At 34.7% G+C, this 68,359-nt stretch overlaps 2 protein-coding genes across 5 annotated transcripts in view; both read left to right on the top strand.

Annotated features, from left to right (window-relative positions):
* The window catches only part of LOC18441220 (Transcription elongation factor (TFIIS) family protein), a 7,939-nt gene extending 7,459 nt beyond the window's left edge, over nt 1-480 (top strand). For both annotated transcript variants that reach the window (XM_011627633.3, XM_020671711.2), the window contains exon 9: nt 82-480. In XM_011627633.3, the coding sequence (XP_011625935.1) occupies nt 82-188 (107 nt within the window). In that variant the 3' untranslated portion in view covers nt 189-480. The remainder of the gene's footprint in view (nt 1-81) is intronic.
* Nucleotides 481-34,134: 33,654 nt separating this feature from the next.
* On the top strand, nt 34,135-50,616 carry LOC18441219 (bZIP transcription factor 12). 3 transcript variants are annotated; one of them, XR_002282136.2, is made up of 5 exons: nt 34,135-35,373; nt 36,330-36,401; nt 37,669-37,737; nt 38,687-38,716; nt 50,162-50,616. XR_002282136.2 is itself a non-coding variant. In XM_020671628.2 (4 exons), the coding sequence occupies exons 1-4, from the start codon at nt 34,600-34,602 to the stop codon at nt 50,240-50,242; spliced, it is 957 nt and encodes a 318-aa protein (XP_020527287.1). In that variant the 5' UTR covers nt 34,135-34,599; the 3' UTR covers nt 50,243-50,616. The 3 variants fall into 3 exon arrangements, 2 of the variants coding, with proteins under 2 accessions (XP_020527287.1, XP_088706940.1); XM_020671628.2 differs by lacking the exon at nt 37,669-37,737; XM_088850814.1 differs by lacking the exons at nt 37,669-37,737; nt 38,687-38,716.
* Nucleotides 50,617-68,359: the final 17,743 nt, after the last annotated feature.

The raw sequence follows: 68,359 nt of genomic DNA on the forward strand, positions 1-68,359 counted from the left end.
GAATATTTTATATTATGTCATTTCCTTCGTTATTATCAAACAACTCACTTAACGCTTGTAATCTTTGTTGTTAAATGATAGCTAAGAGGCAACGGACGATTCAAGTCATGGATATTCACGATATCCCCAAGCCCAAGAACACGTTCATCTCTCGAAACAAAGGCGGCTTTCACAAGCAGCACTGGTGATGCTGCCTTTTGCAAAAGCGGTTTTGGGAGGCCTCTCACTATTCTTTGGCTCATGGAAAATTCCAACCTATTTTCCAATTAACAGTGAAACCCTGGGAAAATAAGGTTTTTGCTTATTATTATTCATTTTGTATGAGTAATCTGTATGCACAAATGGGATTTGAAGTTGGTTGAAAACCAGGAATTGGGGGGGTGGGGGGTTGGCGAGCAAAAGTGTTTTCATTGTAAAGAAAGGCGTTTTGGACTGATACATTATATTATATACTATGCTTCTGTGGCGGTTTGAAGGTGACGTTGCATTGGAGCAAGATTGGCATGATTAAAATATAATTAGTGGAATGCATTGGCTTAGTGTTTTAAATCCTGGGTTGTCCTTGTGGACGACCTTTCCATTGTATCTGTCTGGCAAAAATGTGCTGGGCTTGTATGAAATTGTTAAAAAATATTTTAGAGAAATAGAATCAGGGACTCCAAGGGGACTTGGTTTGTCCACTCAAGATTGGCGAATCCTGAAAAGGCCAACGGATGCATTATCAGGTTGTTGACATGGAGGGGTGGGATTAAAGGATATTTTTCTGATGGACATTTTTTAGTTTTAGTCAATGGGAGGCCCTGAAGGTTTTTTTAGAGCTACGAAAGAAAGTTAAGACAGTGGAATACATTATCCCAATTTTTCTTTGCCATGGTAGCAGGGGCCTTTTGTATCACATTATGCTAAATGATGTAGTAGAGGAGGGCACCTGTGCAAGTTTTCAATTATCGATTGAGGTATGCCTATTATTGACACTAGGTTGTCTAGATTAGTGACGTAGCATGTTCGTCTTATGCATGTTTAATAAGGCTAATTTTCTGAAGAGGACATGAGGAGACAAGGAAATATCATCTTGTGAGTTGGGATAAGTTTGTGAGCCCAGCCAAGATGGTGGTTTGTACATTAGAAAGTTGAAAATCATGAAGAAAGCATTGATGACCAAATGGTGGTGAAGTACCCAAGGTGAAAATCAGTTGTAGAGGTGAATATTGGTTGTCAAATAAGGTTTTAGCCGAAATATCCACCTTATTGGAGATGGTTATGGCCGAACTTGTCACCTATTTAGAAAAAGTATTCTTCAAGGCAAGCCTTTCCTAGAGAGAAATGCTGGGACTTTAAATTGAAACATGGTTTGACGTTATGTTTTGGCATAACGAGTAGTTGAGAAGTTGTACTTTGAAGCTTCAATGCCCAAGTTATAACTGAAATTGGAATAGCAACATACAAAAGTTGTGGTTGTGGATGTGGTAAGCGGCAATGATATAAAATTACTTGGGATATTCTATGCAATGATATCAGTCGCTGATGGTATGATGCCCCAGTTTCCCAACTATTGCTAGATTTAAGTAGGTTTATTACGACCCTCAAAGCGAAGATGTGATTGCATGGGAGGCGAAGCCAAATAATTTAAAAAATGGATTTGTGATTTGGATCGGTGAATCGGCGATTCGGATCGAAAATCGATCGAATAGGTCGGATTAAGCTTTAAAACAAATCTAAAAAAATTATTAAAATTTATCATGAATGTTGTTTTTTAATAATCCAATAAGAAATGGGAGTACTACATTATTATTTCATTTTTTTCATCAATTTACGAATATTGAGATGTTCTTTCCCTGTTTAAACTTATGTTAACCATTAAATTTACATTATATAAAAAAAAAAATCATAGAATCATCATGGATAAAATATATAATCATATATGGACTATAATAAAGAATGTGGATTAAATCGATGAAAAATGGCCACTAAAATATCGAACTATTGTACTATTGTATTATCCTTTATTTTATTTTTTCTTTGTATTTTTTGATAACTTTATTTTCTTCCTTTTATTTTATTTTTAGAGGATACAAGAAATGCTTGTTGCATTATCTTTTATTTTACTTTTTTTCTTTTATTTTTTCGATGATATTATTTTTTCCTTTTATTTTTTTTGAAAGATAAAAATAAAACTCTTTTTTTCCTTTTTTATGACATTATTTTCTTCCTCTTTAATTTTTTTTATGCCATTATTTTTTCCTTTATATTTATATTTATATTTTTATATATGCAAAATTAATTGAATTACAATATTACCTTTAAAAACCCTCTAAAATAATTCATAATAGCACTTTACTTCATCTCATATTTGTAGTTTTGTGCTAAAAAAAAATGCTTTAACTGTTCTTCACAAAACCTTGACTCAAAATTAAAAATCTTTATCAATCATATACATACATTTTATGCATTAAAAATTTAATGTGTATTTTTTTGCATCAATAATTTATCAACATGCAATTTTTTACATTAAAAATTTAATAAGAAAAATTAAAAATACAGTTTAATTTGTCAGGATAATCAAAACTTGGTCACGATTTTCACAATCTTTCAGAAAATCACGAATTCTCGAATAAATCAATCATCAAATTTTTTCTAAAAAAAATGCAGTTCTTCAAAGACCCACTTGACATCAGTCATTCCAACTCGAAAATCTGCCTCAAATCGAATAAATTACATCAAATTGAATACATGTTATGATAAACAATACTTTAAGGAATCAAAGCCCTATAAATGTTAACACATTATTATCAAAAAATTAAATAAAATCGATTGAATGGAGGAAAAAAAAAAAAAAAAAACGCATTTCTTCACAGACCCACCTGACATCAGTTATTCCATCTAAAAAATCAAGCTCAAATTAAATTGAATATATGTGATGATAAAAAACATTATAAGGAAACAAAAGCCTGTAAATTTAACACATTATTTGTAAATAATTGAGTAATATCGATTGAATGGTGCAAAAAAAAAAAAAACGCAGTTCTTCACAGACATCAGTCATTTTTTCTCGAAAATCAACCTTAATTTGAATACATGTGATGATAAAAAATGCTATAATGAATCAAAACCCTATAATATTAACACATTATTTGTAAAATATTGAATAAAATTGATAGAATGGTGCAAAAAAAAAAAAAAAAAACCGTAGTTCTTATCTGTTTTCCAGCACCCAGTGGCTTCAAATTCAAATCTGATATGTAATCGTCCAAAATACTCACAAATTAGGAACAACAACTTCTAAACAACACTCTTAAGATCAATAACCCTCAGATTTTATAAAAAATAATGCCCAATTTTGCTTGAAATCAGAGCAATGGCGCAAAATACTCACAAATAATGAACAATAACTTCTAAACAACACTGTTAAGATCAATAACCCTCAGATTTTATAAAAAATAATGCCCTATTTTGCTTGAAATCAGAGCAATGGCGGATCCCTAAAACTCACGCTTTGGTATTCATAGATCCAATATTTGTGATCAAAATCGATGATTTCCACTACAATTTATTGACTAAAATGGTTGAAAAGATTAAAGTAAAGGCTGAAAGATTCGATTACAAAGTTGAAAAAGATGAAAAATGATAAAAAACAAAAAACCATGAATCCTGTGAAGAACACTGTGCAGCTTGTGTTTTACTATTGGGAATCGGCTTGACTCGACGATTCACGGTTGGGAATCTCCCGGTTCTCTCTAGACACGTGTGATTCCCTATTATTTCAGTAGAATTGGCACAGGTGTGCCGGTTCCCGAGTCGAACTGGGCGAGTCCGGTTCAACTTGCCAACTTTTGAAACGCTGGCTTTTAGTTAAGGACCTGGTTTCCATGCGTCCCAGCTCGCATATGTAGAAATGCGGGCCTATTAAGAAATCTGTTTTTGAGATGGATCTTTGGACTTAATTTTTAAGGATATGTAATCTCTAACATGGAGAGCATAAATATGAATAAATAAATAAATTTTAAAGACTAAAAATAATAATTTTAGTAAGAAAACATTTGGACCATTAGTTTCCATTATTTTTCGATGGAACACCTGCTTGCATCCATCTTTAAGATGGATGCTGTACACTTTTTGGACCGCTTATGTAGTCATGCAGTCCAACCCGCAAGAAACAATTTTCCTTTAGTTAAATCTCCTTATTTATATATATATATATATATATATATATATAGGAGTGCACAACCACGTGTTGTGAAGATTTAGAAATGACCTATTCCACACAAGTACATGCATTTGTGAGAATCATGATCTTATCATAGTCTATTACTGCATATGCGCTTAGAAAGAAGGTATTGTATACAAAGAGACCATTTATCTTTTATATGTGGAGGTTACAATCATTTTTGTCTCTTAAATTTCAAAATGGGTGGTTGTAAGAGTATCATTAAATAGACACCATGATCCAAAAACTTTATTAGACTTTGTGACTCACTCCACATTTAATGAGTGGAAATGATTGTGGCTTCCATGTAGAAAAGATAAATGGTCCCTTTATAAACAATCTCTAGAAAGAAAGGATTTGTTGTGAGTGTATGTTTGTTGTGCAAACGGGCAAAAGAAACACTGGTGTGGTTTATAAAATGCGGATGCTCTAAACAATCAAAGTAAGGCGCACCTTGAAAAAGCATCGAAAAGTGTTATTTCAGTATTGAAAATCTTTGTCATGATTTGAAAATTTATTTTTATATCTAATTATAAAATTTAAAGCTTAAAAAAATAGTGTAGATCGAGTAGATCTACAGACACTTGGTAATGTTGAAAATTGATGTTATAGAAAATGTATTACAAGGTACACTATTTTGAAGACTTGAAGTTCATTCTTTCTAATGTTCATACATCTTGAAGTCGAGATGATTGATTTAAGGATTTTTGGGCATCGAAACAACCTCTTCTAATAAATTTTTGAGGTGCACCTTAGTTTGATTGTTTATAGCCTCACCTTTATATAAACTTTTTTCAAGAAGCAATGGTCGCCTGTTTTTAAGATATAGGTATATTTAGTATTTGGATGTGGTCACTTAGAAAGTTTTGTAATTTTCGAGATTTGCTAGTATATATTTGATTAATTAAAACTTCCTCTTTCACCAAAGATTGGTAGGATAATTTGGAAAGCTTTTCGATAAGTTATTTTGAGGAAAAATTGAAGAAAGGTATTTGAAGGTGCTTGTCTTAATGAAAAAGGATTAAAAGCAGGGTTTTAGAAGATGTGTTCACTGGATGCTGGTTACAAATGGATGTAGGGGTTTATTAACATTTTGATATATATTAATCCTCAAGAAGAAATGAAAATGAGAGTTCGAACTTCCTAGGAAAATAATTGTTAGGCAGACATGAGCAGTATTAGGAGCTATCAAATTACATTTTGATGGGGGTTTGCTAGGAATCCTGAGGCCCACTGGAATTGATGATTTGGTTGGATACCTCTTAGGGAACATTGTTATTGATTTTTAGGAAGAGCTCATATACTGTGCTCCATCAGGAGTACAATTTATATGCTCGCTTAGGAGCATGTTTACTAAAGGACCTACTTGTGAGGATTTTTTCAATCTAAAATTTGGGGATCCACTTCAGAATTACTAGTTGATTATTTTCAAATTTTTTTTTTAAATTTAAGTTTTTTAACACTTAGATCCCACCATCTAAAAATTAGATGATCTTGATTCAATCTCGTGACATTATTTTTGTCAACTGCATATAAGGTACAATAAGAGAATTTTTTATTGAGGTTAATCTATAGGTTGAATATATTACACACCCAAAATTTGTGGTCCTAAAATTAATTAAGTGGGTCTTACCCAAGTGAGCAAATGGATATTTTGCTCCCAAGGGAGTAGGATATCTTTTAACTTTCCAGAATAATGTAATTCAACCGCAACCAATGAGGTTGATATAGAAGGAGAAGGAATGAAGATTATTGAGGATGAATAGCTAGGAATTTCGGTGGTTGCTGAAGGTGGTGCAAGAATGTACAGAGAATTTGAGATCGTTGTGAGTGTGAAATTCAAAATATATGTGATGGATTGGTTTTTTCTTTCATGCATGTATATAGGGAGGCTAATGAGAGTCGCAGACTTTTTCGAAAAACAGCTAATTGCCCATTAGAAAGTCATATATATGGTCAACTAACAAAGTTGTGAATCACTAAATCTCCATGGGCAATTTGGTCTCATAAGATTATTTCGAATTCGTATCTAATGGTCAATAATAATTGCAATCTTCTTCTAACAAAAGTAAAAGGTCTTATTATATACATTTTACTAAAATTATCTTCACATAGTGTGCCGGAGAAAAGTGTTCAACACTAGTGCAGGCCTTATTATATACATTTTACTAAAATTATCTTCACATAGTGTGCCGGAGAAAAGTGTTCAACACTAGTGCATGAAAACCCAAGATAGGGATCGCGAATTCTCGATCCCTGTCAAGAATCATTGGTCACCTTGCGGTGTCCAGGATTTATCCCGCTAGTTGACCATGGATATGACTTTCACGTGGGATGACTTAAATCTATTGTTTTTTTTATTTAAAATATTTTAAATCATTAAAGAGAAATATATAGGAAATATTTTTCCTTATTTTTGATTTTTTTGCCCTTTTTATAGGTTTTTTCACGAAATCAAAAAGGGCCCTCCATGGATCCGTGTCGTAATTTGAATGGGCCCTCCATGGATCCGTGTCGTAAGCCACTCTTCTACATTACACAAGAGCAACTCAAATTTTAGATATTGCATTTGCAACTTAAGCTCTTTGACATTCCTCATCTTCTCCAAAGTTTTAACCGAGTTTAATTGAAAATCTATCAAGATAATGCTTGAGTGATTTTGGTCAATTGGACTAATCGATTTTGATTGGCCAAAAAGTTTTTTTTTTTTTTTAGCATATTTCGTATTTTAAATTGTCGGAAGTGATAGCAGTGACCTATGATGAGAGGAGCTAATTACTAGAGATCAAGCGAGAGCAGGCTAGTTATTCTTATTTTTCAAATTCAGTCCAAGTAATTCATTAAATAATTAAATGATTTTGACTAAACCAATTCTCTCGCTTGTCCAATGGCCACCTTGATCCCGAGGTCTCATTGTGTCCCTCATATACCCTTGTTGTTCATGTAGCTCCGTTTGTTCAATGCTCATGCATTGCCCATCATCTCATGCGGTTCTATCTATGTGGTTGTGCTGAAAAGGTGTTTGTGAAGTTTAGTAAAACTGACTAAGAGATGGTGGAAAGTAACAGTAACCTGATGAGTACCGCTGCTAATGAGTGGGGATTAATCTCCACCGTCCATGGTTGCTTTAGATGGTAGTTATACACGTTATGGATGATGCGCGCACTTGCACTCTCACGCACTTAACATCACCTTTTCAAACTATAATTATACCTCATAAACAAATCAATTATTCTCTTATTTTTAAATAATATTGCTATTTCCATTATTTTTGCCTACGTTTCTTTTTAAACTAATCTGTAATTTCACAATTCTCCTCTAATACCATTGTGCTTCTCATTTTCTTCATGACTTAAAAAGGAAAATGTTTTGATAGGGCTCCCTACAAGACAAGTAAAGCCTCACTCAAAACTCATCGTAGAATGCAGTTTTGGTGTTGGAAAACTTTCAAATCGATCATCTCAGCCCTGAATATTATGGTTGTGAAAAAGATCAGGATTTCAAGACATAAAAATAGTGTATGTTGTAACATACTATTTAGGTTGTTCATTTCCCCCTAAAAATGAGTGTTCAGTGTCCAGATCATTCATGTCGCCGTAAAAACGAGTGCTCACATATCTGCAAGATCTATACCATTTTTGAGCTTCAAAATTCATAGTTGGTGTTGAAATTTTATTTTAGAGCGATCAAGGAAATTTCTGACTCCCAAAATGCCTTTTTAATGAGGATTTGAAGCAAGGCTTTACTTTGTTTTCCGAAAGCTTAGGCCATATAAAAACTGCATCCTAACTTAAAGCATTCATGCAATGGGTGTGTTTTATGAAGTTTCTATAAGGCCTAGGCTTTATGAAAATAAAATAAAGCCTCACCTAAAATCTGGAAAGCATTGTTAGCAATGTAAATCTCCACGATGGCTCTAAAATCAAATTTAAACACTGATAAAGAACTTTGAAACTCGAAAAATGAGACTGATGTTGTGAATCTATAAACACTTATTTTTAGGATGAAATAGACGGTCTAGATAATTTATTACAATATACATTGTTTTTAGAGTTTGAAATCTTTTTTTTTTGTTACAACCATAATGATCAAATCGAGATGATTGATGTAAAAATTTTTTAATGCTTAATTTATAATTTTCAATGAGTTATAAAGTGAGGCTTTATTTATTTTGATAGGTCTGCAACCCTATCAAACCATTTTCCTTTCTTATTTTATCATGTGTGCATTTTTGTGAGTGGGTGCACGTGCACTGTTTTACTCACAACCCCTAGTGGAACTCCCACTAGCATTTTGTTAACACCTTAGGGTACTTTACCTACATGCATTTTATAAAAGTAAAGGGAGAGTATACAAAAAGACAATTATAAAAGGGTGTGGTTTTATAGGGTTGCAACTTTAAACAATCAAGTTTAAGCACACCTCTAAATTTTATCATAAATATAATTTTGACGTAAAAAATTCTTAGAATAGCTTGAGAATTTATTTTCATCTCTAATTATAAAATATTAAACTCAAAAAATGGTTCAAATAAAGTCGATATATAAACACTTGAAACTATTGAAAATTGACGGTTAATGCGTGCAATATACAATATTTGTAGGACTTGAATTCTTTTTTTCTTTTTTTTTTTAAATATTCATACATCTCGATTTTAAGATGATCAATTAGATAGTTTTCCAACATCAAATCAACCTTTTATGATGAGTTTTTGACGTGCACCTTAATTTTACATTTTAAGGTTGCAACCTTATATAAAAAGTTTCCATTATAAGAAGCCATAATCATTTATAGCCGTTAGGGGTATAATCGATTGGCTGAGGGTGTACTATTCATCATAATTGAAATTAGAGAAAATTTTCGTTGTACTCTGCGTGGAGAATGGGTGTCTATCCAATTTTTCATCGAATGATTTGGGATATTGTGACCTTTATGTACCAAAAGCAAATACGAGCCCATTGCGGGACACCTATGTGCATGTTATCTCGAAATGTACAAAATTTTAGTAGTCAAAGAAGCTTACAAGCAGATTGTACACACATCGGTGTATCATATAATTCATGTTATTCTAGTTTGTCATCACGTAGTATTGTCTCCCTGACCGAGCACAATTAAGCTTCGAAATGTAGTCGCTTTGATACACACCTAAACTTTGAATGTGCATAGTCTCCCCTATAATCTCACCATACATATGCGCCCTCCATAACTCGTTTGCCCTTTCTAGGCATGCGTAACCTTCGTGATAGGAATCAGTTCCATCTAATAAATGGATAGAACAGTGGAGAGACTGGTTATTTAATTGATGTCATGTTTGACGGGTCCCGCAAATCTCTTCATCACCGTTCAACTTGTGAACTGAACCCAAATGACCCTCATGACCACTTTTCATGAGGGTTACAACATGCTCCCCTTGTGCTTAACCCATGGCCAAGGAGTGTGGATTTGACCTTGATTTTATACATAGGCCAAAGAATATGTAGGATTCTCGTGAACCCCTACCTTACGGAATCGGAAATCCCAAATACCAGGATCCTACCCAAGATCGTGTACATGATTGACTAAACGTAAAATTGATGAATATAACTATAAATCGAGTGCGAGAATAAAGCAAACATAAAAAACACACCACAACAACACACAATTTACGTAGTTCATCCTGTAGGGCTACATCCACGGCCTCGGCAACTAGAAATCCACTATCACAATGAAGCTTACAATTTTAGGTCACAAGAGATAATATATATCTCTAAACATCAGTAAAAGACAATCACTGATCTTCCTTTCTAAACCCACTCTCCCGATCGAGCAACACCGTCCATCAACATCATATTTTCCACCGCAATACCATTACTGAAAAGATAACCTCGAGAGTAACGTAGAGATTTTTTTTTTTTCTAAAAATAAAAGTTAATCAACTCAAAACTCATGGGAATATTGTCCCTCTCTCAGAGGCCATGTCTCTCTCACCCATCTCCATATTGGAGATCCACTCCCATAGCCCTTAAAGGGGTGATCCTCAAATGATGGGTATTATGTCATCTTTCACTCTTTTATAAAGATATCACTTTTTTGCTTTTTAAAAAAATCAATTTTATATTTTCCATAATAATATAATCTTTAGAAGAAAATATGGGTATAGCGATTTAGCTATCATCAAACCCAATAGATTCTATGGAGTCCACTTCAAACAAGATTTGGAAAAGATTCAAATTTTGATTTGAAAATTGAGTGATCTTGAATAAAAGTAGAAGTACAAAACCTGACTATAAAACAGAAAAATCAAAATTACAAATGTTATTAGCATATGAACCACTAAATTAAGGATTATTTTCAATATCATTTCATCATAACCTTATCCAACTATTTGGGATCGATTAAAAATCAACGATAATTTTGTGATGTATGAAATGGTCGCCGCAGCAAGAATTCAAGAGTAGGTAAAGATATTGGTATGGTGATTCCCCTTGGAACCCAAAAAAATTGTTTAAATCTGTGACAAGTCAGAAGCCATTAGTCTTTGTCCAATAAAGTTTGCTCAATAATTTCAAACGAGTTAGGAAGCACAAAACTCCAATTAAAATACCAAACATTTTGACATAAAAGAAAGGAGACAATCCATGTGAGCATGTCAAAGATGCTGGGATTCTTTGGAATAACAAATTCCTTGGCTTTTCAAGAACACCTTGTGAACGTGTGACTTCTGGTCGTTTGGTGGGGTATGGTGAATGAATATATTTTTGACAATAAAAGACAATGTTAATGGTTTGGTAAATAAATATATTAAGAGCATGTATACTATGTTTTTTTTTTAGCGTAGGTTACTTCTACTCCTTGGTAAGAAGACTTATTTGGGAGGATTTTTTCAATCTGAAATTTTGGGAACCATTTGAGAATTATTAGATGACTATTTTTTAAAAAATTAAAACTTGAGTTTTCTGACACTTAGATAAAAATTGGAAGCTCTTTATTCAATCTTGAGAAATTTTTTTTTTTGAGGGAACAATTAGGATTTTTTTATTTATTGAAGATAATCTATTGGTTGAAGAGGTTATAGACTCGAAATTTAAGGTCTTAAATTTAATTCTAAGTGGGGTTTTACCGAGGTAGTAAATAGACATTCTGCTACCACGGCAGAATAATATCTTTTGGCTTTTGGAAAAATATTTCCATGGTGCATTCGAAATTCGCGTTTATGGTGTTGGAAGACCAGCAATAGCTCATCTCCTGTAAAAAGAAAAAAAAATAAATTTCATGCCCTAAAATTAGTCTATCTTGGAATGCTATTTTGGCCATCCAATCTAAATCATCACAGATAGGGTTGCCACCACGTCGGGTCTGGACCCAAAAAAAGCCCGACCCAGCCCAAAAATATTTCATTAAGCCCGGCCCGGTCTACTATCGGCCCGAAAATAGCTTTTGGCTAGCTGGTCAAGGCCTAGGCCCAGTCCGGTCCAATTATTATTATTTATATATTTAATTTTTAAGGGTAAGAACTCTCACTTCAAATATTTTTAAGTCCATCTCTTCAGGAAAAAAAAAAGTATACTAAAACTACTTTTTCAAACCGTAATAAAATCTAAAAAACTCTCTATACACTCCAAAAATATTTATTTTTATTTTTTTAATCTTAAATGAAAATTTCATTCCTCGTGAAGAATTCATGTACAACGAGAGTGATGTACATGACTATATGATAAAGATAACTTATCTCTACTCAAAAAATCTATATGACTAACATCACCTTATTATGTTTTCAAAAATGTTAACTCCTAATCTACTTGAAAAAACATGTAGGGCTCAGCTTCCCCATTAAATTACCCAAAAAAAAAATCTACATAACAGCATATTTTGGCCCTCTATACTAAAAGTCTAAAATAAAAAACTATAAAAATAAAACGAAAATTTCTGCTTTAAATCTCTAACTAAAGAGATTACCAAAATTGACTCCCTTTCCATCATTCCCCTTCACTTTCTCTCTCTCTAAAACCCGCCATCTCTCTCGTCCCAAAAACCCACATCTCTATGTACCTTGATAAAAATAGTGAAGATGGAGCTTGTCTCTAAAACCCGCCATCTCTCTCATCCCAAAAACCCATCTCTCTGTACCTTGATAAAAATAGTGAAGATGGAGCTTGTGATGAAACCTTAATAATTTTCAGATTCAACAACCAAGAATCCCCAAAAACCTATTTATTAAATCTTTTTCATCCAATATTTTGTTGATTGAGTTGCAACCAACAACCAAGAGTCCCCAAAAACCCATCTATTAAATCTTTTTCATCCAATATTTTGTTGATTGAGTTGGAACCTACAACCAAGAGTCCCCAAAAACCCATCTATTAAATCTTTTTCATCCAATATTTCGTTGATTGAGTTGCAACCTAGTAATCCATCGGCGAACTAAAAAACCTGAAAACCAGGCACAAATCATTTAAATTAGGAATCAAGTGATATTTACTCTTATTTTAGAAATTTTTTTTTGCCAAAACTCGCTCATTTCTCTCACTCAAAAGGGCTGACTCCTGGCTTTCAGGTTTGGCCCGGTTCAAAGCCAATCCAAAGCCTAGTAACAGCCCGTTTAAAGTCCCAAAAGCCGGGGCCGCCCGGACCCTTGGCACCCTTAATCAAATGTGTTCACCATCTTTGAAGCTTCAAGTTTCACTATAATGGCAGAAATAGATTTATGGTTTTAATTTCTAGCAATGAATATGACTTTTATGGCAGGGTTTGGAGGTGCTGACTTTTATGGCAGGGTTTGGAGGTGCTTTATTTAATATATGGATATATTACTTCATTGAAGAAGAAGTATCGAAATGTAGTGAACTAAAACCTTATCCATATATTAAATAAAGCAAAGCATAAAATTCACGTCAAGTTCTACGTTACCGATGACTTTCTTGAGATGGGACGATAGTCACAAGAAAACTTGGACGAATTTATTCCATGTCTTTTTGGGCTAATTGACCATTAAACAAAATTCTTTTCCCTGGAAAATGGTTTTCTTAGTCAAATGGTTTCCCCATAAATTGCTTCTCTTGTTTAGCATCCCGTCTGGAATTTCCTAAGGAAATCAATCTCTTTTTTTTTTTTTTGGTAAAAGCTAGAAAATTGTTCCATGAAATCTAGAAATTAGCACATTTTTTAATATTAAGGATTACGAGAGTTTTATTTTATTTGGAGTAAGTGCAATATTCATGAAAGTAATGAAGAGATTACAAGTTCATTTTTTACTATTCATTTTTTACAAGGGCATTTTTTACTATTCATTTTTTACTATTCATTAAAGGGTGTAACTTAAAATACAGCCTAAAGATTTTGTTTCAGTATCAGAAATCTTTGCGATGGCTTGGAAATTTATTTTTATCTCTAATTATAGAATTTAAGGAAAATATCTCGATATCCTTTATTTTTGGGTTTCATTTCACAATAGACGTAAGGTTTTAAAAGATATCTCGGAGCATAAAATTGTAGATTTTATTTATTCTAACCTCACGACATACTTTAAACTGGTTTTTTTAGGCCAAACAAATCTAAAAAGACGTGCTTTTTCTAAAAACCATCATCCCAAAGTTATCTCTTTCTCTCTCCCCGCACCCCTTCGCTCTCTCCCTCTTTTCCATCTCTAACCCCTCACTATCTCTCCTCCCGCTCTCTACAGGTTTTCCATTTCTCTCCTCTTACCGTCTCTCCTCCCGTTCTCTCTACCGGTTTCCCATTTCTCTCCTCTTACCGTTTCTCCTCCCAAATACACAATAAGTATATGGAGAGAAAGAGAGGTGCTTGGATAAATGCAGAACGAGAGAGAGAGAGAGGTGTTTGGTGGTGGGAGGTTACCAAAAAAGAGATAGAGAGGCACTTGGGAAGAGAGAGATGTTTGGATAAAACATAGGAGGAGAGAGTTGCTCGGTGGTGAGAGGCTACCGAGAGGAAAGAAAGAGGTGTTTGGATAAATATCGGAGAGGGATAGGTATTTGGATAAACATAAGAGGAGAGAGGGACTGAAACATACAACAACAGATAAAGAGAGAAGTTTGGGGTCTATAAATGAAGAGAGAGAAGGGATTGGGTTTAGAAAGTGCATATCTTTCTCATGATTTGTTTAAGTTAAAAAATAGGTTTAAAGTTGTCAGGAGGTTGGAATATATTTTTTTGAAATCTTGGGTTTATTAAGAAATACGATCTAAAAATATGGGATATGAAAATATTTTTCCTAAAATTTAAAAATTAAAAAATAGTGTAGATTGAACAAATCAATGAACATTTAAATTTTTTGAAAATTGACGGTTTAGATATTACATTACAAATCCATTTTTTTCCAATGTCCATACATCTTGAGGGTAAGATGATTTAATTGATGGTTATTCAACATCAAAACAACCTCAACTAATGAATTTTTGAGATGTGCCTTAATTTGATTGTTTAGGGCCTCTTCATTAAAATAGTTCATCAATTACACATTAATATTTGTCTAGTGAATGTGAATCATGAGATATTTGGTCATATTAGACTCTAGTTAATAGTTTCTTAAAAGGGTGTGGTTTTTATAGAGCCAAGGCTCTAAATCATCAAAGTAGAGCGCACCTTCAAATAATGTCAAAAAATGTTACTTTAACACTAGAAATCTATGTGATAGCCTTAAAATATATTTTCATCTCTAATTATAAAATTTAAAGCTTCAAAATATAGTATATATCAATAAGATATATGAAAACTAGACAATCTTGAAAATTGATGGTCCAAAAATGCATTACAAGATGCACTATTTCAAAAACTTGAAATCTATTTTTTCTCATGTCCATGCATCTTGATGTCGAGATGATCAGTTTGAGTATATTGGGCATCAAAACAACCACTTCTAGTGAATTTTAGAGGTGTGCTCTAATTTGATTGTTTAGAGCCTCGGCTGTATATAAACTTTTTCCTTCTTAAAATAGTTACTCTTGCCTAATAAGTTTCATCAGCCATCACAAAGCTATGGTAATAAACATATAATTTAGACAATAGTTACTCATTTCATGGGAAGTGACCCTACCATTCCCAAAAACCTAAGGGCCCGTTTCCGTACATGAAAATCTATTACGTGACAATAGATTACAAAGAAATATGATATTCACACGGTTTGGGTACACTTTAATAGTATGGAAATGGAAAGACATTATCCAAGATTATGAAGGGTGAAAAATCTATTACGAGGTTGACGGGTAATCTTTGGAAAAAATTTTTTGGAAATTTTTCTCGTGCGTCTCTTTGCCCTATCCCTGCTTAAAATAACTTTTCCCTCCCTTGTATCATTTCCCTCCCTCAACTATACGTGTATTGTATAATTATTAAGGTATGTAGAAAGTGAAAGTAGGAGCTAAAAATAACATTTCCCTCCCTTGTATCATTTGCCTCCCTCAAGTATACGTTGCATTATATAATTATTAAGGTAAGTAGAAAGTGAAAGTAGGGGATATGAAAAGGAGAATCTAAATTGATTTGAACAGGTATACGAGGACAATTTTCTATTGCAATCCTAATAAAAAATTTCTACATCCCTCTATTCCCAATTTGGGTTGTACCCTCATGTGACTCTCATATAAAAACAAATTTTTTTAATAATTAGTAAGTGAAAGTAATGGGAAATCTAAATTGATTTGAACAGTTGTAGAATTTAATGAGGGAAAACTTTCTATTGTAATCATGATAAAAAAATTTCTACATCCCTCTATCCCCAATTTGGGTTGTAGCCCGCCATCAGCTCTTATATAAAAACAAAAATAATAAAAGTAATAATTGGTAATCGATGAGAAATTACACAACACAATCATAATAAAAAATTTCATACAACGTAATCCCCTAAGACATTAATAAAAACTCAATTGAAATAAGATACCTCTTTAGTCTCCTCCAATGCTTCAAAATTTTCTACTGGAATCACCAAACCTTCTAGTTTACTAATCAAACTTATTCCCATTTTTTAACTTGTATCATAAAGATTTTGATTTTGGTATCATAAATTTATTGCTTATTTGAAATTATAAATAGAGAGACATTTGAAAGACTTCTATAAAAAAATAAATAAAAATAAGGCTAATCACAATAAAATCATGTTATTCCAATCATATTATTTCAATGACTTATCATGTTGAAATCAAAGTCTAATCATGTTAGCCAAACATAGTCATATTTTTCATACTTAGATGGTAATGCATTTCTTATATTTCTTCCAGACATAGCCAAACAGTAGCAATGTATTTCCCAAGTTGCATCTAAATACTACCCAAACAGTGACGATCCGTTTTCAGGTAATGTATTACACACGTAATATATTTCACAAACAATATATTTTCAGGTATCCAAACGGCCCCTAAAAGCAAATAGAAGGATGGTCTTGAGGTGACATGTATAAAATTAGATTGTTACATTTATTTCATGGATCAAGCTTAAAGTTGAAAAGAAATTTTCTCAAAATATGTGACACACCCAAGCTCTTTTCACATCAGATGATCATAAGTAATTGTGACCTTGTATCAAAGGTAAATGATCTCATTGTATACGGTCCCTTTTAGTAATAAATTTAACGGACCATTGACCATATCGATATCCTCTAAAAGTATGACTTCTAAAAGATACTGAATTGGCTCCACCTAGAACTAAAATCGATTTAACAATTTATTGAAATCTCATGAATCAGCTATAGCAGCCAGATAGAATATATATGATTCACTCCTCTGAAATTGGCCCGTCCATATAGGGCAAGGCTGAGTAGCTCAGTTGAGTCTAGTAACGACTAACATTTACAAGGCATCTTTTACCTGAGAAGTGATAACATATTCATTAGTTAAGAAAAAAAGAAAGAAGAAAGAAAAAAGAAAAAAAAAAAGTGATGTGTGTTCAATCATTCCAACAAAATGCATGTGAAAGCTCTGATCTGAACCACCCATAAACTTTTATTAGAGATTATCCGAGTATAAGCAACACTGGTTATAACATATGATACGAATTTTAATGGAAATCTGTCTGCATTTTGTACAGTAGGTCCTCTTAAGATTTCTCCATAAAAAGAAGTCACCCACAAAAATTTCCTCAGTGAACAACTACACCCATCACCGGCCATAATATATGTGAAATATAAGCCAATTAAAATGCACTCTATAGGAAGCCATAAGAATTAAATGACTAAAAATAATACTTACTAGAAAACATATGCATTATACATTCTAATAATACTTACTAGAAAACAAATGCAGTATAAGAATTATACTCTTTGACTATGATGATGATTTTAGTGACTAAATATTTGATTCAATGTAGTAACCAATTTCTCATGCCTGCATGTGTAATATGTGTTATTGTGTACAAAGATAGTGCACATGCACCACCCCACCCACATGAAATATTAAAACACTAAAATGAAAAGGAAAATGTTATCAAATCAGTATAGCCTCACTTCAAAACTCCCCAAAAATTGCAGTTTTCATGTGGAAACCTTCAAATTGAACATCTCGCCATTAGCCATACGATTGTGAAAAAGAAGAAGAAGAAGTATGGTTTTAAGCTTTAAAAATAGTGTATATTGTAACACATTTTCAAAACCGTTCATTTTGCCCTAAAAAGAAGTGATCACGAATCCACAAGATCTAAACCATGTTTTTAGATTCAAATTTCATAGTCGGTGTTGGAAGTTGATTTTAGAGCCATCATGATGACCTCCGATGGCCAAAGTACTTTCAAGATGAGGACTCGAGGTGAGGCTTTTACTTTGTTTTCATAAAGCCAAGACCTTATAGAAACTGCATCCAATAAAAAGGTCATAAAAGTTAGATATTCTAACAGTCAATTAATCATCATACGAGTCATACTTCCTCAGTCATTTATTGGAATATATAGAACTTGAATATAAGAATAGAAAGAGTTGAAAATCTTTATCTGACAAATAGGTAAACCTTGTTGAATCCTAGGTAATGCTAAGTCATGAAGGAAGACTTTTAGAAGGTTGATGCATTATTGTCAGGTTGGATATGAAATCTGGTGGTTGGAATACACTTTAATCATGTATATATCACATCCAATAGCTAAGAATGATTGTGATTTTTTTGTATCAAAAGAAATGACCTTGTAGTACACATTCTCTTATTTAAGACCTCATGTTCTTATCTATGTATATCCAAATATGGGAGGAAAACTCTACTATTTCACCTTCGTGATTTACATAGAAAATAATATAAACTTAGCAATAAAATAGGGAAGAATGGTTCCACACGATCCAAAAAAAACTTATATTATGATCCTTTTTCTATGAATTGACAGTTGCACTACCTAGTTCCTTCCTAAATTTTTTTAAAATTAATAAACCTTAATATAAAGAAAATCCAACAAAAAAGCTGAAAATTTTCTGAAAGCATGAAAAAAAGAGAGAAATAAGAAGAACCAAAATAAAAAGAGAAAAAAATTGCCAATATAGGACTCAAAGTTGGAGCCCAAATTAAAGTTATGGATGTAGAATCCGCCCTCTCTAACTTGAAAAAAAACATTTGAGATTGAACTTGAGTATATAAGACTTAATTGGTTGATTTAGGAATAAATGAACTACATGGGTTAAAAACCTAGGGTTTGATTTGGGTGTCCTAGGGTTTGTTTTTGCTTGATGGATCCCAGGGCTTCCAAATTAGGGGGTTTGGGGGCTTAGGGTAGTGCTAGGGTCTCATAATTTCTTTGGAATTTCAATTTCTCTCTATCTATTCTCTCAATCTTTGTAGTATTTTCAGTTTAAAGCCTTAATTGGATTGTAAAATAGAATTTATAGCGTGAAAAAATATTTGTTTAGGAAAACCCAGACTAAGCCCCAAAAAAGCTAAAACAAATATAAATGTTATCTCAAAAACATATACCACCTTTAAATGGATCTTAACCCCTTCTAGATCAAAATCCCCCAAGAAATCTTTGATTTAAACTCCAAAATATTTTGGATCAGACTCAGGAAAACCTAAACCAGCCAAAAAAAAAGATTTTATTAACAAATACCATGTACTTTGTTTAAAATGATCCTAACCCCTTCAAGATCAAAATCCCAACTAAATTAGTCATTGAAACTCCAAAAAACTTCGAATTAGAACATTGAGCATCCATTTGCAAAAAACCTAAAACTTTTGATGATTAATACCTTTGAACGATTCAATCCAACAAATTTGTAGAGGATTTTGATAGAGGACTCAAAACGTTTCAATTGAAACAAAATTGAGGTTATTTGGTTGTGATTTGAGGGAGAGAATGGAAGTTGTTATGTTATAATGTCGTTATCCTTTTCCATGTTTTGGGTTGGGAAGCTAGTGTGGCGCTGAGATCCTAACTTGGGAGGGAAATCTGCAATAGTCAACAACTAACAAATTCCTGCCCATTCTCAATTCTTATCACATTCATGATACTAGATTTGTTTCTAATAATGAAAATATAAAAGCATAAATAATGTCCATTATTTGAAGAAAAAAGTATGTATAAGGTTGGGACCATAAAATGTGGAATTAAGATGCACCTCTAAATTCCTTCGGAAAATGTTGTTTTGACATTGGAAAAATATCTAATAGATCACCTCGATCTCAAGATGTATAGATATCGAGAAAAAAAGAGATTTCAAGTCCTAAAAAAGTACATATTGCAGCACATTACTTAGACCGTCCATTTTCAAAATTTGTGTGCATTTATAAATAGGGAAAGCTTTCTATGTTCCCCCTACAACATAGAAATTCTATCCTCCCCCTTATCCAACGTTCCATTTTTTAATACATAACTAAGATTGCCCCAATCACAATGTCACTTCTCTACACTATTTTATTTTTTATTTTTTTGTAAACTATTTTGGCACCAAATTTTGGACTTCCATTCCTCTATTACACTCGCACTAATAAAAAATATAAAAGAAATATTTTCAATAAAATAAAATGACCATTTAATTACATTCATCAAGTCACCCTCTACCACACAACAAACACCTACATTCTTGGACTTGAATAGCTTTAATCCTTATAAAAGTGTTGCTAATTCAGCATGATTGGCCATAGCATGACCTAGAGGCCCAGTAAAACCAAAGAGTATCCTTCCATTAAAATCTCTTACTATTCCCCTTGTTCCTGCTTCTCCCATATTACCAAAAGAACTACCATCAAAGTTGAGTTTAAAACAACCTTGTATTGGTGGTATCAATCTTCCTACAAGCCTACTCTTAAAAACTCTGAGATGGAATAATTGTGGAGGTTTGGCATTACATCTACTTACGAAATACCTAACACTCAACCAACTCCAAATAGAGTGATTGATATGATTGAGAACGCTTTCAAATGGCAAAAGATTCCCCTAAAAAATTATCCTGTTTCGTTCCTTCCACACTTTCCATAAAACTGCCTCTCTTACAACTTTCCAAATTAAACTACCAACAGTTGATAAACAAGGAAAGGCTAAATGAGAGATAATACCTAAAACACTTTTATGTAGAGCTGCTCTCATTCCCAATTGGTTAAAAAAAAAAACGTTTTAGATCTTACCGTTAAAAGAACAATGAGCAAATAAATGGGCACAAGACTCCCCCATCCATCTTGCATAATAAGCATACATTGGGCAGAACTTTACCTCTCTTAATAAGATTGTCAATTGTAAGCACTTTCTCATGTGCATCCAACCAAATAAAAACTTGCATTTTATGTGGAATATGCCCTTTCCAGATCTATGGCAACGACCATCTCCATCTATCATGAAATAAGAGAGAATATATTGATTTAACAAAGAACTTGCCATCCATTTCGACATCTCAAATAATGTTCTTCCATACCCCGAGTGATGTAGACCTCATTTAGGTCCTTCATGAATACAATATAATAAGATGGAAGTCTATCATCTAATATATTATACGTAAGCTGCAGATTCCAAACCATTTGACTACCCGAGAAATAATAGACGTCAGCTACCTTGGCATAAGGGTTTACCACTCTCAAATTAAGGTCGCAATCTTAAAGTACCAAATTAAGGTGCACTGGTGCACTTTGTTATGAAATGCAGTTTTGTTGTTGATAATTCTTAGGATAGTGGAAGAATCTATTTTTATTTCTAATCAAGTAAATCTATAAATACATGAACATCTTGAAAATGGATAATCCAAATAATATATCGCAAGTTGTATTATTTTTAGGACATCAAATATCTTTTTTCTTCTATATTTATACATTTCAATGTGACGATGATCAATTAGATGTTTTTCCAACATCAATACAATATTTTTCGATGGATTTTAGAGGCGCACCTTAACTCTACATTTGAAGGCGTCAATTTATATAAACTTTTCCATAATATAAAGAGTGAGCAAAAAGAAATTTTAACTTATTTTTGCATGAAATATATCTTTTTTCAATGGTTAATAATAAAAAAATAAATGAAATGACTCCATGCTCCATCAAGAGCCAAAATCCACCCATAAGTATTTTTTGTATCCCGGATTTTGGGGACATAACTTCTTAGTTCGAATGATTAACCTCAAAATTGAAATTCCAAATGTCACTCTATGTACCAGAAAAATAACTTCCAATGATTGAATAGGTTTCCTAATTTTACCAAAAGAATAACGTCCCCATAATTGAATAGATTTCCTAATTTTTATAGGGAAAGATGAAATTGTTGGATGATTATTTTTTATCAGACAGATCTTCAAATCATAAAAATCCTCTCAAGCACCTCTTTTGCTCGAGGGACCAAGTATATAACATGCTCTTACACAAGCATGCTATATATACTCAATAAATAGGCTTGGCAATGGCCTTGCCCTGCCCTGCCATGCCGCAGCCCTTGTCCCTATAGGGCCGGCCATGCCCAGCCTCCTTGAACCTCCCCAAAGAGGCCCAGGCCAAGGGCCGTCCCTAGCTCTGTCAAGGCCAGGCCAAAACAAATGAAAGAAAAAAAAAAAGAAATGAAAAACATTTATATAAGGTTGACACCTTAAAATGTAAAATTAAGGTGCACCTCAAAAACCCATTGAAAATACTGCTTTAGTGTTGGAAAAGTATTTAATTGATCATCTCAACAATGAGATGTATGGATATGAAGAAAAACCTATTTGAAGTCCCAATTATGGTACATTTTGCAATACATTATCTAGACCATCCATTTTCAAGGTTTCATGCGTATATAGATATGCTTTATTTAAGCAATTGTTGGAGTTTAAAATTTTGTAATTAGAGATAAAAATAGATCCTTGTGCCATCTTAAGAATTTTCAGCACCAAAATTGCATCTTATACCATAGTTTGGAGGTGCGCATTATTTTGATTGTTTTAAGGTTGTAACCTTATGTAAACCACACCCAAAAAAAAACCTAAAAAAAAGGATGGCCATACATCATAGGATGGACAGATCCACCTTCTCTATCTATATTATGTTCGAGCAGTGATTTCATGCAACGGTTGTATCATAGTATAATGCAACCATACTTTTAGAAAACCATGTTTGTGGTATTTGTAGGACTCAAAATTTTGCATATACACCTTTTTTATCTTAATAATCAATCTCAAAAAAATAAAAGTTTGATTTGAATCTTAAGTATGGTTAAAATGAGTCCCTTCCAACAACAAATCTAGACCATTCATTTGGAGAATTTCAAGATCTTAGCCTTTACAAACTCAAAATCATTTTTTTTCTTTTTTCACATTGTTCATCTAATGATAATTTAGCCATCTAAAAAAATTGGAAAATAAAAAGTCTTTCTAAGGCTTAGATCTAAGTATCTCACCAAAATAGACGGTCTATGTTAATTGGGCTAAAAAAATACTTTCTAGGCTGCGTTTTCAATTTTTTTCTTTTTTGTGATTGTTCATTAGAATGAAAAGAGTGTATATTTCAAATATTGGATAAAAAATGGTTCTAACATGGTTTTTGAAGGTTGTTGCATCATACTATTATACAACCGTTGCATGAAATCACTACCCATTATGTTTATTTCATCATCATCATCATTATTTTAGCCTTGTCCCAATTAATTGGGATTGGCTACAAGAATCCTGGTTTCTAAGTCTCATTTTATCACATATTAGTGCCATACCTAAATTTTCTCGAATATATTCATTGCAAATTTGATCCATTCTTGTCTTGCCACTCATCCATCTCAATATCTTTATCTCCTCTACACTCATTCTATGGGTATATTATTTTTTGTTTCCCAGCATTCTGCCCCATAGAGCAAAGCTGGTCTCACCGCTGTCCTATAGAACTTGCTCTTCAACCTCATTGGTGTGCGGTGATTACATAAAATTCCAGTTACATATCTCCACTTTGCCCACCCAGCTCTAATTTTGTGTGCGACATCTTCCTCGATCTCTCAATTTTCCTAGATTATTGATCCAATAAATCGAAAGTGCGGTATTTTTTGTACTTCATGACCGTCAATCTTAACTACTTCCTCATCTCTACTGCTATTATTACTAAAGTTGTACTCCATATACTCTGTCTTAGTCTGACTAATTTTAAAAGTTTCACTCCATAAGGTTGCACTCTAGCATTCTGCCCCATAAAGCAAAGCTGGTCTCACCGCTGTCCTATAGAACTTACTCTTCAACCTCATTGGTATGCGGCGATTGCATAAAATTCTAGTTACACATCTCCACTTCGCCCACCTAGCTCTAATTCTGTGCACGACATCTTCCTCAATCTCTCAATTTTCCCATATTATCGACCCAATAAATTGAAAGTGCGATATTTTTTGTACTTCATGGCCGTCAATCTTAACTACTTCCTCATCTCTACTCCTATTATTACTAAAGTTGCACTTCATATACTCTATATCTTAGTCGGACTAATTTTAAAAAATTTGGATTTTAGAGCATCCCTCCAAAGTTCTGACTTTGTGTTGACGTCGTTTCGGATATCACCAATCAAAACTATGTCATATGTGAACAACATGCACCACGGTACCTCATCTTGTAGGTGCCTTGTTAAGTCGTCCATAACTAAGACAAATAGGTACAGGCTCAATGTTGACCTTTGATGTAAACCTATTGTCAATGAAAACTCACTCGTCTCTCTACTAGTTGTTCATGCACTAGTAACCGTTCCATCGTACATATCTCTCACCAATTCGATGTAGTGTCTAAAGATACATTTCTTTCCCAACACCCGCCAAATCAAATCTCGAGGTGCTCTATTATAAGATTTCTCTAGATCAATAAAAACCATGTGGAGGTCTTTTCTCTTCGCCCTAAACTTCTCAATCAGTTGCCTAAGTAGGAAAATAGCCTAAGTTGTTGACGTTCCTGGCATAAAACCAAATTGGTTTTCTGATACACTTGTTTCATGCCTTAACGTTTCTCAATGATTGTTTCCCAAAGCTTCATAGTATAGCTCATAAGCTTGATCTGTCGATAGTTTTTACAATTCTATATGTCTCCATTGTTCTTGTAAATAGGTACCACAATACTTTTTCTCCATTCGTCTGGCATTTTCATTATTTTCAACACCTTGTTGAACAACCAGTCAATGTCAATTTCCCCTATCCACTTCTATACCTAAATTGGGATACTATTTAGTCATAAAGCCTTTCATATCTTCATCATTTTCAAAGCTTCTTTCACTTTCGACATCATAATCCTACAAATGTATCTACGACCCCCACCATTACTTGTACCAATAGTTCTTTCAACCACTATGTTCCCATTTTGTTCATTAGTTAATAATTTTTGAAAGTAGACTCTCCACTTTTCATTGACCTCATCATCATTTACCAAGTCCCTTTGATCATCACTCTTAATGCATTTAATATGGTTTAGATCCTTACACTTTCTTGTGTTGCGTTCATTTGATGATTAAAATGATCAAATAAACAATAACATAAATAACACAAATTAGATAAGGAAAATGGTTTGATAGGGCTACTGCCGTATCAAAATAAGCAAATCCTCACTTCATAACCCATTTGAAATTGCAAGTCAAGCATTGGAAAACTTTTATATCGATCATCTTGATTTGACCATTATGGTTGTCAAAAAATTAGGACTTCAGACGCTAAAAAGAGTGTATTGCAGCAAATTATCTAGACCATCCATTTTTCTTTTAACTAAGTGTTCACAAATCTATAAGATTTGTACCATTTTTTTAGTTTCAAATTTTATTATTGGTGTTGAAAATTGATTTTAGAGCCATCATAAAGATTTCCATCGCCAAAAGTACTTTCTAAACGAGGATTTGAGGTGAGGTTTTATTTGTTTTCATAAAACCTAGGCCTTATAAAAACCTCATCCATTAGATAAAGCATGACTAATTTCCTATTTCAAGAAAAAATTGGTATAAGTTACTGAGTTTGATATGATTGATCGACAAATTTCAAACTTTATTGGAGAAGGATGTATATCTTCTTTTTTTTTGACAATGTTCCATAATTTTATTGCTCTAAGAGTAATACAAATGCAATCAAACAAAAACTATATCCAAAATAACCAAAGCCTGCAAAGAAACTCCTCTCTTAGCCAAGGAATCCGTCACATCATTACCTTCATGGTAGACATGTTTGAAAGTAACATTCAAAATTCGAATCATGTCCATGATCTCCATCCACTCAGAGCTCAACTTCCAAGGTGCTCTGGACATATGGTTACACCAGTTAATAATATGCAAGGAATCACACTCAATTATGCAGGAATCTTGGATGCCCCGTTCATGGATAATTTTCAACCCTTGTAACACTGCTAACAACTCCGCTTCATTGGCCATTTTAATACCACAGGGACCTACAAAGTAAAAAACACACTCACCAAGATAATTTCTTACTACTCCCCCACACCAGTTGGTCTCGGGTTGCCAATCGAACTTTCATCACAATTGATCTTAATATTGCCCATCACTGGAGCTACCTAGCGCCCTTTGTGTCTCACCTTCACTACCCTTTGCGACATAAGATTGCTAACATTCACTTCCATATTGACCTTAGACACCTTGAAACCGTCCTTTGTAATCGAGAACCAACTCCATAAAGTATGTTGCATTCTATTCTTAACCATATCTCCCTCCATAACCACCCCTCAAAAACTCGCCTATTTCTTTCTAACCAAACCTACCAAAGTACAGTTGCTCGACCAATCTGAAAAATCAAACTCCCTAACTTTGGCAACCCATCAAAAGACATTTGCTCAATTATTTGACTATGACTTTGAGCCAATGACCAAACAATACCCAATTTGTTAAGAACCAATACCAAATATCATAAGTAAAATGGTAATGTAAAAATAAATGGTCCCCACTCTCATCATTCTCCTTACAAAGCACAAAAGTTTGTAATAATCGTACCCCTTTTCATAAGCTTATCAACTGTCAAAGTTTTCTCTTGAAATGAAACCCAAAGGAATACCTTCGACTTTTTGTGAAATCTTTCAATACCATATTTTGTGCAAAAGAATGATGTATATCTTGCAACTTTTAAGATGTGTCGAGACAAGCGAGGAGCAAGGGTGGGAAACGGGTCAAGTCGACCTATGAACTTGAGATCGAGTTTGCTTATGAACCCAAACAATGGACCTAATTGGTCGAGTCTTAATCCACTTGACATCGAACCAGCTGGGGTCGAGGTCTTGATGATGCAAGGAAGATGGGAAGAAATAATTAAAATAAATAATATTAAAGGGCTCCATAAGCACTCTAAATATCTCTCCAAAGGTTTTGGTGGCATTGTGATAGTTGGGTCTTCTTTGCCCTAATAACATTTGATGCAAGGCAAAAGGTTTGAAAATAGGAAAGAAAGAAATTAGAATAAAAAAATTAATAAAAAACTGAGATAATATACCTTTTTTTAAGGGTATGTAAAAGAGTCAATCCTAAAATACCTCTTCACAAGATAAAAGACAATTTCTTTATTCGTTAAAAATGACCAAGTTCATAAACAGGTACATACTTCTCCTTAAAAATAAAATAAAATAAAACCCACGTAAAATCTCTCTCTCAAGCAGGAGGCCCCATCTAAACTAAACATTATTCTTCTATCTTTTCCCTCGTATCCTTTTTTAACAAATCCTATCCACCCATGAATCACATCACCCTATGAAAATAGGAGCTAGCTTCCAACCTAAACACTCAAGCTAATCTCATCCATGACATAATTTCTAAAGATTAACCCTAATAATTAAAAAATATATATACCCATAACCTCTGAAAATATTAAATTAAAAAAAAAAATTTATAATTTGCATCACCTGGTCCAGCTTGGACCCCATTGGGTTGGGTTGGGGTCAATCCCATCCAGTATATATAAGTATAAGCTACATCTAAATAAATAATAATTATATATAGAAAACACTTAAAAACACTGATGAGCGAATTTTTATATTATTTCACTTATAACCCACCTTCCAAAGCCTGTAAGACAGTCATAATTGTTTGATAGTATTTAAATTTTTAATAATTTTTCATAGATTAGATTAACATAAAATTTTTGAGTGTATACGTTTTGGTGAGACACACCTAAATAAAATATAAAAATAAATAATAAAAAAACCTTTTTATATAAATTAGGGGTATTTTTGTTATTTTATTTTTAAAAATTATTTTTTAATATTTTATTTAGGTGCAAGTTGGCTAGATTGATACATGCATCAAATTTCACGTGAATCTTATTTGTAGAAAATTATTGAAACTCACATACTATCAGACAATTATGACTGTATAATAGATTTTTTTGATGATGATCATGAGCGAAATACTACCAAAATTCATTCATAAGTGTTTTCTATTGTACATTTCATACAAAATACTATTTAAAACTTTTTTTTAAGACCCAGACCCAACGCGACTTAAAAAGGAAAAAGTTTATACAGAGCGAGGCTCTAAACAATCAAATTAGCGCCTACCACAAAAATTTCACTAGAAGGGGTTGTTTTGATTCCCAAATATCTTCAAATTGATCATCTTTACATCAAGATGCACAGACAATAGATTTCAAGATTTGGAAATAGTATATTTTGTAACGTATTTTTGGACGGTCAATTTTTAAAATTCTCAAATTTTCATAAGCCTACCAATCTACACTATTTTTGAAACTTTAGACTTTATAAATGAAAATGAAGATATATTTTAAGACTATGACAATGATTTTCAATATTAAAACCACAATTATGGACTCGAAGATAGGCTCTATTTTGATTGTTTAGAGCATAGCTCTATACAAACTAGACCCACTTAAAAAACAAGGAGTGAAACTAAGTAAGGCAGACCTAATGGGTTGGTGCGTTCGACCTACCGAACCCATTTACACGTCCACTGGGGAGAAAGAAAAGGAGGTGAGAGCAGGCAGGCAAGGATCCTTCCAAGGGGGGAGAGGAGAGAGAAAGGTGGGGATTGCTTGCATGATAAATTGGATGACAGTAGGCTTGCGGTGTCGCTCATCTAATGGTGCCAAATGCCACCTCTTCATTTTCTTTTTACTTTTTTATTACAGTCGACTTTAATTGCATTGATTGTGCTTCACAACAAACACGAGCACCATGACACGTTGCTCAATCGAAAAGCAACGCAGATACATTTGGCAGCAATAAATAGGTCACGTCCCCCACCTTCTTTTCTTCTTTCTCTCTCTTCTCCGTTCAATATGCCTTGGAGCGGCACGGCAAAAGATACCACAATATTTTATAATATTTTACTCCGCTTTTACTTTGTGGCCCTAGGGGCGTATACTGTCTGCCTACTCCCGCGCAAGGAAGCCACATTTTTTTTTTTATATATTTTAGAATATTTATACATAGGATATAAACAATTAAATTAGAGTTCACCTCAAAAATTTCACTAAAAACGGTTGTTTTGATGCCCAAATATCCTCATATTGGTCATCTCCCCATCAAGATGCATAGATATGAGAAAATTATAGATTTCAACTTTTGAAAATAGTGGATGCATTTTTTATTGTCAAATTTCAAGATTTTCTAATTCTTATAGATATGTTCGATCTACACTATTTTTTAAGCTTTAAATTTTATAATTAAAGATAAAAATATATTTTAAGGCTATCATAAAAATTTTCAACATTGAAACAACATATCTCGATACTATTTGAAGGTACGTTTTATTTTGATTGTTTAGAGCTTCGGCTACAAACGGCACCCTTTAAAAAATTGAATTTTGGGTTTTGGCACTTGATTTGGTCTTCCAAAAACGTGCACAGTGTACATTTAATTTTAGGAAATGTTTTTTTCTTTAGGGTTAGGATTTGAAGTTTTTTTTTTTTTTTTTAAAGATCAGTAGCTATGTTGAAAAGAATACATCCTTCAAATTTGGGGCCCTAAAACGTTGTTAGATTAATTTTTTGAAAAGAATATATCCTTCAAATTTGGGGCCCTAAAGCATCGTTAGATTAAATTTTGCCTGAGAGAGTAAATGAGCAATATACTCCCAGAGGAGCATAGAAAGTTTTAAGTTATTTGATAACTCAAATTACTCTAATGCGACAGAGTTTTGGTGAGGACGCACCTATTTAAATGTGGCCTTGAATGAGTGGGTTGATAATCTCTAACACCACATTTATGAATTTGAAATGTTGCATAAAAATATCATTTTGAATTTTATCTATTGATGTGATTTATTTTGTTATTTTTTCATCTCCTGACCCGTTTCTAAAAGAACGGAGTTGGTGTATGACTCAAAGCCTTCGTGGACTTGCGATTTGAGTAGAAATGATTTCTTTCCGTAACATAAATAATTATATATAAGGTTTTAAAATTCGGCTTAGTCAACTCGAATTGGGCAGTGGAAACAATAAATTCTTCGAAGATTTTTCAAAAGAAAATTGTTTCAGGCAAGTTGGACTGCATTTCTATAATATGCGGTCCAAAAGTGGAAAGCATCCATCTGGATGAAAATAGGCGGTCCACTTAAAAACAATGGTAACTAAAGGTTCAAATGGTTTTTTAATATAATTATTATTTTTAGTTTTCAAAATTATTATTATTAATTTCATATTCATGATCTCCATATTAAAGATTACATATTCTTCAAAAATTAGAATCAAATTGTATTTAAATATATTTATTGACAAGCCCGTATTTCTACAATATACGTGTTGGGTCATTTTCTAAATTGTTTTCGGTTAAAATCAATTTTTTTACAATTTTTTTTTTATACATTTTTTCATAATTTTGGCACATTCAATGTTGTTTATTGTTTTGCTTATTTCTTCTTTACCTGAAAATCAAAATCGGCTGCTGATATCGAATTTGTGGCCAAAACCCAAAAACTATCTCACCCAACAACATAGAAACCGGCCACCAACCTCCAATTTCAGGCTAAAACACAACAAAAATGTGACCCAAGAACACAAAGCTCAGCTCCCAGTCTTCCACTACCAGGAAAATACTATAGAAATTTCAGCCAAAAACTAGTTGTAATTCAGTTGACCGAGACAACCCTCTCGAGCATATTAGCACAAGAGGTCTCTAGCTTTCTGAAGAACACAAAAGTTTGAAATTTTAGCCTTAAAAATTGTTTATTTTGTACATCCTAGTTGTTCAAAAGATCATCAATCTGCATTTTCTATTGGAACTCCAAATTCATAAAAATGGAATTCCAATGTTTTGAAATATCTCTCTAGTCTTATTTTCTTTATTTAAATGAGGGATTGAACTTATAGGATTTCAAGAAGGGGAAAAAAAAGAATACAAAGGAAAAACAAAAATCTTCATCTAGTTTCTCATTGTCACATGATGTGCTAAAGAAGAACCAAACCTCAACTTCTATAGCATACGTAGTCCATATTTTGGGTGCAGTTTGTACAAGGCAGAGGCCTTAAACAATCAAAATAAGGCGCACTTTCAAAATAGTGACGAAACATGTCATTTCATTACGAAAGTCATTATGTTGCCTGAAAATGTATTTTCAGCGAAAATTATAAAATTTAAAACATAAAAAATAGTGTAGATCAAGCACATTTACAAACACTTGAAAATCTTGAAAATTTACTGTCTAAATAATGCATTATAAGATGTCCTATTTTCAAGACTTGAAATCCTTTCCTTTTTCTTTTTATTTTATATTTTATATTTTATATTTTTTATTTTTTGTATCCATGTATCTCAAGGTTGAGATGATTGGATTTGAAGGGTTTACAACATCGAAATAACTTGTTCTGTTGAGGTTTTGAAGAGCATCTTAGTTGGATTGTTTAGGGCTTCAACCTTATATAAATTTTTTTTCACGTTTTGCCCAATTTAGACTTGGAATGTCTCTATTTTTAGCATTCCAAATCTATATTTTGGCAAAAAACTCAAGAAAATAATCCACATTTTGGCCAATTTTGGATGGATTTGTATCAAAGTATCCTTTTAGCTTAATCATCGAGCTTCTACCTAGTACTAGCACCAAACAAACCATCCAAGGGCACTTGAAACAATGATTAAGCCTCTCGTACTTTTTTCTAAGTTATTTTTTACGTAAAATTTGAATAATTTTTTTAAAAATGGCAAAATATACCTAACTTGCCAACTTTTTAACATTTAATTCGTTTTCAAACCATTCTAACTCATGATCATGTGTACTTTTATGAGATTTTTAAAATTCAATCAAAAGAGACGGCAATTCATTCCTTAATTATGTTTTGATAAATTTCTTTTTGCTTTTATCATAAAGAGGAATTCAAGAGGTATTAAAATACCAAGAGCAAGCTGCTTAACCAATATGCCATTTTGATAAATTTCCCTTAATTATATATTTTTTTAAGATAAATTTAGTAATGAACGGTCATTCCACAGATGATGGTCTTAAAAGGAGTGAAGTTTATATAACGGTACCCACCTTATACAGTAGACATAAGGTGCACCTCTAAAAATTATACGGAGATGTACTTTGGGTGTTGGAAACCTTACGCCTTGAAAATGTAATTTTATTTTAAATTTGTCATCATCATTACAACTTTATCCAAACCATTTGAAACTAGTTATATAATTTATGTTCCGCTATTATGCTCTATTAAAGGTTATACCCTCACTCAAATTATAAATCATCATATCTCTCATCACTACTTTTATTCATGTCTTTTAGGGTCTTTTCTATGTTATTTTAAAGCTTTCTACTTGAATTAAATTTTATTTGAACAAAATTGCCTCTTCTAACTGGTGGTATTTTTGGTCAATATTGTACATGGCTAAACTATTTAAGTCTACTTTCCTCATCTTGTCTCCTATTAAAGCCCTCCCCAAATTCTCTTGGAAGGATTCATTATGAATTCCAACTATATGTGTCTTGCCACTCATCCATCTCAACATCCTCACCTTAACCACGCTCATTTTATAGATATGTAGTTTTTTGACCACCAAACATTTTGTCCTATAAAGCATGGCTGGTCTTATTGCCATCTATAAAGCTTCCCTTTTAGTTTCATTAGTATGTAACAATCATATAAGGCTCTAGAAGCACATCTCCACTTCATCTATCCCGGTCTAATTCTATGGGAGGCATTTTTCTCAATCTCTCCATTCTCTTATATTATCAAGATATAAAAAATAGTCGTTTTTAAGTATTTCTTCATCACCAATCTTAACTAATTTCTCGTTTTTATTCCTAATATTATTAAACTTGCATTTCATATATTCTATCTTAGTCCAATTAATTTTGAAACCTTTATAATCTAGAGCACCCCTCCAAAAATCTAACATTACATTGACTTCATTTCTAGTTTCATCAATGAAAGTTATATCATCTATAAACAAATACATGACAATACCTCATCTTGTAGGTACCTGGATAACTCATTCATAATCAAAGCAAATATATATGAGCTCAATGCCAACCTCTATTGTAGGACTCATTCATAACCAAAGCAAATATATATGAGCTTAATGCCAACCTCTATTGTAGGCCTACTGTCACTAAAAACTCATTTGTATCTCATTTTATCGTCCTCACACTAATTTGCATTCCCTTTCATGTATATCTCACTATGTCAATGTATATTTTAGAGACTTCTTTTGAGCACATCCATAAATATTTGTAAATTTTGAAAATGCACGTTCCACAAAGCTTGTTACAAAACACAATATGTTTAGAACTTGAAATTTGTTTTTCTTCGTGATCATATATCTCAACATCGAGATGATTAATTAGAGGGTTCTTCACCATCTAAACACTAGACGATTTTTAAGATGCACCTTACTTGAATAAGAGACCTTATATAAATTTCTTCCTAAAAGAAATACACTGACACAAGAGTACCCATTAAATTCATACAAATACGAGGATACAATATCCTAACTTTTAATGATTTAAGCGTCGGCAAAACTCACAATTAAAAACTTTTCTTTCAAATTTCCCAAAATTTTAGATAAAAAAATTCCTAAAATGTTTTGGATGAGGGAGTAGATACAAAGTATTGTTCCCGCGGGAGCATAGTACTCGCGTTACACTTCAAAACGAGAAGCGACTTACTTATAATGGGAGGACGGATTGCCCACGCCAAAGGTGGTTTGCTCTCTCTCTAGACTTTGTCATTTTTACCATATTATATACTCCCGCAAGACCATGTATTAGCTTTACTCGTCACGGAAACTCTATCCACGAGTAGTCCAGGGAACTCAAACTTGGGATGTAACCTCATAACCTACGTGAAAATGAGAAAAATTTCATGCGAACTGTTTATCCTCAAGGAATCAAGTGAACAATGTGCTCCTCTGAGAGTGTATGACGCGGTGGATATATTTAATTTTGAAGTCAAAAAGTGAAATCACTTGAAATAGCCGCTAATTTGCCGTTTATAGATAGCTCTCCCCTTACTGCAAAACTACCTCTCTCGCTCATAAAGACAACTCCTTTATTCAGGAGAGAGAAGAGTCTTGGAAAGATTCTCCACGCATTCGAAATGCGCTTAAAAAACCCTAGAAATGTTCAGAGAGGAATTCTTACCTGAGAAGGGAGCGTTGCCATGGAGATGATGGATTATGTAACTGGCGGAGTTTCAGAGAGAAAGCTGAGAAATTACTTGTTTTTTTTGATCATTTGTAAGTTTTCTAGGTAATAGATAGATATACAGAGATGTTTTTTTTAAGAATTAGATATACACTTTTCGATTTGCAATTTCGAACATTTTAGTTTACATACACTGAAAATTATAGTGAGAAATTTCGTAGAATGAGAAATCTTCCAGCTCTTACAGCTGAGAGAGAAAGTAGGAAGTTTCTATTTTTGTGAGAAACCCTAAAAAATCGTCCTGCAACAAGAATCTGGAATCTACCTTATTTTGGCAAGGAAACCCTAACGCGGTTTCTGGCGTCCCGTGTTATAGAAGCGTTACCCTAAAACATCGCGGGACGGTGTGCAGTACAGAAACTCAAAAGTAATAAAAAACCAGTGTTCCCTACAGCGGTTTCCGCCATTTGAGGTGAGAAACCCTGGAAAATCGCAGGTGAAAAGCGCGAGCGAGAAATGGCTTCTAAGGTGATGGCTTCTTCCAATTCCACTACAAATTCGGATCTGAACCGTCAAGCTTCAATATATTCCCTCACGATTGCAGAGCTCCAAAACTCGAACAAGGGTTTAGGGAGCATGAGCATGGATGACCTTCTTCGTAATATATGGACAGCTGAAGAGTCTCAGGCTATGGCAGCTGCTCTCGCCGGAAACCAGCCGGATTCAGGCCAATTGGCGGGGAACATGTCAGATTCTGGCCAAGTTATGATGAATTCTGGTTCTTTTCCTCATCAAAACAACCTTTCATTACCTAAACAAGTCGCCAACAAGACTGTAGAGGAAGTTTGGAGGGAACTTGCCTCCTCTTCTGCAACTGATCAGAGAGGAGAGAGAATGGTTTATAAGGAGCCTACTTTTGGGGAAATGACACTTGAGGACTTTTTGGCTAAGGCAGGGATTGTGAGAGAGGAGAACCAGGCTCAGGGGGTTTGTGAACCCTCGGATTGGAGGAGATTTGGTGTGAAGGGAGATGAGATGGTGTCTCAGCAGTCGATGTTTGGGGATGGGGTTTTGGGGGTGCAAGGGCAGTTTCAGAGATTAGGGGGATTGGAGGAGGGTGGTTTGGGGAGTAACAATAATAATGGGTTAGGGTTAGGGTTAGGGCATGAGGGATCAAGCAGGGGTAAGAGGAGAGCAGTTCACGAGCCGGTTGATAAGGTTGCCCAGCAAAGGCAGAGACGGATGATAAAAAACAGGGAAAGTGCTGCTCGTTCTAGAGAGAGAAAACAGGTACAATTTTCTGCTATTTATAATATTTTTAAGCGCTCTCTTTGGTTTGCTCTGTTGTGTTTTTTTAGTTTAATTGGGGTTTTAATTGTTATTTTCTAAATTGATATGGGTTTTTGCCGTTTTAGTGTTTTCTGAATTGTTGTTGTTTTCTATATTCATGATTGATAGTAATTCCGATGGTAGTTATTGTGAAAATTTGATTTACCATTCTGTTAAATTTTCTTTAAGCTTCATGATCTCTCTCGTATCGGAGTAGGGTTGGGATGGGAGTAGGCTAGCTTGGTCTTGATCCATGAGTATTGCAGTTCTCAAGGTCCTAACTACTGATTCCAAAGCATCAGTCCCCTAGGTTTTTTCACTAGGTAATTTTGGTTTTCTTTGTATTCTATTGTTATTGTTACTCGTATGTGGTTCTTGTCCTTAGATGGCTTTATGGTTGGCAGCTGGTGCGGTGGTGATTTGAATTGGTTTAAGTTTGTTCAACTTCATTTTTCACTTTCCTTTTTTGTCCACCTTTTTTTTCTTAATTAATTTGTGTTATCTCTACTCTCTCTACTCGTGTTATTTATTATCACTTATTCTGATTTTATGCTTCGTAATATTGAAGGATGCTGAATGTTGACAATCGTTGCTTCTAACACTTTAAACAACACTTTTTCCAGCTTTTTCGCTATTAGTTTCTTTATTTCTTGCTTTTTTCATACTTCTCACTTTTCCTTCTTTGGATTTGGGTTTTCTCTCATTTTTGGTTGCACTTGCACTCACTCCATGCTCATACTTCTTTTGAAGTTATAGGCTGTAGCTACACCTTGGTATTGTTTATCAAAAGGTCTGAGTTGGGGATATTTCTGGCGATCAATGAACTTATCGTATTGAACCTTGGTCTGCTACTCTGATGGTTTCAAGGGTTTATTATGCTTCTGTTATTTATTACTATTATTATTTGTTTGTTGAAGGCCTACACTGTGGAGTTGGAGACATTAGTTACACAACTGGAGGAGGAAAATGCACAACTACAAGCACAACAGGTACCGTTTCATGGCCTTTCACTATTTTTTTTCCCTTCCTGATTTGTGATTTGAGAAATTGTTTACGTTCTTACATAAAGATTGCCAGTATGATGATTCCACATTATTCGTACTTTCACCTCAAGGTGGACTTAGTTTTGTTGAACTCTGCTTCCTTTCTTTTTTTTGTTCTCTTTTCTTTTATAGTTTTACTGGAGTCTGCTTTATGTGATTGATATATGTTAGTCAATGTTCAATACATTTCTGCCTTTTTTGGATGTCATATGCTGCATGTGCAAAGAATCATGCTTTATGAGAATATTATGATTTGTTAAATCTATTTCATGATGTTGATGCCACCATGAATTGAAATGCAATAGAAACCTGCTTATGTTAGTCCTGTTTTGGACCCATGCACTTCTCTTTCTTAGAAACTTAGGGAGTTTCTTAAGCTTTGTTCACCTTTCACTTTGTGATGGAATTTCTTATTTTATACTGTTCACATATTATGTTAAACTTGAAGTTTAGTTCTTCTGAATCTTTGATATAAATGTTTCGCTTGTCGCCTAGTAGCAGCAATGTTATCATGGTCTTTCCCCATAGGAGAATATGGCTTTCAAGCCCTAGGTCATGTATTGAAAACAGCTTATCAATTGTGAGCCTAGTCTTTAAAATTCCTCAAATAAACCTTGTAGTTTACCATTTAAGATTTGGCAATTGCTGCATGAGACTATTGTGCATTTCAGATCAGTTGGGATGTGGGAGACATGATCTGCTTCTCAGACTCCCTCTCTGTATTTGAACCTATTCTTTGAAAGTTTCTTCTGATGAATTGTTTCGTCCTGTACAATTTGGCCGATGAGTAATTTTAACGACAGTGACACAATGGGATGTTCAGGGTCTTTCATTTAGAATCACCATGAAATAACTCGAAAAAGGGTCTCACTAAACCTTTGTTAAAACTTTTGGTAAATGGAAAACACATTCTGAGACCAGTACTAATATGCAGGCTGCTTACAAGTTGCGACAAATTTGTGGATTTCCTTTTGAGAATTGCTTGGGCACTACTTATCCAAAGCAATTTACAGTAGCTAATTAATTGGACATCATGAACTGCTTGATTATTTCAGTTTTTGGTTGGAATCCATGTTATTTATTCTTGGCATGTTTTTCAAAGATGCCAAGTTCAGCAATGGTCTTGGGGCCTAATATTGAAGTTTCTATGTCTTCTCTTATTTTGATGCTCCCAATAGAAATTAAAGTTTTTGCTGTGTTGATGTCCAACTAGAGCTAGACATGGAGTGGTGGTTGGATCAAGTTCAAATGAGTTTGAATCTGACATCACCGGTTATAATTTGTAAGTAATCCATGTGCCACAAACGATAGCTTCAATATCTTGGATTGATTACTTGATCTCTTTAAGCATTCCAGTTCCCTTTTCTATTATTACAAAAGGAAGCTGTTACATGATGTTGCCTATGGGCATCAAACCTAGATGTAAACAGTTTCCCTTTTTCTTTTTTTCTTTTGGGGGGCGGCGGGGGCGGGGAGGAGCGGGGGAGAGGACATCATAATATGGCAAGATTCAGGGTCTCCTCACAAATCACATGACTTCCTAGGTTTTTGAATTGACTCCACGTGGGCGTGACCCAATTCATGTTATCTTGTTTTAAAACATTGATTATCAGAGATGAGATATTCAATGTGTATTTGTAGTCAAGGCACATCTGAATCTCCTTAGAAGTATTAATCTTAAGAGATGATAAATGCGATTAGAAATGGTTTCCAACTTAATAGCTTTAGAGACTTCTTATAAGCATGGGGGGGAGGAACGGGGGAGAGGTGAGATATGAAAACAGAAAACAATAAACACATCATGAAGGATCTCCATTGTATTCACCCAAAAAAAATCATGGAGGATCTGGAGGCATAATCTCTTTGAGCATTTAGTCCTCTTACTCCGCTAAACTTGCAGTAGTTTTCTCTTTTTCGTGGTGCTGTGACTGACTTATTTAGTCATTCCTATTGTATCAAAGGGGGTCGTACATGTTCTGATTTCAAATACATGACATTGTATTCATCTTTTTATGCATTAAAAGGGGAGTCATACATGTTCGGATTCAAATACATGACCGTGCACCTCTTATTATGCACCATGCAGTAATTTAGTTCTCAGATACGCTTGATTCCATGTCCTTTAGTCTATGCCTTGTTCTCTGTGTTAAGAAATCAAGCTTCCTAGATGTAGTCCTTAAACTTCGGCAGATTAATTGTAGTATACTAATAGCAGATGTTGCAAATTGCAGGTTGAGGAAAACAGAAAGAGGCGTGAGGAGGTAAACCACTCTCTGAGATCCTTACCATCTTTTCAAAAACAAAAAGCATCTGAACAAAATAACTTGTGGTGCCCTTTACTCCGTAAGGAACAAGTGTATGAGTACGGTAGAGTTGAAGATAAATAACTTCTCAATCAGATTTTCTATCACGTGTACTATTGGATTTACATTTTGGAGGCACATGTTCTTGTTAAAAGGAAAGCAACAGTGAGATTTGATCTTGATTGAATAAAATGTTTCTGACTATATTCACAAAAGAAACTGAAAGGCATAATATGATTTTTCTTACTACCCTGTGCTTTGTAATCATAATCATAGTTACCGGAATCTCTGTATCGACCTTGCGTTTCCGGTTCTCAAACTCGATTTCGTGTTTCCGTTAAGAAATCTCCATGGAAACCGTTTTTCGGAACCAAGGAACCTCAATTCCTTAATTTCGGAATCTCGATTCGACACATCTTTAGAAACCTTTTTTCGGAACCAAGGAAACTCGATTCCTTAATTTTGGAATCTCGATTCAACACATCTTTAGAAACCATTTATCGGAATCAAGGAAACTCGATTCTTTAATTTCGGAATCTCGATCCAACACATCTTTGAAAACTTGAACCCATTGATTGCGGGTAGACGTTCCCAAATATATCGAATCTGGATTCTAGCGAGGATTAAATCTTGATTCCATGTCAATTGGAGTAGAAATCTTCCTTCGAATGCTTTTAGTGGTTGCAAGGTTTCATTATTTTACTTGTGCCACCTTGGATGGCATTTACTTTAAATTTAAAATATAATTTGGTAAATACAACACGTACAATTAGAAGTAAAACCATGGCGTAGACATAATCTTATTTTGTCTTTTATAATAATGAAGTCAAAATCACAATTTAGGAATACTTGTCTTTTGTATATAATGACCATAAGTTCAATAGTCAACACAATTACTTTCAAATTCGAGAAACTTTCTAATAAGAGACATCCAATATAGGTTCTAAAGTTGATGAAGCTCAAGATGTGTTTGTGGCTTCCTTCTCTATAAAAATGAAATCTTGATTCTTGGTAGGGGTCGTCAAACCGCATTCCATTGTCCATATTATTGTAAATCTCGATCTCAAACTGGCATGGATCTTTAATTATATACTTTAAAAACTTGATTTCAAATATGTTAGAATCACGATTCGAAGCAACAACATATCTATGTTTCACATATGTCAGAAACTCGATTCCATAGATGTCGGAAACTCAATTCCGCATATTAAAGAATCTTGATTCTTGGAGTGTCGATTCCAGGGGGAAGGAAATCCCGATTCCAAGGAGGACAGAATCTCGATTCCATAGGTGGATGAAACTTGGATCTATTTCGGTCGAAACACGATTCTCCAAAACTAGGAATCTCGTTCCTAGATATTCCTATTGTACGGAAAATGATTCTTAAGACAAGAATCTTCTAGCCGGCTGCGATTCCGGTTCCTAAAATGATTCGGGTTCCCAGACATTCCAATAAAACCTCAAATGTTGACTACCAGTGAAATACAATACAAAAAGAATGAAAAATACTGCTGCATTTTTCATCTATACATAGTCTCTTCTTTTGTTGTGTGTGTGCGTGTGTTTTGTTTGTTTGGGTGTGGGGTTGGTTGGTTGTTGAGAAAGGTTCTTGGTTAATTTCATCAAAATCTGTGGACTTTCATATTAAGCATCCCTACACTTACTAGAAGCATGGTAGTGTCTTTTATTAAAAAAGAAGAAAAATACAAGACTCTAACCTCTAAATATGCTAAGGATGCATTCATCTCACATTGGGACGATTAGTAATGCCCTAAGACTCAGCTTGTTCATTTTGAGTTGACTCAGTTGAGTCAAATTAAGGCTCGAATTCTGTCATTGAGAAGACATCGTAATGTGGCAAAATTCAGGGTCTCCTCATAAATCACATGACTTCCTAGTTTTTTGAGTTGACTTCATGTGGGTGTGACCTAATTCATGTTATCTTGTTTTAAAACACTGATTATCAGAGATGAGAGATTCAATGTGTATTTGTAATCAAGGCTCATCTGAATCTCCTTAGAAGCATTAATCTTAAGAGATGATAGATGTGATTAGAAATGGTTTCCAACTTAAGAGCTTTAGAGACTTCTTATAGGCATGTGGCAATAATTCTTTCAACTCATAGCATAGCATCCTAGATAGCACATGCAAAATGGAAGACGGTGTGTATAGTTGTGTTTTTTAAAATTTTGCTACTATCTCATTCTTGAGTTGTTGACCTTGATTTTACTTCGAAAAGACACAAAATTTTATTTTAAATGGAAAATGAAATCATGAGCACGAAGTTAATGTTATGTGAAATGAGATAGTTGACTATATTAAGAAAGTGGCAAAAGAAGTTTTAGGAGAAACTAAAGTGAAAAGAAATTTCGATAAGAAAACTTGATGGTAGAGCGATGAGGTTCAGAAGGATATTATGATCATGTTTTAGAGTTTGACAATGTAATTGAAATGATCAAAGCTTAGAAGAATATAAATGCTAAGAATATAATAAGTATGGCTAAACACAAGGCATATGATAATTCATATACTAAACTGGGGACAAGAGAAGGTGAAAAAGATGTCTTCAAACCAGCAAAAATGGGAGAATAATTGTAGGGACATTGATCATGTTAAATGCGTTAAGGGTGAGGATTAGAGGGTTTTGTTGAGGGATGATGAGGTAACAAAAGGTTGAAAATTGATTTTCAAATATTGTTAAATGACAAATACTATAGGAACACAACATTAGGAGGAACTTTTGACATAAATTAGGGTGGATGCCATAGATATATTTGCAGGATTAGGATATCTAAAGTAAAATAAGCTTTTAGCTAGATGAAGATAGGAAAGGCTTTAGGACCAGATGGTATTCTGATAGAGGTTTGGAAGGTTTGGAAGTGCATGAGAGATTGGCATATGCTGGCTGCCCAATTTGTTCAACAATGTGTCAAGAACAAAGAAATGCTAGATGAATGGAGAAAAAGTATTGTGGTACCTATTTACAAGAACAAAGGAGACATATAAAATTGTACAAACTATCGATGGATCAACCTTATGAAGCACACTATAAAGCTGTGGGAGAGAGTGATTGAGCAATGGGTAAGGCATGAAATGAGTGTATTGTTTTGGTTATATGCCAGGGAAGTAAACAATTGAGGCTGTTTTCCCACTTAGGCAATTGATTGAAAAGTTTAAGGAGAAGGGAAAAGGGGCTCCACATGGTCTTTATTGATTTAAAGAAAACATATGATAGGGTACATGGTTTTAAAATTAGTCAGATGAAGATAGAGTATATGGAATGCCAATTCAGTAATAATAGTAGAGACGAGGAAGTAGTTAAGATTGATAGCCAAGAAATACCAAAAAGAGTGCACTTTCAATATCTTGGGTCGATAATTCAGGATAATGGAGAGATTGAGGAAGATGTCGCGCATAGAACTAGAGTTGGGTCCGGCGAAGTGGAGATGTGCAATCGGAGTTTTTTGTGATTGCCACATACCATTGAAGCTGAAGGCCATGTTCTATAGGATGATTGTGTGACCAATTTTGCTTTATGAGGTGGAATGTTGGGCGGTCAGGAAACAACATACCCATAGAATGAGTGTAGCCGAGATGAGGATGTTGATATGAATGAGTGGCAATACAAGAAGGGATAGAATTTGAAATGAATACATTAAGGAGAATATAGGAGTTGCAACAATACGCAATAACATGAGAGAAGGTAGACTTAGGTGGGTAGGCTGTGTGTTGTGTAGACCTAGTACAATACCTATCAGAAGGTGGGAGTTATTTCAAGTGGAAGGCTCAAAAAGGGCAAGGGGTAGGCCCAAACGGACATGGTTGGAAGTAGAGAGAAAAGATATGGGGACTTGTGGCCTCACTGAGGGTATGACCCATAATAGAGCAGAATGGCAGAGTAGGATTCGTATAGTCGATCTCAATTAGTTCGGAAAAGGCTCTGACAATTATGATATGATAGGGTGCCTAGAGATTTAATTTAGTGGGTGTTGGAAAAGAAAAGAGTCTCTAGAGGATATACTGAAATGGTGAGAGATATGTACGAGGGAGTGCTAACTAGTGTGAGGACAACTAGTGGAGAGACAAGTGAATTTTCAATGACTATAGGCCTACGTCAGGAGTTAGTGCTGGGCCCACATCTCTTTGTTTTGGTTATGGATGAGTTAACTGGGTACCTACAAGATGACATATCGTAGTGTATGTTGTTCGCAAATGACATAGTTTTGATTGATGAGGCTAGAGGTGGATTCAATTTAAAGTTAGAACTTTGGCGGGATGCTCTAGAATCTAAAGGTTTTAAAATTAGCCAAACTAAGACATAATATATGGAATGTAAGTTTAGTAATCATTAGAGTAGAAACAAAGAAGTATTTAATATTAATGACCAAGAAATATCTAAAAAAGCTTATTTTCGATATCTTGGGTGGATAATTTAGGAGAATAGAGACATTGAGGAAGATGTCACACTTAGAATTAAAGTTGGATGGGGGGAGTGGAGATGTGCATCCGGATCACTGGATACCAACAAAATTGAAGGGGAGGTTCCATAGGATAGTTGTAAGACCAACCATGCTTTATGGGACAAAATGTTAGGTGATCAAGAAACAACATACCCATAGGATAAGTGTGGTTGGAATGAGGATGTTGAGATGGATGAGTGGCGAGACAAGAATGATATGCGAGGGAATTTAGGTGTGGCTTCAATAGGCAATAAGATGTAGGAAAGTAAGCATAGGTGGTCTCGCCATGTACAACGTAGGCGTAATACAACTCCGGTTAAGAGGTGCGATTTGGTTCATGTGGAAGGCTCTAAAAGGGAAAAGGGGAGGCTCAAAAGGATTTGGATCGAAGTAGTGAGAAGAGATATGGTGACTTATGGTCTGACTGAGGGTACCCTTGATAGGGCAGAATGGCATAACAAGATTCGTGTTACTGACTCCAAATAGAATAGTTGGGATAAGGCTCCAATAATGATGATGATGATGAATAACACCTTGTTTTTGATATAGGGGCAGCTTTGGAAAGCTCTTTTCCGAAGAGAAGGTTTTTGTAAAGAAAGTTCACAAAAACAACTTGCTACTGAAACGATCAGCTTGGTTAAATTTTATCAATTTCAAGAAGTTTCTTGCAAGATTAGTTTTTTTTGTAGATTATGCCTTTGAGCGTGTAATTATAGTAGAGCTTGACTTTAAGTTAAGAGTCATCTAGGAATCTTGACTTAAGCAAATTAATGTCACTGGTATCTTGCGACCTGCCCTTAATCTGAAGGATATTGACCCTGAAGCCTCACACTTTGGACGCTAACCATGTTGAGCTCTTCCTTAGAGCCGTAGACCGTCCTAGTTCATTCATCCTATTGCATCTTGGGTTCCATTAGTCTATCCAGCGAAATATATGAGTTCAGAAAATCCATTTATAGTGTCCCACAACTTGATGTAGCGATGCCATTTAGGCTCCTTGTGTATCTGCATAGCAGGGAAATGCTTATGCGCTCGACCTCTTTGGCTAACATAAGGTGTGATCTTGATTTGCACACAACTGCAATCTTAAAAAAGAAAATCTTCATTTTGCGTCTGCTGACCATCAATTATTCCTAGTGGCCATGTCATGGATAGTTTCTCAAGTTATACCATGGTGATACTTTTCCCAATTCCAGTTGCAAGGTTCTGACTGTGAATTGCTGAATTTCTTGAAGTATCATTCACACCAACAAGTGTCATGAAGCAATCTTTCTCATCAGAATAGTGTTTCATGTGTTATGTTTGTCACGTTCTTGGTTGGGGGCTTTACTTCTACTCAAGTTAGTTTTGTATTGAGTTGGAATGACAAAACTTCAAACCAAAGTGTTACAGTTAAGTTCTCTGTTGTTTTTTTTTGTTGAAAAAAACTTTATTATTTCACATATGATATTCTGTCGGTTTCGTGAGTTTTAAAACATTACTTGGTATGTTTAGGATGCTGTTTGATTTTGTTTGGCTTTACTAAACATAGATGCTTACTTTGGTGCACAACCCAACTGATATAATGAGGAAAAGAGTTTTGATGTATGCGATTCCTTAAGAGGCATTGATGAGTGGTGCTTTCTCTGGTGTATGCCCTGAAAGATAATACTAAGTGGGGAACTTTCTTTTGATATACTGTATTTTTTTAGAGGCCTGAACTATGGTGACTTTTGGGGCTGACTCTTGTCATTAGACTCTCTTACATGGAGGGAGTAGAACCAAATCAGTATAGCCAGAATCTCATAATTTGTTGCCCACTATTCCTTAGTTGACCTTCACATCATGGGTCCCATTCACTTGATTGTTAAGTAGGAGGATGCTGTGAAGATTGTTTAGGGGTATTTTGTCTCAATAAAATCACTAAGGGTTTTTTCTTAGGAAGTGGTATTAAATAAAAGGGCACCAGTAGTATGGTGCGGCGACATCAATAAAATTGATGAGATAAGCCTTACTACCGAAAAAATGAGTTGATGCTCAGATGGCCCAAGGTACAATATGGTGAAACTTCAGTTAAATCTACCTAAAAACCCCATTCCAGTATTCCAAATTTTAATATGAGGTGCCATAAAGCCATCTCCCAAATTTTGGCTCAAACAGACCTTGGATGATAAAGATATGGAATTGGCAAGTCAGGATCCTAGACGATATACCCTAAAATGGCCCTACAATTATGAAGAAACCTATGGAATGGTCCAATATTTTTGTAAAGGCTAGGAACCATGGTGAAAAATGCAAATCTCAAATTTGAGGCCGATCCTATTTCAAATCTTAAAGATGCGGATTTGACAAGTTTAAAATTTCAAGTGGGACCGGAACATTTTACAAAGGGGCTCCACCAAATATAGATTCAAATGCCATGAAATTCTTATGGAAGGAAGGATATGTCATGAAAGAGCTAGTTTCCAAATTTGAGCTCCATCCGAAATCAAATTAATGAGATACGTCTATTACAGCTGTGTAAAACTCAATGAGGATCCACACTATTTGGCTTCCTTTTACAAACAATCCTTGAGAAATCAGTGGCCAAAGTGGCTAGAAATTTTATGGGAAGAAAATCCCTCAAATTTCAGCCTGATACAGTGTCCAAAAGTACTTGTTCTAAGGCTCTCTTGGTCGGACAACAAATGGACCATCAATCCCTTCCTGAAAAGACGATAGTAAGCTATATGGTCCCTCAGGCCATGGGAGTTGCAGCAGCTACGAAATTTATTGGGGCATATTGACGGGGCAATATCTGATAGATGACATGACCAAATGGGCTCAAATTTCATGATGTTATTACTTGTTACATGGGCCTTCAAATGATATACATAAGGGTGTTCTTTGACTGAATCATGGCCATTTCAAAGAAAAAAGAAGGGGGATTGAAGTCATTGAAAAAGTTGCTACCCTATGACCTCCGATCATTCGTGGATCAATATCTCATGATCCAAGAAGTATTTCGGACCGAAATTTGGCAGGGAGATTCTATACTCAGTACCGGTCGTATCAATATATAGAGATTTGAAGATAAAGTCAAATTGATAGAGAAATTGTGGAGAGAAGTAGCTTGAATATTTTGGCATCACAGTTTCCAAGAATGGAAAGACATAAAAGAGCCATATCTCTCCAATCTAGCATCATCTTGAGCCGAAATTTTCACCAAGCATCGGTCTCGGCGTCTTCCATGAGAAACTACCCGCTGCTGTAAAAAGGGGCTAAATTTGAGCACGATGACGAGGTGTAAAAATGGGTATGTAATTTTTACCTGATATAGATAACCAAAACTCAAAATGAGTGAAACTTGACGAATCGAGGATAGTTTTCACTCAAATTTGTTGCAAAATGATCGTGGTTGATTGCTTCACAATTTCAAGGTAGAAATGTGGGTTGAAATGGTGAAAAACGGTCCGATTTGATGGGTTTTGGTGGTGGATGAAGCAGGAAGCCCCCTCAAGGGCAAGTCATTGAAAGTTCCAAGGTTTAGGCCTCTTTTTGGTCATTTTCAGCCCTAGCCCGAATTTAATTGTAATAATCCACCCCCGTTTGAGCCATGCGTTTGATTATGCACCCACAAACTTTTAGTATTCCCATGTGTTTTCATGTCTATGAAAACCCTCTTAACCTCATTTTTAAAGGTTGGAAACTTGAAATTAACAGGCCATCTAAGGGGGAAAGTATACCCAAATTCCCAAATTACCCTCACATATTTTCAAAATCCTCAAAATACCTTTCAAGTCCCAAAAGATCCCAAAACTTACCAAGAATTTATTACTCCTGGGCCTAACCCCTAGGAAGTCCAAAATCTTAGAAAGCCCTACTCCCAAAAGAACTTAAAACTTCCAAACATCCCAAACCTCAGAACTTTTCACTTCTAGTTCCTAGCCTCATAGTAGGTGAAGTTTAGGCAGGACGTGTGTACATTTTGGTTTCTCTGGGAGGCAAGGTTACCCTAACTAGGTTCGATACCACCGATCCTAAAGAGCAGGGGCATCCTTAGTATTCTATTACCTGGAGGTCTGAAAGGTCTAGTTTTCGGGACCTGGGAGCGTGCGTCCCCACCTTGTACTCACTTTATTATAAGCAATAAAAAGATTGTTGTTTTAATTCTGTGCCTCTAGTTACCGGTTTTTATTTGGGCTATCGAGTCATCCAACGCGTACCCGCAAGCAACTTTTAAAGTGACACAATGATTTGTCTATATAAATCACACAAAATTGTGATACCCCAGTTTGGCACAAACACAGAGGTGGCTTCCTAAACCAAAATCCCAGTTTGGCACAAACACAGAGGTGGCTTCCTAAACCAAAATCAGATCACTGCCTGTTCCTATTTGCCATTGAACCAATGTGTAGAGGCCTTATAACATTTATCTTAAAAAATGTTTAGTTGGGCCACTACAACAAACAAAAGATATTTAGTATTATTATTAGAAATATTGCGAGATGTGAGGCTTTCAAAGCACAAGTGAAAAATGTAATTATGGATGCAAAAATTGAAGAATGGAAGTTGGCCATCTTGGCGAGAGATAAAAGCATAGAAGAAGCGTCGGAACTTGGAAGAAATTAGAATCTGATTTTTCAGGAAGAAGGTTGTTTTTTGGAGCAAGACAAACCTCTTTTGGAGGTCGGTAGGGATTCGCCGGATACAAAAAGCAACAGGTGAAGTGGCATCCTGATGAGGATCAGAATGTGAGATCCTTGATTCTTCTGTACAATAGTAAATGCAGGGATATGAGTGTTAAATCCTGTGTACCTATATTAAGGGTACCTTGACAGCGTTCTACCGAAGGTAGCTATTAAGTTGGAGAAGACTATTGAAGATGAGGTTAGAAAGGTGGCATTCTTTCTCACGGTATTCTCCCGCAATTAGTGGGCCTGTTGAAGACAGATGACATGGATTCAGTTTCATGAGATGTGAAGCTTGAGTGGAAGTTCGAATGCTTGTTTGGCTGCCTCAACTCCAAAAAATAGCAGAGCTGTCACCGTCAAAGAGTACAGGCTGACTAGCTAGTAGGGAGTCCACAAAATCTTAGCCAATGCATCTCATTCTGATTCCTGACTTCAGGTTGCTAGTGGATCAACATTATTCTCAAAGGTAGCCTTTGTGGGGTGGGCTGATCTGAGATGGTTTTAGATTGCATTCGAGTATGTTGAATTTGCAAGATTGATACTCAGAAGGCCTAGGACTTCACAGTGTAGGACTTCACCACATGATATATGGCATTTGTTTATCTTTAAAAGGGGAGGTTGGATTAGGTATATTTCTTCAACTACCTACTCAATTTTGTTGAATGGGACTCCAAAGGCTCTCTGGTGTTAGGTTGAGACCTGAGGAAAGAAGATCCTCTTCCCATTTCCCTTCCTGATCAGTGGCAAAGCTCTAAGTTGGCTTATGTAAATGTCGGTTTTGTATTTAAATCATCCTTGGTAATGTAATGAATAAATTAGTCATTTTAATACACAGATGGCATGATTCTCTTCTGTGGTGAGGATGTCATACGTGAAAAGAATTTGAAAATGGCTGTGAGGTGGTTTGAGATGACTTTTAGCTGAAGTGGCATATTAAGAGTTAGCGTTTCAAATCATACTTTATGTTTAGGTGCACGTGGCTTTGGTAGCTGGAAAACTACCAAAGTTGCCTTTGTGCAGCCGAGAGAGAGTCTACGGATATTCAGTTATAGAAAACTGTAGATGGAGCCTTGCCATATGGGAAGGCCTGTTCTCTTCCCTCATGAGTAGAGTTGATTTACTATCTATATATGTCACCATTTTATATCCTGGTTGACTCATTCGAAAGATTCAAAGGGAGCTCCTGTAGCAAGATAACAGTGTGAGCCAGATGTCTCGCCTGGTAAGTTGGGAGAATGTCTCAAAACCAAGATAGATGGTGCGATGGCTATTTCTATGCCAATGCTACTTGGGAAGAGGCATTGGCAGTTTTGCTTTGGTGGCCAAGAGCTTATATGCCAAGTGAAAGGGATAAAGATGAGGCTCGTAGACCACAATATAGCTCAATATCCAGTATGGGAACTGTATGCTCTAGATATTAGTGATTATGTACAGGTATGACTATGGATATGATTAAAACAGATTTTTTTTTGTGATTTTACATACATGTTTGAAGTATCCAACACGGATAGGGCACCCGTTTTGAAGTGTCCGTGCATCATAGTCTATAATTATATTATAGACTAGCTTATAGGCAAGGAGCTGGCTACAAGTGAGGTATATACAGGAACTCAATGTCCATTGGGTCAAAGATCAAAATCCAACTTGCATTATTAAGGTATGGCCCTTTTCATCTTTGTACGCAACCTTTTGCCTTACCCTTCTTGTGCTGTTCATCAAGCTACTGCTGTAACAAAGTACAGAGCTGAGAAGTGACAAAACTAGGGTATTATGATTCTGTGGATTCTGGTGCTATACGTAGATCATGACGGTAGCCAATATATTAGCCATCGGATTTGCCTGTTATCGTGCATGAAAGATATCTGAAGTACATAATATTGATCTGTTTATCAAAAGAAATGAAATATTGATATTTGTTTGTCGTTAACCTTTTTGGTGGTGGGCATGATTATCTTTTTCTTCTCTTTTCTATTTTCTTTGAATGTTTCATGTAACTCTTTATAATCCACCCTAGATTGCACATCGGAACCCCAATGTTTGCTTATCAAAAATAATAATTATTAAGAATCTCTCCTCTCTCTGTTTGTCTCTCTCTCTCTCTCTCTCTTGCTCATGTTGTTGTGGTTGCTTTTGCATTAGTTGCAGAAGAAACATTCTAAACTTTTTAAAGAGGAAAACCTTCATATGAAGAATATACTGTATATATATCTTTCAAGTACAATCAGATTTATGTTGATATCTTATAGTGAGCTTTCACGCTATCAACCAATCGTCAAATTCTTGGTTTTCAGTTGATGAAAGTTTTGATACCAGTTGATGAGATGCCAAGGCCGCCGCGCATGCTTCGCAGAACTCGCTCCATGCACTTGTAGATAGAGAGATGATCGAAGAAACCTTGGAAACCTCAAAAAGGCTATCATTTCACATGCTTACATTAGAGATTAACCCAGAATTGGGGCACTCTATACCCTCAAATACTATCCTGGGTCCCCCCCTTCATAGAAAGCATTGACACAAGGAGAAAGAAGCATGGGGATCTGGGCTCTTTTCCAAGGTCGAGGGCTTTTGGAAATTGAGGGTTGGTTGGGATACTAAGCCCTATCTTCTTGTTTTTTTATGAGGAAGCTCGTGGGTATTCAGAGAAGTTTAAAGACATGCCTGAATAATGGCCCTAGCTTAAAGAGGAGAATGTGCCCTTTGTATCTAAGTATCCTATTATAATGATATGATAATAATAATTATAACATACGAGATCTCATTTGATGTACAGTGTCTGATCTTCATTTTTATTGGTGGTACTGGTAACAGAAATCAGAATGCTTCTTCTGGATTTATTATTCAGAGTTTCCAAGAAGCAAATGTGCATTTCCTAGGGCTAGCTTACTGAACTGATGATAAAGAAGTAAGAAGTAATCTATCATCTTGAGTTACTTCTTAACCGCCACTGTAGACACATGGAACACTACTCATGTTTCATTATGTCACTATGTATTGAAGATTTCCTACTCCTGGGAGTATACTATCTATCTGCTCCCTTGGGAAAAATTTATATCAGGAATGCCTTTTAGATCCCAAATTTTGGGGATGTGATTTCTAGAACCTGGTCACCAGCCTCAAATAAAAAAAGAAAAAAAATCGGACTTCATTCTCAATGTGCCTAGAGAAACTGACATCTGAAGATTAGAATGGAACCATCCAATTTTCGGATGGAATGATCAAGATGTTCAAGAACTCAAAATCTAAATTTTTTTCTTCAAAAATAGTCATTAAGTTAAAATTAGATGGATCCTGAATTTTTCAAATAAAAAGACTCCCAAATGATTGCTTTTCCCTATGCAGTAATTGTATACTGTGCTCCCCAGGGAGTACAGTACATGCGCACTGTATTAGATGTGACTGCTGAAGTGAGAAAATCATATGAACTCTGTGACTGCACATGTGGTGATGACTAAAGGTATATTTTTTCTTGGGATGGTATACATCCTTGGAAGGGTGCACGTGTTCCGTGCACCTTTCAATCTATTGAACCTAGCTTCATCCAATAGCTGCAAATTAGTTTTGTTTTTAATTTGTACTTTTATTTAAAGTTATCTTTATCCGAAATTTGGAGCACATATGTATTTTTATATGGCCACCAAATAAAAAATTATTTTGAGTAAAATAAATTGATCAACCTACCTTTGAAACAACTCAAGGGTATCTAGGTTAATTTTTTTTGTTCATAAATTTTTTTTTATTTGATATTATTCGTCATATAAAAATGCATTGATGCCCCAAATTTTAAATAAATATAAATTTTAAATAAAAAAATAAAAAAAATTAATTCATGGTTGTTGGATTAGCCTTGTTTATTCTGAATCGTTTTATGAGTGCATGCCCTTTGATCGTCTAAAGAGACGATCAAACAATGTTGAGAGAGAGAGAATCTTGTAATGGATTTCTAAAGAGACATCAAACAATGTTTTTTCAACATAAGTACTTAACACTTTGATATATGAAAGCATCCATAAGTGAAAACTTTTCTATGTAGATGAGAGCATCGTAAGTGGATTGTTTTCTTGGAAAGCTCCTCATTTTATGATAGAAAAGTTTTCCATCGAGAGGCACATCAAGAGGGTGAAAGCCCAAGACCATAAATGTTGTGCAAACAAGCATATGATGAAAAGGTGATCCTCATCTTTTTCATCACTCTTAAGCATCGTGCATACGTTAACCGACACTCTCTCTTCTTTTCTTTAATCCTCCATAATTAGAACTTTTTCCAAACTCAAAACCCAAAACCCAAAGGCAGACCCGAATTTAATGAAGAGATTGTATACAAAGAGTCCATTTATCTTTTGTACATAGGAGCCACAATAATTTTTGTCCCTTAAATTTCAAAATAGGTGGTAAAAATATCATTGAACAAACTCAAAATTGCAAAAAAAAGAATTTTTGAACATCCGGACTCACCCTAAGACATATTTTTCCAAACCTTAAATCCATCTCAATCTATCACTAAATACCAATAGATACAAACATTTAACCAAAAACCTAAAATCCGTTTCACGATTCCAGAAAGCCTCATCTTCCATCATAGAGGAAATATAGACCTCCTTGAGCCTTTGTTACATCGAGTCAATGATCCTCTATGAAACACTATCGTATCTTCAAATAATATCCTACGTGGTGCCATAACCTTCCCCACCTTAACCAAATGATTATTAGTGATTTTTTTTTTGACAAATGTTATCACATATTATTAATGTTTATAAAGAAATTATATCACTCACTCATAACATCATTCAGAATAGTAAATGACTCCGAAGTCACTCCTCTCTTCGCCAAACCATCCGCACGACTATTTGATTCTCTGTAAACTTGATGGAATGATAAAGATACCTCCTCTCCCAGTTTCACCACTTGCATCCAAATCGAATGCAGCAGCTAAGGAACACGTTGGACCTTATTGTACCAACTGATCACATTCTGGGAGTCACCCTCGACAACAATTGGCATACCCAAGTTCAAGCTTTTTATAAGAAGTAATCCTTTGAGTAAGGCACTAAACTCAGCGAGGTTGCTTGTGGCAATACCGATAGGTCTGGCATAGGCACAAACAATAGAACCAGTCCAGTCACATACCACCCCTACTATCCCTGCACTCCCTGGGTTACCAATAAAGCTACTATCAAAATTTAACTTTAGCCACCCTTGTTGCGGAGGTAACCAATGACCACTTGGTCTAGCCTTTAGCCTCTTAAAAGACATCAAATAGGCTAAGTCAATTGGCACATCAAATTCACTAATGCCTCTCTCTTCCTTTGTGACTGACAACCAGCACTACCTTATATGTAAAATACGTTGCAGCACGTTACCATAGGATAGACCAATTCCCTCAAAAGTACTCCTATTCCGTTCTTTCCAAAACTCCCACCATACAGCTCCTTTCACTATTAGTGATTCTCAACAAATCAGGAAATTAGACCTTTAAAACACAATGCCCACCCATTTCTGATTCCAAAATACTGCTTTATCTCCTTTGCCAATTACCCATCTTGAATTTTTGTGTAAAAACCTCCTTACATTGCAAAATCTATTTCTAAATAGAGGAAATAAACTTACCTATCTTCCTGTCTCCAACCATAAGGAAATAGTCCATACTTAGCTACTACCGATTCACTCCGTAAATGTGTGTCATCGTGCAAACTTCTCCACCATCATTGATCATTGTTTAGTAACTTCAGTCTTCTCATACGTAGGCCCCAATATTTTTTTGGTGTTCAAACTTTATCCCAACTAATATGATGATACTTCTTCGTAGCACTATGACCTTTCCCCACAAAACTTGTCATCAGACTCGAGCCTACATGCTACATGGATGAAAAGATATGCATATTAGCAAGTGTAGACTTAATCAAAGTGATATGACCCTCCCTTGAAAGATATTTGGCCTTCCGCAAATCCAACCTAAGGGCGAATTGTTGTATCAAAGGATCCCAAATTGATGTAGGCAATCATGAATCTTGAATAAGAGATTGGCATGTCAAGGTATTTTTTTATTGGAAATTCAACTATTTTACATCCAAAAACCCTAGCCAACCTTTACATCAATTTATGTGGGCGAGATTCCCACCATCACAGTATTACTCCTATTCACCTTGAGGCCCAACACTGCTATGCAACATCTCAAATAAACAATCGATCCTCCTTTTACATCACAAAAAATTGAAGTATCTCCTACATATTGCAAGTGAGAAATACTTAAAACTTCCTTAGCAACTTAAAACCATTAAAGGGCCCTCTCTCCTCCGCCCCGCCCTCCACAATACCACACTAAAAGCTTTGACTGTAAGAGTAATTAAGCACCTTGTCTAACACATCTGCTTGCTTTAAAAAAACCTTTTGCGCCCCTCATTTTCATAATTTTTGTAAAATATTATAATCCATCCTATCATAAGCCTTTTCAAGATTTATCTTGAAAAGAAGCCATGGGATATTACTAAGCTTTCCTGAACGCGCACACTCTTGAGCAATCAAAATGCTATCCATAATAAAATCCCATTTTATAATCTTGTTGGGGGTGATTTCTAGACACTTTCAAGTCAAGATGGAAATTTCCAATGTCCAAATCTCTCTCTCTACTTTGGTCTTATTGTCAATAACTGTTTCCAAAAGATTATATGATCCTGAGGGAGCATATTGTGGAATTAGAAAATCCTATTTAGAAGTATTTTTCGAGCCGTGTGTTTGAGGGAACTAACCTCCTAAATCTAGAGCTAACCTAAAAGATAAAACGAAAAAAGGAAAAAAAAATTGTAAACACTAGAATTTGACAGAAAAAAATTTACAAACCAAAAAAATGAACAAAGGTGTCGCATTTACAGGACTTTTGGATTTGTGTTAAATGGCTGGACCTGAGTGTTTAAATATTTTTCTCTATTTCTTTATTATCTGTTTTAAATACTAGTATGTATGATGATTCTAAATTACCGAATTTCCATAATAGAAAGATCCTTATGAATGGCTCATTTGTCCGTGGGAGCAAGTGTACAATGTGATCCTGAGGAAGTAAGGATGTTACACTAATATTATTTCCCAATTTGCAAAGCTTTCTCCCTATCTCTCATTGTCGGATGTCCATATCTTGTTTATCAAAGCTCATGGTTTGTCAATCTTTTAGTTACTTTATTTGATTTTTATAAATAATATTGTTTGAATATTTAAAGGGTCAAATCGAGAAGAGAGAAAGCCAAAGTCTTGAAAGGGTTGGGTGAGTTGAGATTGGAATCTTTGAGGGGGAGGGGGAGGGGTGGTGGGGTCATAAGGAAGGCACACGAGACGGGAAATGCCTTCTACAACGGTGGCATTCGATACTTGATAGTTTATGCCCCCACTCAACACACTCCCTTTAGGAGGATAGAGAGAGAGAAGGGGTTAGAGAGAGAGAGAGCAAAAACTCAAAAATAGAAAGAGGTCACCTTGGAGAGACCTAGAAATAGTTTGGAGAAAACTTATTTTTTTTAATTCCATGAGTATAAAACTGTTTTGAGCTGTGTTTAAAGGGCAAGCTTTTTATATTCTCCTACAACATAAAACTTATATACTTCCCCTTATCCAACCATCCATTCTAAATAGAGGGCTAAGATTGCCCCAATCACAATGTCACATCTCTACACCACTTTTTTTTTTAGTATATAAACTATTTGGAAACCAAATTTTGTATCCTCTATTAAACTCGCACTAACGAAAATATATAAATATTATTTTCAATAAAATAAAATGATCAAAATACGCTTGAAAGATTCAAAGGGTATTTTGATTATTATATTTTATCGAAAAAATATTTTTAATATTTTTTTATAGGTGCGCCCCAATGAGAAGATGGCACATACAAAATTTCATATTCATAAAGTTTTTATAAAAAAACTAAAATACTTTGAGACATCATATCTAAAATCAAACGGTGAGTGGCTCTCTTGATCAAAATTGGACGGCTGGATGGTAGGAGAAGCATAGATCTGTAGGGGAAGTAAAGAAACCTTTCTCGTATTTAAAACCATGGTGATTTCCAATCTGGATCGCTTGTTACTCAATTTTCTTATTTTGAAAAGTTATAAAACTGTTTTGAGCGGTGTTAAAAAACCTAGTGATTTCCAATCTAGATTGTCGATTCGGATGGGAATCGGTTGGGACCGAACTTGTTTTTGGGATGGTAGGGGTCTGAGCCCAGTCCCCTCCCCACGCCCCTAAAACACCCATTATATATATAATATATTAAAACTTATCTAATGTTTTTTTGGGTCCCCTTAAAATTTTCACCCCATAAAGTCCTATTTAAATTCAAATTTTTAAATATTTTTTTAGATGACTGTTGCAGACCGATCCAAACCCGATAATCAATCCAACGATCTAATACAGATCTGCGAATGAACAATCTGCCCCACTAATCCAAGTTTTAAAACACTAGATTTTAGAGAGATAGTAAAGCATAAAATCAAGGGATAATACTAGCTTCAAGATTTGATCGAACAGTCATCAGAATACATTAAGGCTTAATGGATAGAAGGCCCTGTAAATGATCAAACATGATCGTGTCGGCAGAAAATACTTTGAACACCATGTCAGAGGACTTATGTGATTGGAACTTGTTGTACCAGGCCCTATATGCCTTGAAAGTTTCACGGTCGGTTAATAGACGTCTTAACCGATGGACCTACTCAAAGACTATCAAGACGTCTCATTTTGAGACCATACTATGGGCTTATGCTCTCATGCCTATGGTGCGCCTCCCACATCATACATGGGAAGATTTGATTGAATTGATGATCGTAGGGATATTCTGTCAGATAAAAAATGGCTTAAACAACCAGACTCATGAAACCTCTCCAAATCATGTTATTTGGAGATAAAACTTTGTAGACGTCAATGTTTGGACACTATATGCCTTCCATTTAAAATTCACTGGATTTAAACATCGTTTGAGAGGATCTCACGAAATGTCGTCTGTTAAGCATGCTTAACCAACAAAATTATCCTTTATAAATTTGACTTTTAACGATCAAGAAGATTATATTTGGGGTCAAATAACTCCCTTCTTAAGGTTCTAGTCATTTGACCATCGGTTTAGTGCTAGTGATGCTACGCTCAGCAGTAAGTGGTCATGTGTATCATCAGTTGAGATGCAGCCAGGACGACACCCAATCGGTAAAATTGCCAAATTTCTCTTAATCTACAAGGTATTTTTGCATGAGACAAAAACTACTGGGTTCCTAGTTCAAATTTCTCCTGTTCATGAGGAAACCTATCCTAAGGTTTCTCATGGTGAAAATGGTTGAAGCCGCATTAGACAACATTTTTTGTGTCAGGATCTTAATTGCCAAAATCTCATCTCTCCTTAAATACTAGGGTTTGTATCACCAAATTTGGTGGAGGCATGTACTATGATGGGCTTTATAACATATTAAAATCTCAAGATTAGATCTTTAAAGGGCATCAAGTTATAAGCTTCATCATCCATGATTCCCTACTCATAATCGTAGCAGAAATTTCCTAATTTTGACAAGCATAACTCTCTCGATTCTTATCCAAATTAAGTGACACTTTGTTGAGATTTGATGTCTTGTATTTTGAAGAAATAGATCTGGCAACGTGGAGTCAAAGGGACGACTTCGAAAGGCCGTTAAAATCCCGAAGGGAACATTTCGGTACGTGGGATATTTCGGTAATTTATACCATCTGCCTGGGACTCGATATATTGTTGTGATGGGGTTCTTTTAGGGTTAAAGGTAAAAAGATATTTCTTTGTAATACGGAAGAAGAAAGAGGTGTGAGTAAGAGAGCTATTGTAACCCTATTCTTCATTATCAGTAAAGAAGCTCTCATGTACCTATAAGCACGTTGCCGAACCACGTATATTTTTACGTTGTGGTTGGTTATCTTTTTTCTTTTGTGTTTGTTTCGTAGATTGTTTTTAGTTTTCCAGGGATTGTTTTTAGCTTTCTACACACTTGACCCATAGTGTTTGTGGCTTGAGTCTCTATTTGTCTATATAGCTTCATGGGAAAGGGATTTTCCAGTAGAAAGTTACAGTTGTTGGATTGAAACATGATCAGTTGGACATACAGTTTTCACAGTTTGATAGTTGAAGATCAGATGTAACTAATCTTCTGAGTTTTCTCATTATTTAAACTTGTTCAAATGAGTTTGTTTTGGTTTAAATTCAAAATCAAAGTTTAAAAGAAGTCGAGCAAAAATAACAGGTTGGAAGTAGATTTCGAAGGATTCATACTTATCACCCACAACCATTATCAGGGAAGAAGTTGATGAGATCTGCTGATTTTGGATAAGCACAAAGAAAGTTCAAGTATATCCATATGGAATGGTTCTCACACTGTATTTAAACACTCTCCCTCACACACTTGAATAGAGATCAGATCCAGATAAAAAAGTGCAAAAATGAAAAAATTTGAGAGAGACGTCCCATGTTCCCACCATCATCTTCTCAATCTTAGGAACATGTAAAACCCAAAGACCAGCAAGATTGAGAAGTTTTCCCACCATCATCTTCTCTATCTTAGGAACATGTAAAACCCAAAGAGAGATATCTGCAAGTCATACTCACTTCAAGGTTACAAGTGTTGGAAAGGAGCATAGGAGTGGAGAATGATGCCCCTGTGTGCAGGTATACGGGCATGGTACGCTCAGGCACTCATATTTCCTTTCTTTCTCTTCTCTTTATATATTTTTTTTTTTTCTTTGAGTCTGTAATCCTTTAACATGGATTTAAATTTCTTGAAATTCCTCACTATCCCATTATATTTGTAAAAACCCATTTCTGTAATTTCAATGATAATGAAAGCAGTTTTAGAGAATTTGTTCTTCATTATGGGTGATGCTCATGTTTGTTTTGGAGTTATTTCAATATAAAAACTTGTCTTCTGCGCACATTTTGGGGAAACAAATCTTTGGAAGCACCTTCTTCAATCTCGAAGTCAAGTTTTTAGCAATAATATTATACAAATTGACAAGAAGACTGATTGGGCGTATATCATTTAAACTTTTCATGATAGTCTTCTTTGTAATTAGAGCAATACATGTCGAATTAATATTTTTGCTAATGAGTACCCTTTGAAAAAATTCCTCTACCATTAGAACAACATCACGTTTAACCATACTCTAGAATTTTTTAAGGAACATCAGTGGGTAGCCATTTGATCCAGGTGCTTGATCGCCAGCCAAAGCAAAAATAGTTTCTTTCATTCCCTCCATGGAGATGTCAGAAGAAAAAAACCTTCCTTCAAATGCAATTTGAAAAGGAATATTAGAAAATTCAATCTATAAACTCAGAGAAAAAATATTAATTATTTAAATTTTCCTTTCAACCACTTTAGTCTCGACCTCAGTCTCCAGTAAATCTCTTAAAGTCTGAGATAATCAATTAACTTATTCCTGTGCTCCATTCTCTTGACTTTCTGCTCTTCCTCAAGTCACAGCTCTTATCCATGATAAGTATTACAACTTTTTGGTCATGCAATATCTAAACCAAATGGACTATTGTATTCTTTATTAGGTCAATGACTTCTTCTCTTCTAACCAATCTAAATATTTTGGGCTCTATTATCTTTCTCAGTTTGCAATAAAATGGGCTTGTGGTCTGATGATTACTTGGTATGCTTTAGCATTTAGTGTTGTAAAGAGTTCTCCCCGTTAAATAGAGATAAAAAATGTGCCCAATTTCGACATAATCAAATTCGACACAAGTAGTTGTGCAACTCATACAATAAACTAGATAAATAATTCAAAAACATCTTCGTATCCCAACATAATCACGAATCCTAATTAAATTAGAAGTTTCTAATGATAACTCCTAACTTTTATCTTACTAAAAAAACTAGCTCAAAATAAAAACCCTTATAAACAGGATATTTACATATGGGTGCAGTTTGTATAGAGCCCAGGCTCTAAACAACAATCAAAGTAAAGAGCACCATCAAATAGTGCCGAGAAATGTGGTTTTAATACTTCAAATATTTGTGATATCTTTCAAATATATTTTCATTTTTAATTATAAACTTTAAAGCTTAAAAAATAGTGTAGTGTAGATTAAGCATATCTATGAAAAGTTGAAAATCTTGAAGATTGACTTTCAAAAATATGAAAAGTTGAAAATCTTGAAGATTGACTGTCAAAAAATACGATACAAGATCACTCTTTCCAAAATTTGAAATCCCATTTTATAATCTTGTTGGGGGTGATTTCTAGACACTTTCAAGTCAAGATGGAAATTTCCAATGTCCAAATCTCTCTCTCTACTTTGGTCTTATTGTCAATAACTGTTTCCAAAAGATTATATGATCCTGAGGGAGCATATTGTGGAATTAGAAAATCCTATTTAGAAGTATTTTTCGAGCCGTGTGTTTGAGGGAACTAACCTCCTAAATCTAGAGCTAACCTAAAAGATAAAACGAAAAAAGGAAAAAAAAATTGTAAACACTAGAATTTGACAGAAAAAAATTTACAAACCAAAAAAATGAACAAAGGTGTCGCATTTACAGGACTTTTGGATTTGTGTTAAATGGCTGGACCTGAGTGTTTAAATATTTTTCTCTATTTCTTTATTATCTGTTTTAAATACTAGTATGTATGATGATTCTAAATTACCGAATTTCCATAATAGAAAGATCCTTATGAATGGCTCATTTGTCCGTGGGAGCAAGTGTACAATGTGATCCTGAGGAAGTAAGGATGTTACACTAATATTATTTCCCAATTTGCAAAGCTTTCTCCCTATCTCTCATTGTCGGATGTCCATATCTTGTTTATCAAAGCTCATGGTTTGTCAATCTTTTAGTTACTTTATTTGATTTTTATAAATAATATTGTTTGAATATTTAAAGGGTCAAATCGAGAAGAGAGAAAGCCAAAGTCTTGAAAGGGTTGGGTGAGTTGAGATTGGAATCTTTGAGGGGGAGGGGGAGGGGTGGTGGGGTCATAAGGAAGGCACACGAGACGGGAAATGCCTTCTACAACGGTGGCATTCGATACTTGATAGTTTATGCCCCCACTCAACACACTCCCTTTAGGAGGATAGAGAGAGAGAAGGGGTTAGAGAGAGAGAGAGCAAAAACTCAAAAATAGAAAGAGGTCACCTTGGAGAGACCTAGAAATAGTTTGGAGAAAACTTATTTTTTTTAATTCCATGAGTATAAAACTGTTTTGAGCTGTGTTTAAAGGGCAAGCTTTTTATATTCTCCTACAACATAAAACTTATATACTTCCCCTTATCCAACCATCCATTCTAAATAGAGGGCTAAGATTGCCCCAATCACAATGTCACATCTCTACACCACTTTTTTTTTTAGTATATAAACTATTTGGAAACCAAATTTTGTATCCTCTATTAAACTCGCACTAACGAAAATATATAAATATTATTTTCAATAAAATAAAATGATCAAAATACGCTTGAAAGATTCAAAGGGTATTTTGATTATTATATTTTATCGAAAAAATATTTTTAATATTTTTTTATAGGTGCGCCCCAATGAGAAGATGGCACATACAAAATTTCATATTCATAAAGTTTTTATAAAAAAACTAAAATACTTTGAGACATCATATCTAAAATCAAACGGTGAGTGGCTCTCTTGATCAAAATTGGACGGCTGGATGGTAGGAGAAGCATAGATCTGTAGGGGAAGTAAAGAAACCTTTCTCGTATTTAAAACCATGGTGATTTCCAATCTGGATCGCTTGTTACTCAATTTTCTTATTTTGAAAAGTTATAAAACTGTTTTGAGCGGTGTTAAAAAACCTAGTGATTTCCAATCTAGATTGTCGATTCGGATGGGAATCGGTTGGGACCGAACTTGTTTTTGGGATGGTAGGGGTCTGAGCCCAGTCCCCTCCCCACGCCCCTAAAACACCCATTATATATATAATATATTAAAACTTATCTAATGTTTTTTTGGGTCCCCTTAAAATTTTCACCCCATAAAGTCCTATTTAAATTCAAATTTTTAAATATTTTTTTAGATGACTGTTGCAGACCGATCCAAACCCGATAATCAATCCAACGATCTAATACAGATCTGCGAATGAACAATCTGCCCCACTAATCCAAGTTTTAAAACACTAGATTTTAGAGAGATAGTAAAGCATAAAATCAAGGGATAATACTAGCTTCAAGATTTGATCGAACAGTCATCAGAATACATTAAGGCTTAATGGATAGAAGGCCCTGTAAATGATCAAACATGATCGTGTCGGCAGAAAATACTTTGAACACCATGTCAGAGGACTTATGTGATTGGAACTTGTTGTACCAGGCCCTATATGCCTTGAAAGTTTCACGGTCGGTTAATAGACGTCTTAACCGATGGACCTACTCAAAGACTATCAAGACGTCTCATTTTGAGACCATACTATGGGCTTATGCTCTCATGCCTATGGTGCGCCTCCCACATCATACATGGGAAGATTTGATTGAATTGATGATCGTAGGGATATTCTGTCAGATAAAAAATGGCTTAAACAACCAGACTCATGAAACCTCTCCAAATCATGTTATTTGGAGATAAAACTTTGTAGACGTCAATGTTTGGACACTATATGCCTTCCATTTAAAATTCACTGGATTTAAACATCGTTTGAGAGGATCTCACGAAATGTCGTCTGTTAAGCATGCTTAACCAACAAAATTATCCTTTATAAATTTGACTTTTAACGATCAAGAAGATTATATTTGGGGTCAAATAACTCCCTTCTTAAGGTTCTAGTCATTTGACCATCGGTTTAGTGCTAGTGATGCTACGCTCAGCAGTAAGTGGTCATGTGTATCATCAGTTGAGATGCAGCCAGGACGACACCCAATCGGTAAAATTGCCAAATTTCTCTTAATCTACAAGGTATTTTTGCATGAGACAAAAACTACTGGGTTCCTAGTTCAAATTTCTCCTGTTCATGAGGAAACCTATCCTAAGGTTTCTCATGGTGAAAATGGTTGAAGCCGCATTAGACAACATTTTTTGTGTCAGGATCTTAATTGCCAAAATCTCATCTCTCCTTAAATACTAGGGTTTGTATCACCAAATTTGGTGGAGGCATGTACTATGATGGGCTTTATAACATATTAAAATCTCAAGATTAGATCTTTAAAGGGCATCAAGTTATAAGCTTCATCATCCATGATTCCCTACTCATAATCGTAGCAGAAATTTCCTAATTTTGACAAGCATAACTCTCTCGATTCTTATCCAAATTAAGTGACACTTTGTTGAGATTTGATGTCTTGTATTTTGAAGAAATAGATCTGGCAACGTGGAGTCAAAGGGACGACTTCGAAAGGCCGTTAAAATCCCGAAGGGAACATTTCGGTACGTGGGATATTTCGGTAATTTATACCATCTGCCTGGGACTCGATATATTGTTGTGATGGGGTTCTTTTAGGGTTAAAGGTAAAAAGATATTTCTTTGTAATACGGAAGAAGAAAGAGGTGTGAGTAAGAGAGCTATTGTAACCCTATTCTTCATTATCAGTAAAGAAGCTCTCATGTACCTATAAGCACGTTGCCGAACCACGTATATTTTTACGTTGTGGTTGGTTATCTTTTTTCTTTTGTGTTTGTTTCGTAGATTGTTTTTAGTTTTCCAGGGATTGTTTTTAGCTTTCTACACACTTGACCCATAGTGTTTGTGGCTTGAGTCTCTATTTGTCTATATAGCTTCATGGGAAAGGGATTTTCCAGTAGAAAGTTACAGTTGTTGGATTGAAACATGATCAGTTGGACATACAGTTTTCACAGTTTGATAGTTGAAGATCAGATGTAACTAATCTTCTGAGTTTTCTCATTATTTAAACTTGTTCAAATGAGTTTGTTTTGGTTTAAATTCAAAATCAAAGTTTAAAAGAAGTCGAGCAAAAATAACAGGTTGGAAGTAGATTTCGAAGGATTCATACTTATCACCCACAACCATTATCAGGGAAGAAGTTGATGAGATCTGCTGATTTTGGATAAGCACAAAGAAAGTTCAAGTATATCCATATGGAATGGTTCTCACACTGTATTTAAACACTCTCCCTCACACACTTGAATAGAGATCAGATCCAGATAAAAAAGTGCAAAAATGAAAAAATTTGAGAGAGACGTCCCATGTTCCCACCATCATCTTCTCAATCTTAGGAACATGTAAAACCCAAAGACCAGCAAGATTGAGAAGTTTTCCCACCATCATCTTCTCTATCTTAGGAACATGTAAAACCCAAAGAGAGATATCTGCAAGTCATACTCACTTCAAGGTTACAAGTGTTGGAAAGGAGCATAGGAGTGGAGAATGATGCCCCTGTGTGCAGGTATACGGGCATGGTACGCTCAGGCACTCATATTTCCTTTCTTTCTCTTCTCTTTATATATTTTTTTTTTTTCTTTGAGTCTGTAATCCTTTAACATGGATTTAAATTTCTTGAAATTCCTCACTATCCCATTATATTTGTAAAAACCCATTTCTGTAATTTCAATGATAATGAAAGCAGTTTTAGAGAATTTGTTCTTCATTATGGGTGATGCTCATGTTTGTTTTGGAGTTATTTCAATATAAAAACTTGTCTTCTGCGCACATTTTGGGGAAACAAATCTTTGGAAGCACCTTCTTCAATCTCGAAGTCAAGTTTTTAGCAATAATATTATACAAATTGACAAGAAGACTGATTGGGCGTATATCATTTAAACTTTTCATGATAGTCTTCTTTGTAATTAGAGCAATACATGTCGAATTAATATTTTTGCTAATGAGTACCCTTTGAAAAAATTCCTCTACCATTAGAACAACATCACGTTTAACCATACTCTAGAATTTTTTAAGGAACATCAGTGGGTAGCCATTTGATCCAGGTGCTTGATCGCCAGCCAAAGCAAAAATAGTTTCTTTCATTCCCTCCATGGAGATGTCAGAAGAAAAAAACCTTCCTTCAAATGCAATTTGAAAAGGAATATTAGAAAATTCAATCTATAAACTCAGAGAAAAAATATTAATTATTTAAATTTTCCTTTCAACCACTTTAGTCTCGACCTCAGTCTCCAGTAAATCTCTTAAAGTCTGAGATAATCAATTAACTTATTCCTGTGCTCCATTCTCTTGACTTTCTGCTCTTCCTCAAGTCACAGCTCTTATCCATGATAAGTATTACAACTTTTTGGTCATGCAATATCTAAACCATATGGACTATTGTATTCTTTATTAGGTCAATGACTTCTTCTCTTCTAACCAATCTAAATATTTTGGGCTCTATTATCTTTCTCAGTTTGCAATAAAATGGGCTTGTGGTCTGATGATTACTTGGTATGCTTTAGCATTTAGTGTTGTAAAGAGTTCTCCCCGTTAAATAGAGATAAAAAATGTGCCCAATTTCGACATAATCAAATTCGACACAAGTAGTTGTGCAACTCATACAATAAACTAGATAAATAATTCAAAAACATCTTCGTATCCCAACATAATCACGAATCCTAATTAAATTAGAAGTTTCTAATGATAACTCCTAACTTTTATCTTACTAAAAAAACTAGCTCAAAATAAAAACCCTTATAAACAGGATATTTACATATGGGTGCAGTTTGTATAGAGCCCAGGCTCTAAACAACAATCAAAGTAAAGAGCACCATCAAATAGTGCCGAGAAATGTGGTTTTAATACTTCAAATATTTGTGATATCTTTCAAATATATTTTCATTTTTAATTATAAACTTTAAAGCTTAAAAAATAGTGTAGTGTAGATTAAGCATATCTATGAAAAGTTGAAAATCTTGAAGATTGACTTTCAAAAATATGAAAAGTTGAAAATCTTGAAGATTGACTGTCAAAAAATACGATACAAGATCACTATTTCCAAAATTTGAAATCCATTTTATTCTCATGTCCATAGATCTTGGAGGATGTTCAATAAAACTCATTTGATCTTGTGCGGCTTATACCGCCTCTGCCTGCGTTTTCCCTATGAAGTATGTAAGATTTGATGAAGACTCCTCACTATGAAGTATGTAAGATTTGATGAGGACTCCTCACGACTCCGAGTTGTTCTCTGAACTTTGTAATTTGCCACTTTGCAGAACCCTTCACCTCATTGATTGAAATACCAGACAATCTCAGGTCTGCCAGAAATACCAGTGTACCTATGCTGCATCTGCATACTTCGAATTTGGTTTTCGAATCTTTAAAGACATTCACAGTCGTATTTTGATAACTCCACATTCTTCAAGATACTCTAGTTATGGCGTTCGCAACTCCTCATCTGAAAAAGTAACCTATGATCCATTCGCTGCATCACGAATTTCTTGTACGCATGCATGTCTTCCACAAACTAACTTGCTCGTGGAAGTTCCATCACCCAGTGGCATGGGTGACAATTATCACTCCTCAATCACGTCCACAACACGATGGGTATAAAATTCTTTCTCACCACCAATTATGAAATTTAAAGCTCCAAATAGAGCAAATCTATAAACAATTAAACTTTTTCAAAATGATGGTCCAGATAGTGATGTGCCATTTTTATGGCTTGAATTCAATTTTTTCCTATTCTATTGAGGGGTGATTAGTTTGAGCGTTTTCCAACTTCAAACAACCTATTCTAATGGGTTTTTCTGAGGTAAGCCTTACTTCAATAGGACAAGGCGTGGGCCTTGTGCAAACTTTTTCCCAAGTGGAAATGTGAAGGCAAGAAAAGAAAACCTTTATATAACTAAACAATCTTAATTAGAAAAGGTTGTTTCAATGTTGAAAAACCTTAAAGTCTATCATCTCAATCTCAAGATGCATGGATATGAGAAAAAATAGATTTCAAATCTTAGAAACAATTTTCAACAATGATTTAAAAATCGGTGACCTGATCCAGAATCCGGCGATTCGAATCAGGAATCGCCATGACCATCCCGAATCCAGTAAAAAACTTCGATTCGATCTATTCAGAATTGTAGACTCGCCGATTTTTTCACATAACCGCCGATTCCGTTGATTCATTTTTTTTTGACAAAGAAAGAGTGGTAAGTCAGCGAAAAAAAAAAGGATGAAATTTTTTTTTTTTTTTTTTTGACAAAGAAAAAGTGGTAAGTCGGTGGGTATTTGGGCCCCTATCTTTTTGGTCAGAATGGAGTCAGAGACCTCATCATGAGGCTCGGCAATACTACCGCCAAGCCCTAGGCCATTCAAGTTTTTTCTTGAATTATAATTTTTTAAAAATTTGGGGAGAAAAATTGCCAATTTCGCCTATTCTTTCGATCCGTTCTACCGATTCCCCCGATCATACAAGGCAAGGTTTAAAAAATCGGTGACCTGATCCGAAATCGGGCAATCCGAATTGGAAATCACCCAGGACGCTTCGGATTAGGCCAAAGAGGGATTCGAATGGTTCCAAATAGTAGAATCGCTGATGTTTTTACTGAATGATTGTTCATCGAGTAAAAAAAAAGGATGAACATTTTTTCTTGAATTAATATTTTAAAAAAAAAATTGACACAGGTATGGGTGGGTTTGTGTGACCGATTCAAGTTACCTATCAGCTTTTTTTTACACACGGTGACCTATTCAAGCATCCAATCCTTTTTTAAACATTGATTTTCTACATTATTTTTAATTTTATAATTAGAGATGGAAATAAATTTGCAAGCACCATTTGAAAATGCACCTATGTTTAGGGCCTGGGCCTTGCACAAACCACACCCCTCATTGAAAAAGTAATGTCGGCGAAAATTCCCATATTCGAATTCAAATCAAATCTGCAAAGTATAAATGCGAAGGCAAGTTCCCATTGAAATGGTGAAAGAAAAAGTAACGTACTCGAAAATTCGTGAACGGAAGGATGCTACAACTGTTTCCACAAATGGCGTCACGTCGTCATCCACATTATCATTCATTCTCATCATACCATCACATGACATGACATGACATGATAAAAGTAGAGAGAGAAGGAGACATGAAAGTATCACATGACATGATAAAAGTAGAGAGAAAAATAGATGATAGGAGTGAGAGAGAGAGAGAGATTGATCAATCATAACAACAAATTACCAAGTTGAGAAAAAAAGTAGAGAGAGAGAGAGAGATTGATCAATCATAACAACAACTTACCAAGTTGAGAAAAGAAATAACAACTTGCTAACTCGAAATCATTCCCTAATAAATCCTCTCACCCTCTCCTCTCTCTAACTTCTCGCACCTTTTCAACACTCTCCCCAATACCACCCTCTCTCTCTCTCTAATTTTCACAGACGACCCAAAAAAGTGGGTCGTTTCTAGTAAGGGTGCGGTTTGTACAGAGCCTAGGCTCTAAACATTCAAATCAGAGCCTATTTTTAAATAGTATTGAGATTTGTGGTTTTAATGCTGGAAATCTCTTTAAAATATGTTTTTATGTTTATTTATAAAATTTAAAGCTTAATTTATAAAAATTTAAAAATTTTAAAAATTGAAAATCAAAAAATGTATTATAAAATATATTATTTTTAAATTTTAAA

This window comes from Amborella trichopoda, chromosome 11 (genome assembly GCF_054954075.1).
Source record: "Amborella trichopoda isolate Santa Cruz 75 chromosome 11, AtrichopodaSantaCruz75HAP2 v2.0, whole genome shotgun sequence".
In the NCBI taxonomy this organism is placed as follows: domain Eukaryota; kingdom Viridiplantae; phylum Streptophyta; class Magnoliopsida; order Amborellales; family Amborellaceae; genus Amborella; species Amborella trichopoda.

Excerpts from the sequence above, each read along its gene's own strand:
- LOC18441219 (XM_020671628.2), top strand. The coding sequence starts at position 34,600 with ATGGCTTCTAAGGTGATGGCTTCTTCCAATTCCACTACAAATTCGGAT. Across the intron at positions 35,374-36,329 it reads GTTCTAGAGAGAGAAAACAG|GCCTACACTGTGGAGTTGGA; the intron begins GTACAATTTTCT and ends TGTTTGTTGAAG. Across the intron at positions 38,717-50,161 it reads ACAGAAAGAGGCGTGAGGAG|TTGATGAAAGTTTTGATACC; the intron begins GTAAACCACTCT and ends CTTGGTTTTCAG.